This window comes from Poromitra crassiceps (genome assembly GCF_964638095.1).
Source record: "Poromitra crassiceps genome assembly, chromosome: 11".
Taxonomy (NCBI): domain Eukaryota; kingdom Metazoa; phylum Chordata; class Actinopteri; order Beryciformes; family Melamphaidae; genus Poromitra; species Poromitra crassiceps.
The window spans coordinates 11,047,816-11,119,904 of NC_139643.1; the positions used below are offsets into that span (position 1 = coordinate 11,047,816).

Below are 72,089 nucleotides of genomic sequence, written 5' to 3' on the forward strand. Positions count from 1 at the left end.
GGCTCATTATCTCAGCTTCTAGTTTGAAACGTCTGTTTTTGGTGAAACCAACCTATCTTCTACTGCTGATAACTAAAGAACGGAAAATGATATCAATAAACTTTTTTTTGGTGATGATACAAGAGAGTCTCATCGTTCTTTGGGCGTGTTCGGTGTTTACATAGCAATATCACACAATATTCTGTGGGTCTTGAGAAATCACTGAAAACGCTCTGAAAGGGCTGGCACTGGGAGCGTCCGTTTTCCAGAAATGGCTGGCAGCCAATGAGTTAATTGGGACTGAGTGGCAAAACCTACGGGCAGAACCTTCAGCAGGTGTCATTTATCTAGGCTGATTACTGCATTCAAGCTGAACGTTGCTGCCACTCAGTGGGCGTGACCCTGCAGTGACTTCTGCCTCTGTGACGTCACGTGCATACCCTCTATACACACAGCTCATTGGCTGTTTTTGTCATTTGATTGTAATCACCTGTTAATTGATTACAATCACCTGTTATTGTCCTACCAAGATGGCCATGTGATGATGTAACATAATACTATGAATAGTCCAGTCTAATGTATTAGCTATAGTCCAGTGTAGTGTTAATGTCCAGTCTAATGTGTGATCTGTAGTCCAGACTAACATGGTAGCCTACTGGCTAGCTGGTTAGCATAGTAGCAGTAGCTCATCGTCGCTGCTCTCTGTCTTGCCTGTGGCCTCCAGACAGGCATCAGGGATCTGGGCGGTATGGACCATCCCACAGTGTTCACACGGACCGTCCCTGCCTCCACGCCCACCGTTTCCACGGTGATGGCGGAGGGCGTGGCCCGAGGTGGAGGAGGGGCGGGGCCTCTCACTGAGCGACGAGGAGGAAGAGGAGGAGTCGGAGTCAGAGGCCGGGATGAGGAGCTCCACATCTTCGTCATCCTCTCGGCTGCCTCTCCTCTCTCCTGCCTCTCCTCCTCCGCTCTCCAGCTGTCTGAGTGGGCTGTGGTTCTGGTTGGCGGTCTGGTTCTGGTTGGTTCTGGTCAGGTTTCTGGCGAAGCGATGGAAGTTATGGGCGAGGCGCTGCAGGGCGGAGGTGGGCGGGGCCTGGGGCTCCGTGGCTTCGCCGTGGTGTTCGGTGTCTGGACTCGGGGTTACGATGGCGACCGGCCCAGGGCTGGGACTGGGGGGGTACCGGGCTTCTCTGGGTCTGTCCCGGCCTCGTTCCCGGCCGGGCGTGGCCGTCGTGGCGGTCGCAGTGGTCGTCACGGATACGACGGCCTCCACGGCGCTTGAAGGCGGAGTTTTCTGGGGGAGGGGGGCGACCGGCCCGCCCACAGCCCCACCGCCCCTCTCTCTCTCCCTCCCGCGCTCGCCCTCGGTGTCCGTGTCGTCAGAATCTGGGGTCAGAATGTCTGAACCAGAGCTGCCGGTGCCGGCGCCGTCCTCTGGGTCGGCAGAGACGAGCGCGAGGGAACCGGACCGCCGCGACCGCGAGAAAGTGAAGAGGCGACGCCACAGGTTGCTATGACGACCAGAAGAAGGGAGACGCAGGGACGTGAAGCCGAGCTGAGAACGAACAGCAAGACGCAGGTTTTCCAGCACTGAAGCCTGGAGAGAGAGAGAGAGAGATTCACAGAAACATTTGTCAACATTTTGTACAACGATATTTTTGTTTTCTTAAACTCAGTATTGCTGCACTATTTACAAAACATTAACATACATTTGTAGATGATTAAGTTGTAAGTCATTCAATGTTTTTATATTCCAGCCTGTCTCTATACACATTTGTTAATCATCAACAAATGATGAGCAAATGCTTAGTACATGAAAAAAAAATCGAATGAACTAATAGCTTATAAATTACTTACTACTGAACGTTATTATAAAGTGTTACCGAAATGTTTACATATCTCCCAAGATGGCTGCTGGCATCAAAGCAGAACACATTATGGAAACGTAATAAAGTAAAATAGTAAAGCCCTGTGTCATCTGACCATTTCAGGAGCTTGACGGACTGATGGCTGGAGGTGTTGTAGTGTGTGCTGTAGTGTTACAGTGTGTGTTACAGTGTGTGCTGTAGTGTTACAGTGTGTGTTACAGTGTGTGCTGTAGTGTTACAGTGTGTGCTGTAGTGTTACAGTGTGTGCTACAGTGTGTGCTGTAGTGTTACAGTGTGTGTTACAGTGTGTGCTGTAGTGTTACAGTGTGTGCTGTAGTGTTACAGTGTGTGTTACAGTGTGTGCTGTAGTGTTACAGTTAGGGATGCACCGATATGAAAATTTTGGCCGATGACCGATATTAACATTGCTGTTATGGCCGATAACCGATATTTACCGATGTCGATATGATCTGTATAAAACCACATTTTTATGATCATCACATTTTGTACATACTGAAAAACACATGTTAACACTGAATTTGAAAAAGTTATGCATTTCTTTATTTGCAAAGCCTTTGGAAAAGCCCATAAATCATAGATTTACTGCATTATTTCATATCAATGTGAAGAATTTGGCTGATAATGATAACCGATATTAACATTGCAACATCTGACCGATACCGATATGACCGATATGTTAAAAAATCGGCCGATACTGGCCGATACCGATATGATTGCCGATATATCGTGCATCCCTAGTTACAGTGTGTGCTGTAGTGTTACAGTGTGTGCTGTAGTGTTACAGTGTGTGCTGTAGTGTTACAGTGTGTGTTACAGTGTGTGCTGTAGTGTTACAGTGTGTGTTACAGTGTGTGCTGTAGTGTGTGGTACAGTGTGTGCTGTAGTGTTACAGTGTGTGTTACAGTGTGTGCTGTAGTGTTACAGTGTGTGCTGTAGTGTTACAGTGTGTGCTGTAGTGTTACAGTGTGTGCTGTAGTGTTACAGTGTGTGTTACAGTGTGTGCTGTAGTGTTACAGTGTGTGTTACAGTGTGTGCTGTAGTGTTACAGTGTGTGTTACAGTGTGTGCTGTAGTGTTACAGTGTGTGTTACCGTGTGTGCTGTAGTGTTACAGTGTGTGTTACAGTGTGTGCTGTAGTGTTACAGTGTGTGCTGTAGTGTTACAGTGTGTGTTACAGTGTGTGCTGTAGTGTTACAGTGTGTGCTGTAGTGTTACAGTGTGTGTTACAGTGTGTGCTGTAGTGTTACAGTGTGTGCTGTAGTGTTACAGTGTGTGTTACAGTGTGTGCTGTAGTGTTACAGTGTGTGCTGTAGTGTTACAGTGTGTGTTACAGTGTGTGCTGTAGTGTTACAGTGTGTGTTACAGTGTGTGCTGTAGTGTTACAGTGTGTGCTGTAGTGTTACAGTGTGTGCTGTAGTGTTACAGTGTGTGCTGTAGTGTTACAGTGTGTGCTGTAGTGTTACAGTGTGTGCTGTAGTGTTACAGTGTGTGTTACAGTGTGTGCTGTAGTGTTACAGTGTGTGTTACAGTGTGTGCTGTAGTGTTACAGTGTGTGTTACAGTGTGTGCTGTAGTGTTACAGTGTGTGTTACAGTGTGTGCTGTAGTGTTACAGTGTGTGTTGTAGTGTGTGGTACAGTGTGTGCTGTAGTGTTACAGTGTTGTGTTGTAGTGTGTGGTACAGTGTGTGCTGTAGTGTTACAGTGTGTGTTATAGTGTGTGGTACAGTGTGTGCTGTAGTGTGTGGTACAGTGTGTGCTGTAGTGTGTTACAGTGCGTGCTACAGTGTGTGCTGTAGTGTTACAGTGTGTGCTGTAGTGTTACAGTGTGTGTTGTAGTGTGTGGTACAGTGTGTGCTGTAGTGTGTGTTGTAGTGTGTGTGTGTGTGTGTGTGTGTGTGTGTGTGTGTGTGTGTGACTGATGGCTGGAGTGTTGTGTTGTAGTGTGTGCTGTAGTGTGCGTTACAGTGTGTGCTGCAGTGTGCGTTACAGTGTGTATTGTAGTGTGTTATCATTACCTGGTTCCCAGAGCATACTGGGAAGTCCTCCACTGGTGGGATGAGGCCCTGGGCAATCAGCTGACCATAAGAGGGTGGGGCTTCCCTCCTCAGGAGTTCCGCCTCCACCCGTGACAGCTGGGTCTCAAATGACCTGCAATAACCAATCACATGGCTAGGATTGAGAAACAGGAGCCAATAAGAGGGTGCCAAATACAACAGCATGATGGTGGAACATTCATGATTGGCTGGAGGGGGTCGTGCCCTCGGTCGTGTTTGTGTGTGGTTTTGTCCGCAGCTGATCTAGCATAATGCTGGACCACAATCAGCCTAATTCTGGTACGCATTTATGCCTGTATGCTCAACGCCCTCTTGTGGTTACGGTGATCACAATTGTGGAAAAACCTATTTTATTGGCCGTTTTATACCGCTATTACAATGACGTCTGACTGCTCACTCCGGCCAGTAGGGGGCGCAAGTAGTTACAGTGGGGTAGCTTGGTTGGAAAACAGATATAATGGATGGCAAACGACTTACTCTAGCTTGTAAGTTAAGGACAGGACGTTTTGTTAGCAGTTGTGTTGAAGAGCAGACTTGACAGTTTGAAACACCAGTCAGTTTTGGCTAACGTTAGCTAGCCACTATGTATGTTACATGATCTTATGCTTGTTATTTTCTGTATGTACGTCGCTTTGGAGAAAGGCGTCTGCCAAATGAAATAAAGTAAAGTAAAGTACCGTAAGCTAGCGGAGTGAGCCCTAATACACAGTACCTCCAGCTAGGGTGACCAAACAATATGAGCGCTGGCTTAGCATCGTGCCTCTTCCTTACCTGCGTTCAAACATGCGGAGGGAGTAGAGTTTGCAGGTGCAGCCGAGCGCGATGACCAATAGGAGGCCACAGATGAGGGAGCCGATGACGGCGGCGGTGATGACTCTGGTGGGAACGATGACGGGACAGCTCTCCTCATCGCTGCCGTCCCCACAGTCATCCTGAGCATCACACACCCACGACTCAAACACACAGCGGTTGTTCTGCAGTGAGGAGGACAGGGGTGAAAGGTCACAGGCAGTTTGGCCTCAGCAATGTTGCTTTCATCCCATCTCATCTTGTGGGCAGGAAACTTGACAATAGATTTCTGAATCTGTGTCACACTTATTTGCTTGTTGCTGGGACTATTGCCCAACTGCACTGCCAAGAAATTGCGTAGGCTACTTTTCACTGTATATGTAAATATCAAAAATACAATAATAATAAGCTGTATTTAAAGAGCACTTTTCATACAAACGACAGATAAAAAAGAAAAAAATAGCTTGATATTAAATTAAGAAATACAAATTAAAAACCTACAAATTAAAACAAGGGCAGATGGAAAGGAGTAGCTGCTACTAGTATAAACAAACTGGTAAAAACGAGAAGAAAATTAAAAAGTACAAGTCAAATGACTTCAGTTAAAAGCGAAGCCATAAATAGGTTTTTAGCTGTCATTTAAAAATGTTCACTAGAGATGAAACTATATGAAAATTTCATATCACGATTGTAGTGACCAAAATGATCACGGTTATCAGTATTATCACAGTTTGTTAAAATGTGCTGATAATGTAGGTAGGTGTAGGTAGGTGTAGGTATGGTAGGTGTAGGTAGGTATAGGTATAGGTAGGTGTAGGTTAGGTAGGTGTAGGTATGGTAGGTGTAGGTAGGTGTAGGTATAGGTATGGTAGATGTAGGTAGGTATAGGTAGGTGTAGGTATGGTAGCTGTAGGTATATGTAGGTGTAGGTAGGTGTAGGTATAGGTAGGTGTAGGTAGGTATAGGTAGGTGTAGGTTAGGTAGGTGTAGGTAGGTATAGGTATAGGTAGGTGTAGGTATAGGTAGGTGTAGGTAGGTAGGTATAGGTAGGTGTAGGTATAGGTAGGTATGTATAGGTAGGTGTAGGTATGGTAGGTGTAGGTAGGTATAGGTAGGTGTAGGTATGGTAGGTAGGTATAGGTAGGTGTAGGTATGGTATTCCATAGTGCTGCATGCTTTCTTATGTGTCTGTGTTTAAAACTCTTCTGAACAAAAAAGATGCACATATTACAACACGAGTGATTGGCTCTAGATATGTGACACACACAAGGAAACAAGGTGACCATGGTCAAACATCAGCTGGTGTTTCTCTGCTAGCAGAAGAAGGGGCTTTCTGTACTGGTTGAAAGCTAAGCAGAACCACAAACATAGCAGCTGATGCTATAGGTGCCTGACCTTGCAGTGGAAGTTTCCCGGCTGGCAGAAGAAGCAGTTCTTCTCGTCGGAGCCGTTGGGGCAGCGGTTCTGGTAGTTGCAGCGGTCTGAGCGGGGGTAGCAGGCTCCGTTCCTGGAACAGGGGAACTCATCTTCCTGGCAGGACGAGCAGTTGAGCTCGTCCCGGCCATTGGGACAGTGCCAGTAGCCGTCGCACCGCTGCTGCTCCGTGTAGCATCCCCAGTTCCCTCCGCAGGGAACCTCCCAGGGCAAACAGAACCCGTCCACCTGGTACAGCACACCACATAGTTAGGCAGAGAACCTCCCAGGGCAAACGGAACCCGTCCACCTGGTACAGCACCACATAGTTAGGACTAGGGATGTTCATCAGTTATCGAAAATCGATAATTGATCGTTAAGGAATGGAATCGATCATGTGGAATTCTTATCGATTTTGTTATTATTAAAAAAATATATATATATATATATACCGTAATTTCCGCACTATAAGGCGCACCTGAGTATAAGCCGCAGCAGCAAAATTGCCTGTTTGTTACATATATAAGCCGCACCGGACTATAAGCCGCGGGTGTTTTGATGTTTAATTACCATATGTAAGGGTTCGTGCACAGAGGGGATTGTCGGGAAAGAGATGGCTGTTTGGGGAAGCTCCCATTTATTAACATTTCAACAAAACAAGCATATCCCGCTGGGGATCTTTTCTTTTGGCATTGTGAGACGCTTAAAAATCACCATCGGCGGGAGCTTTACTCCAGATGCTGTGCAGCCAAGAACACAAGTGAAATTCGTTCTCTCGTGACCTGTGGTTCTCAACGTGATGGACGATTCACCTTTCTTGTTAACAGTCCTAGTGAGAGGCAGGTCGAACGTCAAAGGCACTTCATCCATATTTATGATCTGCTCCGGTCCGATGGAATATTCCTTGATCTTTCTTTATGTGAATTCGCCGAAGTTTGTAATTTTCTCCTGGTAGTCGGGAGGGAGTTGCTGACACACAGTCGTCCGCGCCCTGACGGACAGTCCCTTTCGTCTCATAAATCTGAAACACCAGGATGGTCCACCTCTAAAATGTTCAATTTTCATTTCGGTGGCGTTTGACCTTCAGTCGGATCTGAACGGTGGACACACCTCGGCCGTCTGCTCTCTGTGTCAACACCCTGATGCCAAGGTTACGTGCTGCTGCTCGATTTCCTTCTTTCCTTCTTCTTCTCGCCGCCATCGTCGTAACACAGCCAGTGCTCCATCTTTTGAAGCATGATGTTAGATTACAACGAGCTAGTTGTGTGGCTTAGCCTTCCAAAATGTTGCCGTTAGTTTTTTAGAATGTAATACATAGAATTGGGAATGTGACATTCAATTTCATTCAGACTGTCTTTCAGGCTCAATCGCTGCCATTTTCCCCCCGGAGCGAGGGAGGAGGGAGGGTGTTTTACTGTAGTGGCTGAGAGAGCGTAGTGGCACAGTGCTCCAATCAGGTCGCGAGGCACATTTTTTGCAACATCATCCAATCAGGGTCTCGCTCTCGTAATGTCTGTCTTGCTCTCGTTCTGCCTCATACCAACATCCATAGATTTTGGAGGTCCCCGAGCGGCCGTTAGCTGATAAAATCCATAGATAAGCCGCACCGTTATATAAGCCGCAGGGCCAAAAAACGGGGAAAAAGCCGCGGCTTATAGTCCGAAATTTACGGTATATATTTTTTTTTGCGGACTAGGTTTGGGTGGAATTCATTCCTCCTCGCCCCACTCCATTGCACAGCCGACTAACGTGAAGTGGAGCTTCATATAGTCTCTAGTTTTCTGGCTGGGCACGGGCCTTTGTGCCAGCCAACAAAACTGTTTTAAACATGGGGAATTCACACCGGCATGCGCCGGGGACAGCAGAGTGTTGGAGAGGAGACACATTGAAATAAAGAGTTCATTGAGGAGAACACGTTGTCTTTCGTATTTTCTGCCATAGGCATTCATTTTGTAAAAAAAATAAAAAAATAAAATATATATATTAAAAAAATATAATTATTAACTCATTGAGTGCCATGGACGGACATGTTCGTCATTTCAAATAGTAACGTAGAGTGCCAAGGACGGACATGTTCGTCAATTACGTTTTTTGACGGTGGGGCGTCGATCAAAGCCTTCTGCCTCTCCTGTACAAATATTATAGCTATTGGAGGTCTATAACCTATTTTACAGAACCCTTAGGTGGCGACAGTGCTCTCCAGGTTAACAGAAAGGCAGAGAAAAACAGAGAATAAGTCGTTGGGGAAACGGAAATCGCATCGCATCCGTATGCATCGATATGCATGAAGCGTTTTAACGTTAGATGTGCCTGCAGCAGGCAGCAGCCAATCTGCTCCCACAATTGAGCTCCTCCATGTCCGCTGCGACAGGCTGTCGCCGACAGCCCATTCGCATGATCAGCCGTTATTATTCTCAACTGGAAGCATACAGTAGTAGCCGGTGACAAACACACGCGGAAAAAGCTGGATGTCGCCGACGCGCACCCTTCACAGTGCAGAGCAAACTCAGCAGAGAGCCACCTCCCATAAGGAGGAGTGTGCAGTTGAGGCGGGGCGGGCGGGGGGGGGGGGGGGGGGGCACGCAGTACAGCACACAACACTGACCCAGACAGACCCAGGCAGCAGGACAGGGTTGGCAAACGCAAGCCAGAATATCCGATGCCCACCAGCAGCAAATCAAGATCAGCAAGAAGCTGCAACCAGCAGCGCACGCAGGGGCCAGCGCTGCTGATTGCAGCTAAAAATATTATTCTGCCAAACAAAATTCCCTGGCCTTCACTGTTTTATTGAAGGAAATTATTTTTGAGGTGTGACTACATCAGAAAATTAGCTTCAGAGTCAGTGATGTGTTTGAAATGTTTAATTTCACAAAAGGGCCATTATCTCAGCTTCTAGAAAAAAACTGCTCTTTTTTGTTAAATCAAGCTATCTTCTCCGGCTGATAACTAAAGAACGGAAAATGATATCAATAAACCTGTTTTTGCTGATGATAGAAAAGAGTCTCATCGTTCTTTTTGCGTGTTCATTGTTTACATAGTAATATCACACAATATTCTGTGGGCCTCGAGAAATCACTGAAAAAAGCTCTGAAACTCTGGCACTGGGAGCGTCCGTTCTCCAAAAGTGGCTGGCACTCAATGAGTTAATATCATCGATAATCGATAATTGATCGTTAATTTTCCCCGATTTTCGATTATGGACATTTTTCAAAATGAACATCCCTAGTTAGGACCTTTTCACACCACTGACATGTCATGGTGATGGCACGGCATACGGCAACAAAACACGTCAGGAATGACGTCAAGTGCAAATTTACATAGTAGATTAGGGCTGGGTTCAAAAAATCGATTCTCTGATTTTTAATCGATTTTCATTTTAATCCTCGATTATCGATTCATATGTCCAGAGATCGATTTTTTTTTATTAAAAAGAAGAAAAAAAAAATATATAAACAGGCTAAAATATTATGCTGTGTGTGGTAGTTGAAACATAGTTTCAAGTTGACGTTTATTTATCTTTGTAGTTGAAACAAAAACATAAATACTGTAGGCTACATGAATGGAAATGTTTGATCATTAATATCTACTTTTAGAAATTATATAGGCTGAAATCAAATCACTGTGCATAATTGTGAAAGTGTCTTTATTGACAGATGAAAAGGCTGTTATTTACCCTTTGTCACCACCTGGTGAGTAAATATATGTGTAACTAAAACCATTAAAATTGACAACAGGTCTCCAACTTTTTTTCCCCGTGTATCTACTTGGCTGGTTGGGAACCCCTGTGTTACATAACTGGACATGTAATTCAGGGTACAGATCTAAAAACATTTTGAAACATATTGAAATCGATCGAATCGGAATCGAATCGAAATTAATCGATTCGCAACCTTGTGAATCGGAATCGAATCGATCCTTGAAATTTGAACCAATACCCAGCTCTATAGTAGATGATCTTATTTTTCTTGTATGGTAACTTTGTGTGAGGGTTTACGAGAGAGAGAGAGAGAGAGAGAGAGAGAGAGAGAAAGAGAGAGAGAGAGAGAACTGATTGATGCTTTGGACACCATATCATAATTATGATGTGTGTGGTAGGTATGAAAGCCCCCGAAGACTAGTCCACCCGGTTGCTCTGGAGGGGGGTGGGGGGGGTTTTAGCATTCAAGTTGTAATGGCCTGTTCGAATTCAAAATTTGGCAATAAAAAATAAACCGTCAAAACTCCACTCAACTGGGACACGCGGGCGACGTTAAACAAGCGCACCTCACGAGAGGCAGCTTACTCCACGCCGCGGAGCAGAGGCTGTTGGAATAGAGGCTGTTGTGAAATGTTGAGAAAGAAGAAACTACACGTTCTTTCCTGTTTTCAACCCAATGTGAGTACAAGTGTGCACTTTAGATCGTTGCTACTGTTGTCATTTGCACTTTAACTATTGTGTCATTTGCACTTTAACTATTGTGTTGCACTTTAAACTGCTGCTCTTGACTGCTTTTACAATGTTCTTTTTGTCTTATTTGTTTTTATGTATGTACTTCGTACTACGCTTCCTGCAATCCAATTTGCCCTTTTGGGACACTTAATAAATCTTGAATCCTTGAATCCTTGAATCCTTGAAGTGTTCAACTGTGAATTCAACTGGCTTGTTTCTATGAAGCAGCTGCTCTGTCTCTATCGCTCCACCATTACATGTTACGTTCCAAAACAGCTTAGTGGACAGAAATCTATGAGTCAGTAACTATTAACTTTGAATATATTCGAATGAATTGCGTGTCATTTCAAAATGTGCTCGCACTTGATTTGTGGACAAAGTGACTGTGTCGGCCTATAGTCTGTGCTGATGACACACCTGGTATGTGACGTTGAATCCTCTGGCGGCGTTGATCTTGTCGGCGTAGAAGTGAATCCGGAGCTGTCCGGACGAGGAGACGACAGCGACGGGCGCTCTGGAGTCGAAGGCGGTGAGCACCCTGAGGAGACGCCGAGGGTTCTCCTCCAAACCGTCGTACACCTTCACATAGTCGCCGTAACCCGTCCCGTCCAGCTTGAAGTCGGTGAACCGCAGGATGACCTGATGAACCAAGGAATATTTTTACGTGTCATTTTACGTGTCATTTTTATGCAGTATAGCATGAATTACGTTACGTTTCCCAACAAATAAATAAGCCACTTTATTGCATCTCTTTAAATTAATTGGGTTCTGTAGCATTGAGAATCACAGGCGGTACAAAATAAATACTAAAGATATTGATATTAAATTGTAGGAAATAAATAAATTCTGGGGGAGGTCCCTCAGACGCCCTGCGCCCCCCCATTTACACAAAGTTAGGCGCCCGTGACTGTGTTGGCGTTCAGGGTGTTTGGGTCACGGACGCGGAAAGCGGAAGTGACGGAAAAGCCACCGTCGCTTCCTCTTCCGCGTCCGTTTCGGCTATTCGCTAATAACGTTAAAACTGCATAGAAGACGTCAACTCGTCTTACAACAACAGTGGAAAATTACTCTAAAGTCGCGGCAAGTTGACTGTAAACAGTGGAGCAGCAAAAGGAAGTGACGGTGGCAGGAGAGGCGCGCTGTACAGGAAGCTGGGAAAAAAGGTAGGGTCATTCCCAGAGTCTATTTTTTCAAATAAAATTGTGAGCGGGGACCAGAGCAGTACCGGAGCGAAAGTTGGAGCCACACCGATCAGGAAGTGTAAACACAATTGGAACTTCCGATTGCGTTTACACTTCCTGTTAGTCTCTCAAGCCACACTGTCTCTTCTACAGAAGGTGAATAGAGAGCCGCAGGGATGACGTATTTTTGTAGTCAGAACGCAGAAGTCCCGGACTTCCTGGTTCTTCACTGTTTCTGCCTATGGGATTTTTTAATGGGTTTTTGCTGCGATGCTTCAAATACGGTCTCTGGGCAACGCAAGATTAATCAAACGCGAACCAGTGATCAGTCGGATAATCTTCACACATGAGGACCACTTTCATGAGCTAAGCTAATCCAGAACTACACACTGTCGCATAGGCTTCCACATCACGTCAGCACTCAACCTGGACTGTTGTTGATGTGCATTGATTACCCCGGGCTGAACAGGCTGAACCAGGTGAGGGAAAGAGAATTTCCGTGTTCGTCCTTTGAAGTGGTGACGTTATTGACGTATATATCCCCATCGACTCAGCAGTGTAGTCTCATTTAGGCGTTTGCTAGCTAGCCGCCCTTTTAATGGCACGTAAAAGCTTCAAAACTCATAAAAGTGGTCCTCATGTGTGAAGATGATATTACTAAACACTGGTTCGCGTTTGATTAAGCCAGCGTTGCCCAGAGAGATTATTAGAAGCATCGCGCCAAAAACCCATTCAAAACTCCCATAGGCGAAAACAGTGAAGAACCAGGACTGTTAGCATCGATGATTTCCGGACTCGTTCCTGCGGCTCTCTATAGGTTTGTTAGAAATAACAGTGCCAACACACATCCGGCGCTCTGATTGGACTAACTCTTCTTCTTTTGTTTTGCGGGCAAGCTAGACTCTGCTGCCCATATCTGCTGCCTCTTGCTGTTAGACGAGTACTGCATGTACACAATTGGAATTGTGACTGCAGCCTCTCAGCTTGTTGCGTACTTCAGAATGACAAATGGTACCAGCGTACTTTGATGTCATGTCTGCTAGGAACAATGCGTGCAGGACGTCAGGTCTGCAGCTGCTGTTGGGAGACAGGTGAGTCCGGGGTCACAGGACAGGTGTTACCTTCCGGTGGTCTCCGGTGTCGATGAGCCAGGTGCAGTTGCTGCCGGGGGGGTAGAAGTCGGGGTAGTTAGGAGAGCTGAAGGAGCCGTAGAAGTTCCTCAGCCACTCTCCACAGGTCGGAACATCACAGTCGATCTCATCTCCGAGGTCCTACAACACACACACGCGCACACACACACACACACACAATGAGATATACTGTCTATTCAACTACATGAGATATGTGCTCTCATGTTGGTGATGCAGGAGGGGGGGAGGGGGAGAGAGAACAGAGAAGGAGAGGTGGGGAAAGGAGCAGGGGAAGGGGGAAAGAAAGAGAATGGGTGCCATGCTTTAAAATAGAATGGATGCCATGCTTTAGAAAAGTGTGTGGGGGGGGGGGGGGGGGGGGCTCGGGAAAGGGAGGAGGTGGGGAGGGAGAGCAGGGGGAGTATGAGAGACTATATGGAGAGAACAGGGAAAGGAGGGCTAGCTGACACAACAGTAACAAATTACAGTAGTAATAATAATAACACATCGAACAATCATATGATAGATTAGATTCCCGGCTCCTCCAGTCTGCATGTCGAAGTCCTTGGGCGAGACACTGAACCCCAAATTGCTCCCGTTGGTGTGCCAGCACCCTGCGTGGTAACCTGCCGCCATCGGTGTGTGAATGGGTGAATGTACCTACTGACTGTAAAGCACTTTGGATAAAAGCGCTATGTAAATGCAGGCCATTTACCATTTACCATCCGAAAATAATATATTTTGTCGTTCACCACCATTCATATTTTTTCAGACGATGGTGCGCGTAATGAAGCAGGAAGTAGCTGTAACGTTTTGCTTTCTATCGCAGTGCTTCTCAAACTGTTTCCACATCAAGCACCCCTGAACTGACACAAATTAGACCGCGGACCCCCACCTGTCTCCCATCTGATAACATTCTTGCTTTCAGATGTTTTATTACAGAAAGTGTACGAAACCCATGACCAAAGCAGTCATACATTCTGCCATTGTAATAATAATAATAATAATAAGCTTTATTTGTATAGCACCTTTCATACATGAAATGCAGCTCAAAGTGCTGGACATGCAAGAAAAAGACATTTAAAACAGGAGTAATCAGACCATAGCAAAAGAGAATACATTAAAACCAATTTGTAGACATGGAAATAAGTAAACACAATAAGAATGATAGTATAATTAAAATAGAAGTAAAGAAATAAAAGATAATAAAAGAAATAAAAGATAATAAAAATAAGAGAAATAAAAATAAAAATAAAAATAAAATAGACAATTTATTTATTGTGTTACATATGGATGAAATTATAGGGAAAATAAATAGTCTCCCTTTTTGCTATGGACCCCCTCGAATCCTCCCAACCCCTGGGGATCCCCGGACCCCACTTTGAGAACCGCTGCTCTATAGGGCAGAGGCGCGTGACGTAAGCACGGGTGAGGAGCGCTTGCATTGTGGTCCAGTACGACAATCGCGGCTAGGCTAGTAGCAGCCACACCAGTAGCAGCCACACCAAACTCCATTCATCTGGAAATTGAATACCGCCGCCAGAACATAATTTCCAAAACTTACAAATCGTTACACGCCACTCTCCAATTCGGCATACATATCATCTCCCAAGAAGCACTTTGTGAATGTAAGATCTCATGTTTGGAAGTGGTTCACTCTGTTGCTGTACTACCGCCCTCCACTATGTATTTTGCGGGTAGAGCGATGTGGGAATCACCGGCCAAACATTTCAATATATTTGGAATGTGTGCTTCTCATTGGAGTATGTGTATGCCGAATTAGAGACATGCTTACAAGTATTCAGAAAATGTTTGTTTCCATAAAAAGTCTCAACTTGTACGTCTAAACCGTAAGTCGCCGACTTCAAAAGCCTCGACGCGAGACTCATTCATTCTTCATTCAGAGTCTTGAAAGAGCTCCCCGATAGCGAGTTGCAGGCTGTGCTAAACTGGCCTTACGCTACCTACACGTTAGCAATCACAATACAGCAGTACCTACCTCCCACAAAATGTTGGTATCTGAAGTTTAGCATAATCAGTATTCCCAAATAATGCATAGTTTCCAATAACGAGCCCTTATTCACATGCCAGGCAGACTCTAACTAGGTCACATAATGTATCTTGGCCGGCGAAGTTGTAATATATCGTCAAGTCATGTTGTCTTTGGGTCATTTATAAATGATGAAATTATTTATGTTTTTTTTGTAGATTTTTTTTGTGCCGCTACTTTACATTGGAGTTCATGGCGAGTGGCACTAGTGTACAGGCGTATATTGTATTTACCCACAATGCCTTGCGTGACGTAGTTGCCCCAGCTCTATTGGGCGTATGCCCGAGCAGCGTGTAACACAGGGGGGAACAGGGACACCTACCTGGCAGTCGATGCTGCCGTCGCAGCGCAGGCTGTGGGGCAGGCAGGTGTAGATGCGGGTGTAGCGGGACAGGCAGGGGAACTGGTTCAGGCTGCAGGGCTGGAAGGAGAAGGGCGAGTCCACACACAGGTCCTCGTCTGAGTTGTCTCCACACTCGTCCATGGAGTTACAGCGCCACCAGGAGGGGATGCACTTCCCGTTGGAGCAGTGGAACTGGTCCACATCACAGCTGGATGCCTCCAGCTTACCTGTAGTGATCACACACACACACACACACACACACACACACACACACATATAAAGTGGAACTGAACCCGTTCGTCACGTGCATAATGAGTCCGTTTCAGACTGAAAACATAGTTTGTCTAAGATGACAGGTTGAGAGGCGGGTCATAGTATCATGTCGATGATTTTATTTGACAATTCTGGGGACTGGATTGGGCTTTGGCCAATCCTGGCGTGTTCCGCCTCCAAATCGAGTGGGATTCAGTGTGTTGTGGCGCTCCCCTCGGGAAGAGCCTTTTGACGGGAGGAGTGGAGCTCAGCGACCCGCAGGCAGCCAGCTGCCTTCGTGTTGCCGAGCGGAGAGTGCAGCACGTCGGCCTGGAATCTCCGAAGTGCGACCCCTGACAACCAAGCTCTCGGCTGCGCGCGCCATTATCGCTGCTGTAACGATACGATATAGAGATGCTGCGATCAAGATTTTTCAATTCCGATCCGATTTCGATATTTTAGCTCAAAACCGATCCGATTCCGATCAAATTTCGATACCCGATTCGATACCGATTTCGATCCGATACCGATACAGCACATATTTAAGTCTCTCTATGCTGTCTGATAGCTAGCAGGCAACAAACATTTTTAGGGTTAGGTATGTATGTGTGTGCTTTGGTAATATAGTATGTAAACAATTTAGTTCATCTAATTCATTTGATGTAAAACTAAAACATAACAATCAAATTAGGGCTGGGCGATATGGCCTCTAAAGAATATTGCAATGTTTTTCGGCTATATCGCGATACACGATATATATCTCGATATTTTTGAAATCTCTCATAAATGCTCAATTTAACCCTTCAGGGTTCATACACATTTTGACCAATGGATTTCCATGACTTTATCATAAGTTCTTAACCTGTATTTTATGCACACCTGGGGTAAAAAAGAAGAAGAAAGAAAGGGCAAATGTTGTGAGCAAAGATGGATTTAATATTCCATAGCTCTGACCTAAGCAAATCTGACATCACTATTGTGATATAATATTTTTTTTAGTAAAGTGTATCACTCAATAGTCATTACAAAAAATAATGGCTTTTATAGAACCGAAAGCCTAGCTGCTTAGTCTGCAGATAAAACATAAAAAAATACATTTAGACTCTTATTGGCATGACGGCAACATATAAGCGGTCTGAATTTTGCATGGGGCCAGTTCTATAGTGAGGCATGGAAAGCCTCACTATACGCCATCTGTGTCGTTTCACTTTTGACTGAAAAATGATGCCTGTAGTCTAGATTAAAGAAAATACATGTATGTGATGTTGACAATTATGTAGGCTATGTGCGCATTCGTTTTCCTTATAGATCATGAGTGCTCCGCAGCTAGCTACGTTAGCTTGCATGTAACGTTAACGTTAGTTGATTTTGGAGACACAAACCCTGGACGTTACATTTTGAGTAGGCTAATGCATGAGGTTCTCTATGGTTTACGCCAGCTCTGGGAGTATGAAATGCTTTAAATGCGGGGGTTTTGGTCACAACAAGCTTGTGGAGCGCTTCCCTGCAACTAGATAGCCTAACCAGCTAGCTAACGTTAGCCCCGTTAGCCATCATCACAACAACTAACGTTAACGCCAAAACAAATCTGCTGCCTCATCCCCACGTTTGGTTTAGCGTAACGCCAGCTCAGACTTTCCCCTAATCTCAGAAACCTTGCGGGACATGTCTTGCAAATTGCAATAGTGGTTGTTTCTGTCAGCCACACTGGGGGCAGCCATGTTTTGCCAGTCTATGGTGCGGACGCGTGATTTCGAATCGCACATAGGTTAAGGACGGGTGTGTCTGACGTTTTGGCCCTGGCTATCAACGCGGCCTCTGTGTGCTGCTGCTGCTGCTGCATGCTGGATAGAAATCCTGGAGCGGAGTCATGGAATGGAGTGCTTATATCGGAGCCTTGGATCGGTCATTTTCGCTGGAATCCGATCCGATCCGATCCATGTTTTTTGGCTGATATCGCGCCGATATCCGATCACATGATCGGATCGCAGCATCTCTAATACGATATCCCTGGAATGCAAGTTTTAACGAGCCAGTTACATTTCTTTGCATTCTTAGAGATTATAGTTTTTGTTTTTTGTTCATGTTTCTAACAATTGGCCAAGTTAGTAGTTAGTTTATGGGATAGGAATTCTGCCAGATGACAGGCACTAGGCGCCATTTTCGACTTCATTTGGAAGAGAAAATTATCCAGAAATGAAGATTTGATTGACAGCTGCATGTCGTGATATGATTGGCTGAAATGGGGTCGAAATTTGATAGTACTGGCCTGGGTGACGTCAGCAAACTGTAAATTACTGTTATCAATGAAATCTTGAAAAACGAACTTTTGATGTGAAAAAGTGTGAAAAACTAAAGAAATTAGATTGTTGTGATTTTGCATACATCATTAAATAGGTGCACTGCATACCCAGGTATTTGAACTAAAAGAAAAGAAAAGTCATTCTTGGGTTCAGCTCGACTTTAAAGATTTATTTACTTATTTATTTTTTATTTGTGTCATAGCTTTTTTAAATTCTCAATTCCACGATTCGTCCATGATTCTGTTATCCCAGAAATGACAGGGCTTTACTGTCATGCTGCCATCAGTCTGTCTCTGGCCCGCGCCAGGCCTCCTTCACCTGACCGGGCCTCCTTCACCTGACCGGGCCTCCTTCACCTGACCGGGCCTCCTTCACCTGACCGGGCCTAACCCTGACATCAGTCATCATCACTAGAGGGGTTGATATGAAACACTGTCTGTCTGTCTGTCAGTCAGTCTCTAATCTGGGATTACATCATCATTGTACTGACTGTTAATGCCTGTTATGAAACAGAGAGCCAGAGGGAGGTGCTGAGTGGAGCAGCAGGCAGCTGCTGTAGAAACCAGTAGAAGACTGTGGCTGGGTTCTACTCAGGGACAATATATTTAAACTATAGAACATGCCAGCCTGTCTGCTTGGTGATATCAGCGCTAGATTGGGTACCGAGCTCGCTACTTTTAAGTAGGAATGGGGGATCGAGACCCGGGAAGGACCCGGTTCTCAAAACACAAAAAATCAATCGGGTCCGAGCTTATGGATACTGGTATCGAGTAGGGATGGGCATTTCTAGCAAAAACACTATTCGAAAATTCGCTGGCCAAAGTTGACTTTTAATCGAAATTCGAAAAGAAAAAAAATGTTAAATTATTTTCTTTTTTTTTGTGAGTGAAATGTTGCATTGTCTCCCCTGATTCTAAGTCTAAGGCTTTATTAATTAATAGAAAAAGCTTCTGCTGTGGATTTTTAGCTCAAACAAGCATTGCACCACTGAAGTAAAGAACATGTTACATGACATTGACATTTTCGAAAATAAAAAACAGTTTTGACAATCATGAGTGGTTGTGGTTCATTAAATATTTAGTAGGCTCAGGTCTGAGTGCCAAAGGGGTGCCAAAGTCACCCCCTCTCCCTCTTCATGGGATTTCATCCGCCATTCATTTTTCCATAAACCTTGCTTAAAATGCTTATAAAAATTGTTTTACTTGCTCAAACCAAGCGATTCGACTATACTTAGAATCAGGGGAGACAATGCAACATTTCACTCAGGATTTCTTTTTCTTTTTTTTCACTCATTTTTTTTTTTTTCGAATTTCGACTTTCAATAATAAAAGTCGACCTTGATAATAACAACGATTATTCGAAAATTTGAAATTCGATGCCCATCCCTAGTATCGAGACCAGCAGGTCCTATAACATAAATGTATGAGTCGAGAGATGAGAGTCATGTCATTTAAATCAAATCACTGGGACACAAACAAACCTTGATTGTCTAAAGTTTTTTTTATTCAATTGGATTTCCTGCCAACCACTGTTAAACTCAATGAAACAATAGAAACGCATCGGTAGTGGTATCGATAAAGACTCGGATTGCTAAGCAGTCTCGAAAATGGTATATCAATACAAATCAACGATCCCCATCGCTACTTTTAAGGGTAGCGACCAAATGACGTTGATGCTACCGAGTACCTGAGAGTGGGCGAGAGAGTAGGGAGACAGAGACAGAGAGAGAGAGAGCCTACGAGAGCGAGATCACATCCTCCTTGCAGCTCTGTTCAACACAAGAGCCCTATTTGAAACCGTTCCCTATTACAGAAATAGTGGACTTATAGTGTGTTTCAATTCTCAACTGTTCATTTGATTCACTATACAGCAGTGGAATTCAAATAGGGTAGCCTGATTTTGTTTTGTTTTTCAATCACCACACACAATTTAATACTACCGCAGATGATTAGGGTCACTTGCGATTTCTTTTATTTTTTATTTTTAGTTCCGAGTTTGAAGTGATCATCTCTAAGATTTCAGCTTTGTTATCTTGGGTGACACCTATGGCGATGAGCGGTAATTGCAGGTGACATCCAAACTGTTGCATTACGTGACATTACTAATGTCACATAATGTCACTATGTACTGCAAAGGCTTCCATCAATGGACCACATAGCCTCAATCAACATTGTGAGTGACTCTTAATTTTATTTTTTATTTAGAAGAAAATCTTTGAGATTATAACTTTAAATCGGGATTCTGAGAATAAAGTCAGAATTCCGAGTTACTGTCAGAATTTTGAGAAAAAAGTTAAGAGTTTTGAGATCACGGTCAGAATTCTGTGGGGAAAAAGAAGCATACTATGTGACATCACTGACGATGTCACTGATGATATTATCGATGGTCTACGGGAATTTGAATGTCTCGGGTCCCTAGATTTTTGTGATGTCAAAGTAGTGTCACAAGCCAAAAAAGTTTGGGAACCCCTGCTATACAGACCAGTGTTTCCCCTACCATTCTACAGGCCTGACGGGCCCACCAGGCGAACAACGCCCCCGCCAGGCCAGAAGAGGAAATGCAAAAGAAAAAAAATCTGCTCTCCCCAAAATTTCAATAAACCTTTATGGCATATTATTACAATACAATAATACTGGTGATGACAGTTATAGAAGATGCCAAATCATTCAAAACAATAAGCATTTTGCTTTTAGGAGCATCGTGCGCTGTTCCAAAACGTGTCAACATGTGTCGTTGCCTGGGAAACGCACATCCCATAACACAACTGTTCGCATCGCATCCCATAATAGTATGAGGATACTTGGGATGCCATTGCGAACATAGATGCGAACAGGTTAGCTAAAAGTTTAGCGTCGCCAGCGAGGGCCCCCCACCGTTGCGGTCGGGGGGTACATTTCGGAATCCCTCCAGGCCTGACATTTTTTCTAGGGGAAACACTGCAGACTGATCATTCCCCAAAAAGTTATACATATACATACTTTATATGATAAACACATGGGGAATAGTGAGTGAGTGAATGAGTGAACGCGGTGTTTCCACTAGGAAATGTTTCAGGCCTGGAGGGATTTAGAAACGTACACCGACCACAACGGTGGGGGACTTTTAGCTAACCTGTTCACATCTATGTTCGCAGTGTCATCCCAAGTATCATCATACTATTATGGGATGCGATGCAAACAGTTGTATTATGGGATGTGCGTTTCCCAGGCAACGACACACGTTGACACATTTTGGACCAGCGCTGCACGCTGGCACAATGCTCCTAAAAGCAAAATGCTTTTTGTTTTGAATGATTTGGCATCTTCTATTACTATCAACACTAGTATTGTTGTATTGTACTAATGTGCCATAAAGGTTTATTGAAATTTTGGGGAAAGCAGAAAAAAAATCGTAAAAAAAAAAATAATAATAAAAATATCTGGCCTGGCGGGGCGTCGTTGGCCTGGCGGGCCCGCCAGACCTGTAGAATGGTAGGGGAAACACTGAGTGAAGCATTGCCGCTGGCCTCACCGGTGATGTAGGCCAGTCTGAAGCCCTTGGCGGCCTGGTTGTCATCAGAGCGGAAGTGGATCCAGACGTGGTCCTGGGAGGAGATGTAGGGCGGAGGCAGGGAGGAGCCGCACACACGCAGCCCCTCCAGACTCCTGTAGCTGCTGAGAGACAGCCAGTCTGACGAGCAGCGGTGAGAGCCCTGCAGCTCAAAGTCCTGGAAGCTACAGGGAGAAAAGCACTGTTCATTTCATTCAGGGGTGGGGTTAACTTGTTCCTCATATGCGCTCCAACGCACTAACACCACGGCAGGGCTGTGTGTGTGTGTGTGTACCTGATGGTCACGGTGTCTCCGGGCTTGGCTCTGATGCTCCAGCTGCAGTTGAGTCTGGACGGGTACTGGAAGGGCCAGCCAGGGCTGGTAATGACACCGCTGGGCGCCCGCAGGAGCTCCGCCCCCTCACCACATGCTGACACACACACACACACACACACAATTAGCTGCAGGTGTGGATAACAGACCCTGCTCTGTATCAGGATTGGAAGGCCTCTGATTGGCTGCCTGGTACACTGCTCTGTATCAGAAGGCTGGTGATTGGCTGCCTGGTACACTGCTCTGTATCAGGAAGGCCTCTGATTAGCTGCCTGGTACACTGCTCTGTATCAGGAAGGCCTGATTGGCTGCCTGGTACACTGCTCTCACTGTATCATGATTGGAAGGCCTCTGATTGGCTGCCTGGTAGGGCATAAATCGATTTTGAATCATGTTAATGAGCGTTACAGCAATATCAAGGCTTAAAATTTGGCAGGGGGATTGCGAGATTCGCGCATCTTTTTGGAAATTCCCGCATATTTTCAATTTATAAAAGGGGGAATAATCCCGCAATGGTTTACGCCAGGGGTTTCAAACTCACGGCCCACGATGCCACTTGATATCAAGTTATAGTGAAATCAGGCGCGCACCCCCGCTCGTTAAACACAGAGCGCGCTCCTGAGGCGCTGCCGAGCCGCACTTCACACCAGGGTTGCCAGATAAATGTACATAGATGTGCAGTTCCTTGGGTGGTTTTGTGTGCATTTTGGCGGGTTTTGAACTCTTTGCGCTGGAAACCGTCAGCGAACCCACAGGGCCGTCTCCGCCGGCCAAAAATAGTGGTTAGATTAATCGAGAAGAAAATAATCGTGTAGGACAGCCCTATTATTATTATAAATTTTTTTATATATTTTTTTTTCACATTTTAAATTTTTATAGAACACAAACAAGACAAAACAAACAGGCTCAGACACAGGGGAAAGAAATGAAAAACAAAACAAAAAATATAATCAACATTACAAAGTGGTGCCGCCAGCCACCTAAGGTGCTTATGTTATGTTCTGTGTTGTAAACGATATACCTGGGATCTCACTCAAGGGGTCTATGGGAAGCCAGCCGGGTGAGTCACCCGTCACCCCTAGCCTCGTTGAGGTAGGCTAAAAACGGATCCCAGATAGTTATACATTTTCTAAGTGCATTGGTTCTCAGGAACCTAAGTCTCTCCATGCGTATAACAGAGGTCATGTCTGTCAACCACAATTGGAAAGAGGGTGGAGAGGGAGATTTCCATTCCTTCAGAATTTGTTTTTTGGCGACAGTTGTCCCCAGTGTCAGAGATTGTTGCACAGCTGTAGGAAAGTTCAGAGAGGACTCCGAGCAGCCGAAGATGGCGAGTTCTGCCTCCGGCTGAAGGGCCACCCCGAGGACAGCCCTATTATTGATCTACATGAGTTTATATGTCTCAACGCCAACATGACCTTTTTCTTTTTGTTAGAACAATAATATCTATGTGAGTGATGTGTCGCCTCACCATTGGAGATCCCCGACACATAGACATTGTCATTCCTCTGAGAGGCAGCAATGCATCCTGGGGAAAAACAAACAGTGTTAGGGACAGATAAGATACAGGATGAGGAAGAGTTCCAACTGACTGACTGCTGTTCATTGATTCATTCACTGACAGTAGAAAACACAGACCATCCTGATCATGTGACCTCACATTCTGTTTTGCTCCACGGACAAAGAGTATTGAAGGCAAGAGGCAAAGTTCATTCTTTTTTTTTTTTACAACAGCGCTGCCGCTGTTTTGGCCGACGTTTCGGAAACGATATATTGTGCAGCCCTAATCACGATGGCTATTTGGGTTGACATCGCACATCCCTAAAAATATGTTCCCGTCGTTCTTCGGAGTGGATTTGGCGATGCCGATTGGCTGATGGAGCTGGTCTGTCAAGGCAAGTACTCCCGCCCACTGAAATCGATATGGACGGCTAGCAGTCCAGATGATTATGTGTGGACGTCGTGGAGTGCAACAAAATGTGAGATCATGTGATCAGGAGGGTGTTACCAGGCGAGAAAACACATCCTCTGATTAGTGTCAGCAGTGTGTGTGTGTGTGTGTGTGTGTATATGTGTGTGTGTGTGCGTGCGCACACGCTAGCATGTTCCAACAGAACACGTCTGACATGTTCATACACACTGAACTATGAGCCTCCAGTCTTTCCAGACAGAGGCTGTGGTGCGTTGCCACACAATCTAAAGTTGGTCAATGTACACAGACATACAGAAATCTAACTGGATCTGAATGTGAATGAGACATCGCTTCCTGTCTGTTACAGTCTCTGCTGTCGATAGGATTTTAACGATCAAAACTGCAACTTTGTGTCAGAAAGTGGACAGGTCACAGCCTGATTCACTGCTGTATCAGAGAGACAATTTACACCTGGCGTTTACATGTGGTTTCTGCCATCAGATTGCAATCACAATGTTTTATCACTTGAAAGTACAGGTGTAAACACCACCAAAACGCATTGAAGAAGGATTGCAATCTGATCGGCCAAACCACCTCCGGAGGTGGTCAGGGATGCATTGTGTACACATTGAACACATGTGTAAATGCAATGTGTCCTCCCAATCTCGATACAGCAACTGTATGCGGATTGAGAGACAGGACACCCACATGCATTTTCTGTTTTCTGCCATCAGATTGCAGAAAACGCATGTTAACGCCAGGTGTAAATGGCCTCAGAGGTTCAGTATTAGATCAGATCTACATTAAACCTGACAGCAAGGCTTATTTTCTCTCTCTCTCTCTCACACACACACACAGCAGCTTATTACATAGTACTTACCAGTGAATAGGAGGATGTGCAGGTAGATGCTGCAGACTGGAGTGACGGCCATAATAATAATAATAATAATTTCACAAGAGACCAACAATCTTTCAAGGTGTATTTATCCAAGCTCAGTGAATAGCAGCTGGTGATGTTCGAGTTGACAGACAGCTGGTGAGTGAATGAGAGGCCAGTGAACAGACTCTTTGGCTAGCGAACACAACACGCACTTCTCCCATAGTAAACCCCTGAGTTGCTAGCTTCAGTTAGCTGCTATACACCAACAACAACAAAGACACCGCCGCGCTAACCTTACCTAGCTACTCAACCTAACGTCAGCGCTAACTAAGCTAACTAGCTAAACACACTCCTCTCACATCATGTTAACACAGTGTCTACCGTCTGCTAACGTTATGCCTCCATCTGCAGACAGAAAGCAGGCAGAGCACAGACAAAGACATGGGTCTAGCTCCAGCTAGCTTCCAGCAGCAGCTAGCTTGATGCTGCTCAAACGACAGGAGTCAAGCATCAAACCCAACATTTCACCACAGAAACCATCTTTACTGTCTGCCCCATGTACAGAAACAAGAGAAGAAAGACAGGCCAATAGGCCAACTGGATTAACAAGAGAAGAAGAATCAAAAGACAAGCTAGCACGCTAACTGAGTTAAACAGAGAAGAATAGAAAGACAAGCTAACCGCTATCTAAGCAGCGGAGTACATCGCTATTTAGACAGAAGCAGCTAGCAAAGCTCAACCAGCTCAACAGAAGGAAACCAAACAGAAGCTAACTGGCTAACCAGTCTCCTTCAGCCCGCTACCATTACCCGACTAGCTGGAACATGCTAGCGGAGCTAAGCGGCTAGCTAGCCTGTCTCAACAACAAAACAAAGAGCTAACTCAGTGACAGACACCGTAGACCTGAGCTAACGCTAACTGACGCTAGTTGAACGGGTTGGTTAGCAGGTTAGCAGCAAGCGGCTCCGTTTGGCTTTCCAACAACAAACGGTCTCCACCGTCTCTGTACTCTGCAGGCCGAGCAGCTGCCTGTGTGTTTGGCCCCTCCCCCTTGTTGATGAGTGGGAAAGCCCCTCCCCCCTCTCCTCTCAGCGTGTGTATGCGTGTGTGTGCTTGCCCCCCCCCCCCCTCCCCCTTGTTGATGAGTGCGCAGAATGGTGGGCACCCCCCCCCCCCCCCCCACCAGCGCTTGCGTGTGTGTGTGTCTGTATGCGTGTGTACGTTGTCAGACATCTATAGATTTAGATAGCCTACTGAATGGCGATGATTATTAATGAATGTAGTGGAGTATTATATTATTTACATCTACAGTATCACCTTCCCCATCATCACCCTGCCTGACTCCCAGTCAGTCCTTCTGCTTCACCAAGAGGATGTACTTTGTGTGAAGGCACAGCAGAGTTGAGCTGCCAGAACTGCAAGATCTGTACAACCAGCGGTGCCTCAGGAGGTCCCTGAAGATCATCAAAGACACAAACCACCCCCACAACAGTCTGTTCTCCCTGCTACCCTCAGGGAGGAGATACAGGGTCCCAAGAGCACGCACAAATCGCTTGAGGGACAGTTTCTTCCCGCAGGCCACGAGACTCCTTAACATATACAAATAGTGTAGTAGCCGTACTGTACCGCACTGTAGATGCCACCATTATGTATGACTAATGTTCAATAGTATGTTTAATTAGGTATACGCTATTTACACCTAACAGAATGTTATTATGTTTAATTATGTTTAAAGTATGTTCATGCCATTTGCACTATGGGCAGTGAATACACCACTGTCTGTGGCGTGTCTTACTGCTTTATTGCTTGTTGCCTCTTGTTTTTTATTTATAGATAGATAGATAGCTTTATTGTCCTCAAAGAGGAAATTCTTTTTCACGGGCGGTGCGTACAGAAACACAAACATTAGGGACATAAATGGGTACAGAGAACAACACTTAAGACAATGGAGTAGCCGAGCAGAGACAAAAAAGCACATCACATGGTAAGCAGGAGAGAGGGGTTACGGTTATATATTTAGGGTTTTTATGGCAGTTGGGACAAAGCTTTTTCCAAAACGGGCCTTTTTGCACAAAGGCTGTCTATATCTACGGCCAGAGGGGAGGAGGGTGAAGTGCTGGTGGAGTGGGTGGTCTGGGTCATGTGTGATGGTGCGTGCTTTACGCACCATCATATATCTTTTACATTTTTGCACTATGTTGTAACGGAGTCTACAGCACAAGAATTTCACATGTGATACTTGTACTACGGAGTGACAATAAAAATCTTGAAAAAAATCTTGAAATCTTGAGTTAGAAAAAAAACTGAAAACTGATGTAGGCTACTTTGTGTGGCAGTTGAAGAAATTCAAAGTGCCAAAGGCCACGATGGTGCACTTCTACACATCCATCGTTGAGTCCATCCTCACCTCCTCCATCACCGTCTGGTACGCTGCTGCTGCCACTCTCAAGGACATTAACACAATGGAAATAAGTTATTGTGATATCCTTGAGGAGTTGTTTTATACTGTATGCCTGTTGGTGTATTGTATTTTTTCTGAATTTGTCGAATACATTCATTCCTTCATTCAACAGACTGCAGCACATCATTCGCTGTGCTGAGAAGGTGATCGGATGCAACCTGCCATCCCTTCAGGACCTGCATACCGGCAGGACGCTGAAGTGGTCTCGCAAGATCATGGCCGACCCCTCCCACACAAACTCTTCGAAACGCTCCCCCTCGGCAAGAGACTGAGGTCTGTCAAGACAAGAAGCTCTCACCACAAGAACAGCTTCTTCCCAACTGCCATCGGCCTCATCAATAAGGCCGAAAGGTGAAAGCCCCCTCCACCAAGGACTCTAACAACCCCCCCCCACTACCCCATGAACACAGTTGAATCCCCCCCACTGACATGAGCCCCCCCCCCAACCCCCCATACATCACTTTACAGCTACAACAGTTGGACTACACTCGTTAGAGCTGCTACTCCTACCAGAACTTTTGACTCTATTATATTGCGCACCGCTTGGACTGTAAATTCAAATTTAATTGAATGCCTAACTCACTCTAAATTCATATTTAATGCCTACTTACAGCTCTCCTATTTGTGTATTATGTTGTATTGGCCTGCACTTGCAATGCTGTCATTTTGTCTTTAGATATTTTTCCTATTTCCTTTTATCTCTGAATATTGACATGAGCACTACGCTGCATACTGACACTAAAGGCCCAATTATACTCTACGTTAAAGACAGAGTACGGACAGAGCCTTCTGTCCGTACTCTACGTTCATTTCGTGCCACTTTTGCGGCATTCAAAAGCCAGCTCAAAAACTGGCTCAAAACAAACCAATTTTGTGAACACTAGCTTAATAGTTAGCCTGGGTGAACCCAGCCGCCACGTGACCTGCTCTCAGAGTTCTCAGTCACTGTAGTGACTGAGAACAGGTCTGAGAGCAGGTCACGTGGAGGCTGGGTTCACCCAGGCTACTTAATAGCTGCCTTCCAAATCTTCTTCTCTTCCTGCACTAGGCACTTTCACCACTTAAGTGTAGCGCTTAAGAGAGAGTAGAGTAGCCTTCCATATTGTATTTATGTATTGTTATCATGTAACCTGTCGAATGTAAGGTGTTAGTATTCTTCTTTTAGCACTGACATGCTGCATGTACATCCTGTCTGTGTTTTGCTGTAATTTTGATGTCTGTAATGTTGTGGTATCTCTTGCGATGACACGTTACATGTATATTTCAGTTTGTGCGTTGAATGAATGTAATGAGTGATTGTTTTGATATTTATTGGGGACTACGGATGTAAATTAGCATTAGCTAACTCCGGCATATTTACATGTTTTCGTATATAGAGGTTTCTGTATTTCTGAACATGTCCATTAATGTGCATTGTCCCATCACAATAAACCAATAAAGTAAGTAAAGTAAAGTAAAGTGTGTTTTCTATCCATCATCTGAAAGCTTACGGATATGCATGAAACGGAGCAAAACCAAATACACTCTCCTACATTTGACTCTCTACTGCCCACTGGTGGATGTATTGCTTAACATGATACCAACGTGAAAGACGCATGGAAGTATGTGGGCAGTGACGATAATAACGTTGGACGCATCTATTTACGTATGAAAATAGAGTATAAATGAGCCATAAGACAACTTCCTCTTATGTAATCTTGCATATTGTGGCAAAAAAAATGATTCTGATAATGCGGTATAAGATTTGAGCTCTTATGAAGTATGACATTTATGAGTTATAATATATTCTGACCGGCCGGTGGCGCAGTGGTTGCGCTGTCACCTCACAGCAAGAAGGTCCTGCGTTCGATTCCCACCTGGGATGCTGTTGGTACTGGGGTTATGTCTCCCCGTGCCTTCGGTGCCTGCCCAGGTGGGTTATCTCATGAAAAGAGCCTTTCTGTGTGGAGGTGGCATGTTCTCCCCGTGCTCACCTGGGGTTTCCTCCCATAAGAACCCCCTACTAAAAGCATTTAGAAGATCATCGTCTGACCAGCGGTGGTTGGGAGATGTTTGCCCCCCTGGCGCTTCACTGCAGCAGGACAGTCCAGGGCCACACTGTGACAGGATGCATTTTGTGATTTCAGAGCAGTAGCGGCAGCATGTCACAGTCATCCAAAACTGAAACAGGAGTTGACTGTACAATTGTTTTCAAAAGTAAAGCACGTTGTTTCTGAAGAGAGAGCCCAGTCTAATCGTTAGTTTCTTTTTGAGCTTGACAAGCGATTAAATATTAACATGTACAAACAAAGCCAATATTAAACATTTAGAGGAGCAGGACCGTCAGAAGTGTCGGGCAGGAGGATCCACTGTTCCCAGTATCACACTGCTGCTGCTGAAGACAAGCCAGAGAACCAGTAGAACCGAACCCAGTGGAACCTGCTGCAGTGTGAGAGGTCTCTCCCTCTGAGACACTCTAAACCAGTGCTGACCAATTTGGGGCCCTCGGGCCAAGTTCTGTTTGTTTTGGCCCGCCACGGATTTGGGATTTTTTTTTCTTTTTTTCCCTTCCCCAGATTTTTTATCCAGAATGCAACTTGGGCAAGTTATCAGTTATCTGCAATGATTGCAAAGGGTGGACGAGCTTTTTCATGTGGTGACTTTGTGAAACAGTGTCTGAATGTGGCTGCGGATACTGTGTTCACTCCTGAGATTGCATCCCTGCAAATAGTCATGGCAAATTGTTTACAAAAGATGGACAATAAAGCTGATTTTCAAAGTACCTTGAGGATTTTTCAAGTTGTGAATTAAGTCAAATTTCTCTCTTGATTACAAAGGTGGAAAATACAACTGTTTTTAACTGGGTGTTTACTGATTAAATGTTTAAGCTCCCCACAAATGCAGATATTTTTTTAAATATATATAACTAATTGCAAATTATTACAATTACCAAACAGATAAAAAGTAGATTATTATATTGAAATGTTATTTTAGATTTAGAATGTAAATGAGTTTTGGCCCTTCATGGGAAAGAATTTGGGCACCCCTGCTCTAAACATACAAGCACCATCATGAGATACGAGGAGGGGCAGGTGGCTTGAAGAGAGAAGCCTGGTTCCTCTGACCTTTGCTGTGATGTCCTTCTCTCCATACAGCATGTAGCATTAATAATGACAGCATAGCATTCAACCGTAATGTGCTTTCTTTATTTGGTGAAACCAGACAGAAATCAAACTCAGAAAGCAAAGTTGTTTGAGTTTAGACAAAAATAAAAATCAGACAATGTTGGTGGTTTCAATGTTTAACCCCCCCACACCCGACACCCCAAATAAAGTAAAACAAACAAAATAAAAAATCTAACCGAAACAAAAAACAACCAATCTCTGTACAAACAGACCGTGGAGGCAGAGGGACTCATCAGCTTTACTAAACTAACCAGCAGTTTGGTTCCAACATCAGGACATCTTCTGAAAGACGAACACCAGATAAATACCTAGAGAGATGAAAGGTTATTGATTATTATTGATTATTGACTAGTTATTCATCTGCTGGTATTCAGTCTGTTATTATGGTCTGATAGAAACTGATAGAAACTCACTGGCTGCTTCCCATTCAGACCGGCTGAGTGTTCCCTGTGGACAAAAACAACAAGAATTAAATTCAGTAATATTGAATATCACCATATGAACAGGGTTGAATATGGGGCCGGGGCCGGGGTAGTCATGTGGTACGTTGGCACCATGTGGGGGCGGGGCCGGGGTAGTCATGTGGTACGTTGGCATGTGGGGGCGGGGCCGGGGTAGTCATGTGGTACGTTGTTGGCATGTGACAAAATGCATATGTGCACACCTGAGAGAAGCAGTAGCAGAAGAGAGCCATTAACTCATTCCCCGCCAGAGTTTCAAAGGAAACGTCGCCAGCCAGCGCCAGCGTTTCTGAGCATTTTCAGTGATTTTCCACGACCCACAGAATATTTTCTTCTATGACTATGTAAACACCACATGTCCCAAAAGACAGAACAAAAAGCCTCTATTTTCATGGGGGAAAAAGGTTTGTTTCAGCCTTCTTCTGTTCTTTAGTTATCGACACTTGAATGTAGGTTGTTTTCACCAAAAACGCCCGTCTCTGACCAGGAAGCCGAGATACATGCCTGTTTCTGCAGCGAAGCGAGTGAGAAATTCAGCCCGCACGGAGAGCGCACTGGGGCGGGTTCTCCGTGGGGCTGGTGCTTCCTGGTACTCGTTGTGTGGAGGTCTGCGAGCATATTCGACGGCTGAAATGTACACTATGTGAGGGTTCACAAAGCGGATAACTGATCTAACTGACAGAAGCAGTGATTGGTGAACGTTTACCGGTTTATTGTGAAAGAAATCATTCCGTGTTGAGTACTCCTTGTACCACGCTTTGAGGCACCAGCCTGGATGTGTTTTATGAGCTTCCTCCATGAAGAGAACGCTGGCTGGTTTTGTGGGGAAAAAACTCTGGCTTTCAGACGACTATACACATAAAGCACTTCATAAGGTGGCCAACAGCGCCATCTACTGACTGTGAAAACACCTATTGCAGTCCCCTGACGTCAATGGCAGGGAAGTGCTCTTAGGGTGTATTCACACCTGTAGGTCGTTTGCTTTGTTCTGATTCAGGTACTTAATTGATACAATTGTTGCATCTGTGCCTTGGTTCGTTTATGTTCACACAGCCACAAATGAAACGGTCCAAATAGTATTGTCAAACTTCCTGGATTGGCCAGCAGACACTCTGATAGGCTAATAGCCTCTCGGGATGGAAAAAATAATTCCCAGAGATTTTCCTATTATGATTATAAGAATGAGTTTTGTTAGACCTACATTTTAGGCTATATCGGGCGTGCGCCGTGCGAGGAGAGAGAGAGAAAGAGGGAGGGATCGGGAGAGAGAGAGAGAGGGAGAAAGTTCTTTATTTATTTATTAATGTATGCTATGTAGCCTATGTAAGCCTATGTATTTATTTAGCCTATTTAGGCTATCGGGAATTTGGAGATAGAAGATCAAAGACCCTCGCAAATTCTGCTATTAGGCTACTATCACGGAGACGAGGATTAGCCGAGACATAGCTAGGCTATATGAACACCTGTCCTGTCAGGAATAAAATATTAATAAATAATTTAATAATAACGGACATTTCGAGGAAGACATGCAATCAGTCTGATTGTCTTATTGAACCAGACAATCTTATCACAAAGAAGGCTGGCTCTGATTACCACGACTTGTTTTCATTTATTGAATGGAGACCAGAGAGAGAGAGAGAGAGGGAGGCAGGGAGCCAGCAGCACCCGCTGCGCAGCAGCACACCGCACACAATTTACAGGCAAAATCCGTAGAGATTCAACACATTAACGTTCCTTCCCATGGTCCGAGGTAAGTTGATTGAGTTCAAACTGCTGATGTGATGATCCAAAAATCCCCCAAAGTTTATCGATGCAAGTCACAAGTCGCCAAAACAGGATCTGAAAGATGTTGTTTTTAAACGATAAAAATGCTTGTTCTTCAGGCCATTATGCACAGCAGCTGGTTTATCCAAAAATGCGCACCGTTTACTGCAGTTGTGGCGGATCGAGGTCGGATCACGTTCTCACCACAATCGAACCGCACCAGAGTTCGTTTAAAGCGGACCGAGACCACCCTTTCTTGGCGATCTCGGTCCGCTTGTTTTGTCCCGCATCCGAGTGCGATTGCTGTGTTCACACTCCCCCAAACGAACCGCACCAAGGGGGAAAACGCTCTCTGTTTCGGAACAACTGCTCCAAACGAGATAGGTGTGAATACACCCTTAAATTACGTTCCGAGATGCCAATGGCGGAGAATGAGTTAAGCAGAAGACATCATCAGTGACATCATCAGTGATGTCACATGTAACAGGGCCATCATCATCATCATAACAAGGGGCAAAGTGGGCTCTGCGATTTTTGTCCCGGAAGTTATGTCACTCAACTGGAAGTGATGTCATCAGTTATGTCACTTGAGCAATTGTGCATTATGACATCACTGATGATGTCATAGACATTGTGACATCATCAGTGATGACATAAGAGCAGCTGTGATGTCATCAGTGATGCGAAGTTGTGACATCATCAGTGATGTCATAAGAGCAGGTGAGCCCGCACAGCGGTCAAGATGCAGGGCGGGCGAGGCCGCGCAGCAGCAGAGTCTAGGAATTAGCCGAGCCTAGGAAATATTATTATATAAAAGGGAGCAAGTGGGCACTGTGGCACTGTTTGTTTCAATTTATATCCCACTGCTGATGTCACAATGTCTATGACATCATCACTGATGTCATCATTGTCATCATTGACATCATTATTGATGGAAACCAACTTATGACATGACTGATGATGTCATCGGCACTGATGATGTCATAGGTATTGTGACATCATCAGTGATATCACTTGAGCAATTGTGGTTTTTAAACTCGGGCAATTGTGACATCACTGATGATGTCAAAGACATTGTGACATCATTGTGATGTAATCAGTGAGTGATGAGCAGCGAGCTGCAGGGCGGGTGATAGCTATCTCGTTTCTCTGATTAAACCAGGCCGAAACAGACCAGCAGAAACAAGACCAGAGTCCCTGTCCACTCACCAGCGGTAGTTTGACTCCGGCTCTGCCCGAGTGCTCTTTGGCATGTTGGTACTCTGCTCTGCTGTCTGCCGCCACTCTGCCTCCGTCTTCACTGGGGAAAGGCTGGAAACACATAGGAACAACATGAACAACACTACATACTAATTGCACATTAACTAAAAATCATTAGACATTACCTACATATTATTAGATTACAAGCAATCAGTAGTAATGAGGTTAGACTATTTAGTTAGTGTGTAGTTATGTCGTCGTCTATGAGGTGCCCAATTTTTTTCCTATGAAGGGCCAAAAATTAATCTGGATAGAATAAATTATAATTAATTACATCACATAAAAATGTATTATATTTTTATAGACAATTTACATGATCAATCTACTCTACTCTTTTATCGGTTTAACAGTAATTTTATTCGAGTTAGATTTAGAGTTGAGTGTAAAAAAAGAAAAAGAAAAAAAAGACAAACATATTTCGAAGGAAGACAGCTTTCTGAAGAGAAAGTGCATGAAACTCAAGGTGTGTAGTCCTAACCCATAACCCATAACCCCATAGAACCCATTCTCATTCAGATATCCTGAGGTGAGGTCAAGCCCCCTTCCCGGCAAGCTAGTATGGCGGTTGTTCCTTAGGTCTTCTAGTTTCATGTATCATCACAGTGACTTTAAAAATGAGCCCACCACAGCCTCGGAAACACAATAATAGCGACAGCGGATTTAATTTAGATTAATTTGTCAAATCCATGGCATAGTCAATCAGCGTTTCCGTTAGACAAGAACGGTGCCGGACAACGTGTCCGGCATGATTTCAGTTTGCCTGGACAATTGGAATAAATACCGGACACACATTAGATTTGTGTTTACTGAGTTTTAAAAAACAACTGATAGCAGGTTATAGCCTATAATCTTGATATTGCTGTAAATTCCCTGAACAACCATGTTTCTATGACCGCTCAATCAAACGGAACAAAATGCAAGCTTCAGGGTTAATTAACTTCTCAAAAGAACACTGGCAAGGGCTTTCCAGTTCTCAGATGAAGGCTACAGGTAGGCTAACTAGCGTTAACAATAATGTAAGCCTATTCTTACCTTTTCTTCCAGTTTAAAGTTAAGCAAATATTCCCAGCTGCGCTTGTGAAGTTTATAGCCTATTGTCAGTTTGCGGAAAACGCAGACTTTGATGAATTTTACCGGACAAAGTCCGGCAATTACCGGACAACGGGAACTCAAGAGTTAATGTGTAGTTATGTCATGTCAGACTCTATGACAGTGATACTCAACTGGCAGCCCCTGTGTGGCCCGCGATGGAATTGCAATTTTTTTTTTTTTTTTACAGTGCACCTGAACGCAACATGCAAGATACCCGCTGAATAAGGCCATGTTTGGACTAGGAGGCCAAATCTGATTTGTGAACTTTAGTGACCTATTAATGACTTTATCCAGATTGGTTTTATGAGTCTGGATGCTCCAAGTCTGATTTGTGTCACTTGTCCCAAACCACATATGGAGGTAGTTTCCTATCTGCTTTCGACTGATGTGACTTGAGTGCGGACGCGCAGATCCACCAAATCTGATTTGAACGTCACTCGCAACTCATCATCAAATGCTTCTGCGCAGGAAAACCACGTCACCAATGTACGTATTTACTGACGCCCACATCGTTACCATAGCAACCCATGCAGATAGGCTGTTTAGGTCTGGTCACACAGATCCGAGCTGCTAAATTGTCAAATACCGCCGTCTGCTCGCTACCCAGGCACTTATGTATGTACTTAACCTAACTAACTATCCGGTGTGCACAACATTGTCAAACTAAACTCCGGCTGACACCCCAAAAACCTACAATCCGCTACAGAAAAATGTATATTGATTGTTTATTAACTGGCCGCTGGCCTTCTATCATTTCACGAAAGTGGCCCCCGGGCAAAGCAAGTTGAGTATCCCTGCTCTATGATATGACATAACTACACATTAACTAAATAATCACCTCATTACTAATGATTGCTTGTAATGTTTGTAATTTCGGGATTTAACACATTCACTGCCAACAGTTTTTCCAATACAGTAGGTAGCTTCTGCCAAGGGGTTTTTTGAGGATTCTGGCTCATCTTTCAAGAGCCGAGGATTATTTTCTGCTAGGACTTTGTGAACACAAAATATCTCAAAAGAACTAATAGAATGTGTGCTTTCTCTGTCTAAAAGAGTTAGTTTTTATCATGTTCTGTTATGTAAGCATTAGCAGTTGAATACAGCATGGTTTCAGCGTCTGAGAAGGAAAGCTGAGATAAATGCCTTTTTGTGAAATTCAATATAACAGGCAGAACAGTCACTTTAACCATTTATTTTTGGCATCAGTGAGACATCAGACATCTAAACAATAGTTCTGAACAGTAATTTCCTCCAATATAACAGCACCCCCACCCCCCTCTCCTTCAAACTCCTCCCTCCGTGGGTGTGTCTCTGGTGGCTCTGCAGCGTGTGTCACAGGCGAGTCTCTGCTGCCTGTCTGTGCTGCCTGGCGGCCGCTCGTCGGTCGAGTCTGGATCGGGCTCGTTCGTTTCTGGGGTTTCGGTTGTGAGCTTTGATGAAACTGCGTGTGATTCTGGGCTTTCTGCTACGTGTTTCAAAGTGTGTTGCACCCAGAGTCTATTTTTGGAATCCCCCACCGTTGTGCGCCAGCTCCCAGCGCGAAAGCGTTTTCGCCATGAGAATGGTTTCCTCACGCTTTTTCCTGCTGTTTTTGCTCGGCTTTCTCTAGTCTGGAGAGCACTGTCGCCACTTAGTGGGTCGGTGGAATGGGTTGTACACGTTCGGTGGCTCCCATATTTTTATAGGAGATGTAGGGGGCTTTGATCAACGTCCCACCGTCAAAAAAAAAAAAACTCGTCGACGGCAGTCAACCGTTGTTGTTTTTTTGACGAGTTAACTCGTCGACGGCAGTGAACGTGTTAAGATTATTGCAAATTGTTGTTTGATAAATGAGTAGAATATGAACTATTGATTATGAAAAAGTGAAGTACCTCCAGACCCGCCATCTTCATCATCAGGCTGCGATGATGCTCCTTCTTCACATTTTCCTCAAAGAACTGAGAGAACGTCTTCCTGAAGACCAGACGCATGTTGTACCGTTTCGCCATTCTGAGGAACACACACACACACACACACGCACACGCACGCGCGCACACACACACACACACGCACACAGAGAGAGAGAGAGAGAGAACAGAGAAAATCCAGTCAACAGTAGACTACAGTTCATTTCACTACAAAACAAGTAAGAGGAAGAATGACAGAGAAGCGAGCCATGATCAGTTTAGAAAATCATCATAACCTTGTTTTCCTCATTCAGTCGGTTGGATCCAGTCTGTAAAAGCCAAGCCAAGCTATAAAAACAGCCAATTTTCCTTCCTCCCTTTAAAAAGTACCGTGATTGCGTATACTCTGGTGTTAATTAAAAGTACCATGATTGGGTATAATTTGGTGTTAATTAAAAGTACAATGATTGGGTATAATTTGGTGTTAAAAACGACCACAATTGGGTATAATTTTGTGTTTAAAAAAAGTACCGGAATTGTGTTTAATTTGGTGTTAAAAGTACTATGATTGTGTTTAATTTGGTATTAAAAGTACCGTGACTGGGTTTAATTTGCTGTTAAAAAAGTAAAATTGATTTGGGATATTCTTCTCTTCTTTCTGCTGCTGTAGCACAGTCACTCTCTACCAGTATGTTACTACAATAGACACCAAATATTCATTTTAGTTTCAGGGTTAATTTTGCTATTTCTGACTAAACAGAACTGAATACGCGACAATTTGTATTTACGACTGTAAAAAGAAAAAGAAAAAAAAATCATACATTTGGTACATTTTAAGACTAAAATAAATCAGTTTTGTACTGATATTTTAATACTTTGATTCGCTGAAATGTGTTGTATATGCATTATGCATTATATGCAGATACAAGTTAAACATGTTGCATCTTGGGTATCATATAAAGCTCAATGTTCCCATTTTAGCACTTCATTGGGTCGCACAAGTTCCTTCGAACTGCAATTCCAATTTTCCAACAGCAAGTGAAGGTGCTGGTGCACCTAAATGAAAAAGTTAGGCGCACCAGTGCAACCAATGTCAAAAGTTAGTCTGGAGCCCTGCATAACCATTGGGATCCCTTGACCTCTCACCTCAAGATATCTGAATGAGAATGGGTTCTATGGGTAGTAGGGCTGTGAATCTTCACTGGCCTCACGATTCGATTACGATTCAGAGGGATTCGATTCGATTACGATTATCGATGCATCTCGATGCATCTTAAATTTATCTTAAAGCATCACTTTTTTCCGCAATACATGATTTATTTTTTCTCACTTTCTTTTTTCTCACTGTGTGGCTACTTTTAAAATAAAAGTGCATTTGGAATTGCATTGTATTATGATCCATAATTAAAATAAACAACTGCATGTACTTCCATTATATTATATTATTCTTTTTTTTTTTAGTTTTTGTTTTTATAAATCGATTTTTGACATTTGTGAATCGATGCAGAATCGTGCACGTCCGCATCGCGATGCATCTTATAATCGATTATTTTTGACACCCCTAATGGGTAGGGTTAAGGTTACGCACCCCGAGTTGCATGCACTTTCTGTCAGAAAGGTGCGTTTCCCTTTCAAAATGTTTAAGTCCCCCCCCCCCCCCCCAAAAAAAAATCAACTCTAAATCTAAATCTAATAAAAGTTCTACTAACATTTGTATTATTTAGATTTAGAATGTAAATTGTCTATAAAATATAATACATTAATGTAATGTCATTTCACCTAACTAACATCAACATTTATTTTTGTCCTACGGCCCTCCATCCAGATACATTTTGAGCCTCCACCCAGATACATTTTGAGCCCTTGATATTAAATAATTTGGGCACCTCTGCTTTAAATTATAACTTGGTTTCAACAGTACCACCATTTGTTTTGACTAATTAGAACTCTTCTTTAATCTTACTTTAAGTTCTTTAATCTTACTTTAAGTTCTTTAATCATACTTTAAGTTCTTTAATCTTACTCTAAGTTCTTTAATCTTACTTTAAGTTCTTTAATCATACTTTAAGTTCTTTAATCTTACTGTAAGTTCTTTAATCATACTTTAAGTTCTTTAATCATACTTTAAGTTCTTTAATCTTACTCTAAGTTCTTTAATCATACTTTAAGTTCTTTAATCTTACTTTAAGTTCTTTAATCTTACTGTAAGTTCTTTAATCTTACTTTAAGTTCTTTAATCATACTTTAAGTTCTTTAATCATACTTTAAGTTCTTTAATCTTACTTTAAGTTCTTTAATCATACTTTAAGTTCTTTAATCATACTTTAAGTTCTTTAATCATACTTTAAGTTCTTTAATCATACTTTAAGTAAAGTTCCAGGAGTTTGTGGAAAAGACATACCATATAATTTTGTGAAATAATAATACAGTGGCTGCTGTTTCAGTGGTCAGTAGCACCACCAAAAGGCCTTTGCAAGTAATTACAGTTCAAGTTGATTATAACACTAATATGAATATCTTACTGTTGTAACAGAGGGAAGTAGACTTACAGTTCAAGTTGATTATAACACTAATGTGAATATCTTACTGTTGTAACAGAGGGAAGTAGATTATAACACTAATATGAATATCTTACTGTTGTAACAGAGGGAAGTAGACTTACAGTTCAAGTTGATTATAACACTAATATGAATATCTTACTGTTGTAACAGAGGGAAGTAGACTTACAGTTCAAGTTGATTATAACACTAATATGAATATCTTACTGTTGTAACAGAGGGAAGTAGACTTACAGTTCAAGTTGATTATAACACTAATATGAATATCTTACTGTTGTAACAGAGGGAAGTAGATTATAACACTAATATGAATATCTTACTGTTGTAACAGAGGGAAGTAGACTTACAGTTCAAGTTGATTATAACACTAATATGAATATCTTACTGTTGTAACAGAGGGAAGTAGACTTACAGTTCAAGTTGATTATAACACGAATATGAATATCTTACTGTTGTAACAGAGGGAAGTAGACTTACAGTTCAAGTTGATTATAACACTAATATGAATATCTTACTGTTGTAACAGAGGGAAGTAGACTTACAGTTCAAGTTGATTATAACACTAATATGAATATCTTACTGTTGTAACAGAGGGAAGTAGACTTACAGTTCAAGTTGATTATAACACTAATATGAATATCTTACTGTTGTAACAGAGGGAAGTAGACTTACAGTTCAAGTTGATTATAACACGAATATGAATATCTTACTGTTGTAACAGAGGGAAGTAGACTTACAGTTCAAGTTGATTATAATACTAATATGAATATCTTACTGTTGTAACAGAGGGAAGTAGACTTACAGTTCAAGTAGATTATAACACTAATATGAATATCTTACTGTTGTAACAGAGGGAAGTAGACTTACAGTTCAAGTAGATTATAACACTAATATGAATATCTTACTGTTGTAACAGAGGGAAGTAGACGAGGAACTCGGGAACGTTGACCACACCTTCCAGACTGAAGTCATACTGACAGCCAAACAGAGGATAGGAACCTTTAGACTGGAAGGACACTTTGAAAACCTCGTTTCCAAAAGACAAGGAGTCTGACTCCTCCAACCTTTTACTGGAGAGGAAGAGAGGAGAGGAGGAGTGGAGAGGAGAGGGGGAGAGGAGGAGGAGGAGGAGGAGAGGAGGAGGAGTGGAGAGGAGAGGAGGAGGAGAGGAGAGGGGAGGAGGGGAGAGCAGAGGAGAGCAGAGGAGAGAGAGGAGAGGAAAGGGGGGAGAGGAAAGGAGAGGAGGAGAGGAAAGGAAAGGAGAGGAGGAGAGGAAAGGAGGAAAATTGGGTTAATCAGGTGAAGCTACATAGTGCCATCTAAGAAGCTGCAGAATCATATAATCATCCACACACAGCAGTCAGTGAGCAGTCCAGTCACCAGTCAGTAAACAGCAGGCTCTTATACCAGCTGCTAGGCAACAGTCAGAACAGTCAGTAAGCAGTAGGTCAGGCTCTTACACCAGCTGGTAGGCATCAGTAAACATTCAGTAAGCAGTAGGCCAGGCTCTTCTACCAGCTGCTAAGTAACAGTCGGTAAACAGTAGTGGTGGGGGGAAAAATCGATACATCATAGTATCTCGATATTTTGCCTGACGATATTGTATAGATATTTGGACGCCAAGTATCGATATATTAAAAAAAAAAAAAAAAAAAAAAAAAAAAAAAAAAAAAAAAAAAAAAAAAAAAAAAATTGCAGGCCATGCCAGGCCAGGCCACCGGCATCTCCCCGAAGTGCCCGATGTTGCAGTCCGCGCCTGCAGTGGCGTATTGAGTCCAGAGAAGCTTAACTCATTGAGTGCCATGGACGTCTTTCGACGTCCAATTAAATAGTGACGTAGAGTGCCAAGGACGTCTTTCGACGTCCAATGCGTTTTTTGACGGTGGGACGTCGATCAAAGCCTTCTGCATCTCCTGTACAAATATTGTAGCTATTGGAGGTCTATAACCTATTTTACAAACCCATTAGGTGGCGACAGTGCTCTCCAGATTAGAGACAGGTCCTGAGAAACAGGAGGAAAAAGCCGTGATCAAAGAGAAACCGATGCATGCTGCAGCCAGAGCCATATAGATTGCTCTGTCTGGAGCTGACGTTGGCTGCGCGAACAGGAGTCAATCCGCGCACACAACTGAGCCCCTCTGTCTCTGTCTGTCTGTATAGTTTCTCCACACGATTAGCCACCAGAAAAGCAGCACCCGATGCCAAACCATTCAGCAGTCCGGTTTGGCTCTTCCCTATCGCGCTGGGAGCCGCCCGGCACACACAAACGGAGCATTCCGAAAATAGAGTGGGTGCGTGAGGCTGTGTAGTGTGGGGAGGAGTTTGCAGCTGAGGAGGGGAGGGGGGGAGAGGGGGGTGGGGCACACAGGGCATCACACAACTACACCACGTCACTACATCAGAAAATATTATCTTCAGACTCAGTGAATGTGCTTGAAATGCTGCATTTCACAAAAGGCGGAATATCTCAGCTAATAATTTGAAACGCCTGTATTTGCTCAAAACGACCTATCTTCTCCGGCTCATAACTAAAGAACGGAAAATGGCATCAATAAACTTTTTTTTGCTGATGATACAATAGAGCCAGTTCGTTCTTTGTGCGTGTTCGGTGTTTACATAGTAATATCACACAATATTCTGTGGGCCTCGAGAAATCACTGAAAACGCTCTGAAAACTCTGGCACTGGGAGCGTCCGTTCTCCAAAAGTGGCTGGCACTCAATGAGTTAATAATGTAGCCTACATGTGGGTCAAAAAAAAAGAAAAAGAAAAAAAAACACTGCATGTTTTACTTCCGGTGAGGTCAAGGAAAAGGTAGGAAAAGGAGTTAGACAATATATTGAAATATCGCAATATTCAATATATAGCAATACTAGCATATCGCAATACTATCGTATCGTGACTCAAGTATCGTTTTAGTATCGTATCATGGGCATCTGGTGATTCCCACCCCTAGTAAACAGTCAGTAAAGCTTCTGGCATATTCTTCGCGCACGCGCTGGAGGCGGGGCTCCGAGGAGGGCGCGCGCACTCTGCGCGGGCCAAAACAGAACATACTCAGTGCGCAGCTCCAGGCTCCAGGCAGTCTGAATGAAATTGAATGTAACGTTCCCAATTCTATGTATTAAATTATAAAAAACGACCCTCAACATTTGGGAAGGCTAAGCCACACAACTAGTTCGTTATAATCGAACGTCATGCTTCAAAGGCAACTTTACGACGGTGAGGACTCAATCACAGCAGATATCCACTGATAGCCTACCACGGAAATCTCACAGGCACAGGCAGCAAAACCCGACGCGCTGATAGAAAAATCTCCATGGATGCGCCGCGCTGCGCTCAGGCCTCGCCCCCCGACACGCCCCATGCGATGACGTCATAATCGTCGCGCGCTCTATGCGCTTGGCTGGGCGCGAAGAGTATGCCACAAGCTTAAGCAGTAGGTCAGGCTCTTACACCAGCTGGTAGGCGTCAGTAAGCAGTAGGCCAGGCTCTTACACCAGCTGGTAGGCATCAGTAAACAGTCAGTAAGCAGTCAGTAAGCAGTAGGCCAGGCTCTTACACCAGCTGGTAGGCGTCAGTAAACAGTCAGTAAGCAGTCAGTAAGCAGTAGGCCAGGCTCTTACACCAGCTGGTAGGCATCAGTAAGCAGTCAGTAACCAGTAGGCCAGGCTCTTACACCAGCTGGTAGGCGTCCGTAAACAGTCAGTAACCAGTAGGCCAGGCTCTTACACCAGCTGCTAGGCAACAGTCAGTAAGCAGTCAGTAAGCAGTAGGCCAGGCTCTTGCACCAGCTGCTAGGCAACAGTCAGTAAGCAGTCAGTAACCAGTAGGTCAGGCTCTTACACCAGCTGGTAGGCATCAGTAAGCAGTCAGTAACCAGTAGGTCAGGCTCTTACACCAGCTGGTAGGCATCAGTCAGTAAGCAGTAGGCCAGGATCTTACACCAGCTGCTAGGCAACAGTCAGTAAGCAGTCAGTAACCAGTAGGCAAGGCTCTTATACCAGCTGGTAGGCGTCAGTAAGCAGTCAGTAAGCAGTAGGCCAGGCTCTTACACCAGCTGGTAGGCATCGGGTGTGGTTCCTATGAAGAAGCCTCCAGGCTTCAGCCTCTCACAGGCGTTCTTCAGCATGGTGTCGGCCTGCTGCTGGCTCTCAAAGGAGTAGTGATAAACAAATTGACAGCTGCACACGTCGAACATCAGCTTAGGGTCATCCAGCTTCTCCGACAGCGCCTCCTGCAGACAGACGACAGGTAGGACAGGTGTGTCTAAAACCCCTGACACATATGGCTCATTTCCAGTTTACTCGCCTCCGCCCACAACTGGTCGTCATAGCGACCGCGTAACTTTCCTCCGCCTTACGTTTGTAACGTTAACATTAAATCCCTACACAGAACTTTGAACAAACTGTAGATGTAAAATGAATGGCGGATGGAATCCATTGGTTGTATGTTGAATGCAGGAGATGACGTGACTTTAGCTGGCTTGACTTTAGTGCTGTGGTCAGTAGTCACAGACTCTTCCATGTCCCAAAAGTGAACTGGAAGAAGCGGCCAAAACAGAGGGACTGAATGGGAAACTATCCATCAATCAGCTAAATATATATACAGAGTCATTTCCCTGTTGCCAGACACTACTGACAGTTCGGTTACACTGTGTAGTTGTTTGAGCACATTGCTCCAGCTGTAAACAAGGCTATCTCGGTGAGTACTCGGTACACCGGTACGCCTCTGTATTTGTTTTCAGAACTGCAACGTTGATGACTGACTCCTGGATATAAACTAGAACAGAGGGCGAGTCAAGAAACATCAGCGGTAATGAAGGGAACACATCTAGGAGCTATAGATCTATGTTGGAGCAGTGATGAATTGGGCGGAGTGTGTGTGTGTGTGTGTGTGTGTGTAGTTCTACCTTGGTGCAATCAGCAGTAATGAATTGGGCGCTGAAGATTTTCTCGTGAGGGCGACTCCTCCTCTTCATGTCTTCAAATCGATTCTGACACTGATCCACGGACACCGCAGCAATATCTGATCAACAACAAGAAAATTGGTACATACAGCAATATCTGATATCAATAACATGAATATTAGTATACAGCAATATCTGATATCAATGACATGATTATTAGTATACAGCAATATCTGATATCAATAACATGAATATTAGTATACAGCGATATCTGATATCAATGACATGATTATTAGTATACAGCAATATCTGATATCAATAACATGAATATTAGTATACAGCAATATCTGATATCAATGACATGATTATTAGTATACAGCGATATCTGATATCAATGACATGATTATTAGTATACAGCAATATCTGATATCAATAACATGAATATTAGTATACAGCGATATCTGATATCAATGACATGAATATTAGTATACAGCGATATCTGATATCAATGACATGATTATTAGTATACAGCGATATCTGATATCAATGACACGATTATTAGTATATACAGCAATATCTTTTCTATAATAATAATAATGATACTAATTAGGGATGCACCGATTGCCATTTTCTTGGCCGATTCCGATTTCCGATTTTTGAATAGTCTGACTTGCCGATACCGATTTTTGCCGATTCCGATTTTTTTTTCTAAAAACAACATTTGACAGCTTACACAAATGTTTTTGTAACTTTGTTTGAAAATTAAGATTCATAGAACAATTCTTACATCTAATGGGGATCCAAATAAACAAATAAACAATTCTTATCATTTGCATGAAGTAGGACCATCTCACTCAAACACATCTCAAAATAAAAGTGTTCCAGGTTAGGCTACTGGACAGAGCTTTTTTGTGCAAATACAATGAATACAAAAATTAAATTAAATCCAATAGCCTATATCCCACAGCTATCATGCATTTACTTTTCCAAAAGAAAACAGGTGCAACAGAACATCAAAATGATCCATGGTCAAGGAGTTTATAGACTGGCTCCAGACCAGTCCTCTTGCGTAGAGGGGAAATGAGTTTATGAGTTACAGTAACGATCTTCAGTCTGAATATCAGGCGGAGTTTACACACAGTCCGAAGTTTGGTATGCGTATTTTTATCTGCCATCCGAAAAAATATCGTCACGCACAGAAAACGTTGCACACTTGTGAGTCCGATGCATTTTTATTATTATGTCCGTCGTTCTCATGTCGTTCTATTTGCAATACGAAACAAATAGTCTCTCCTGTATCCACGTTACAACATGACTGACAGGCTGAGGCAGCAGCGCTGATGTGGAATGGAGAAAGCAGGTCGGGGAATGGTTATACTGGACACAATGCTCGCGTTCACCTCGCCAAGCCAGCTGTGCGCGGTGGCGGGTTGCTGGAGCACCGCTTCCCGGGGAGAGAGAGCAGAGAGAGAGGGGCCAGTGAGGTGAAGCGAGCCGCTCAGACTTGACTCCAGCCGAGCGGGACTCGGCTGCATCTCTGTCTCCACGGCTTATTTTCGACTTGCATGTGTGACAAACTGCGAGCTTTGTCTACTTCACTGACGGTGAAAAAAATCCTCAACGAGGAAGGTATGCTGGCGTGTGTGGTGTGGTGGCTGGGTGCCTGTCTCGGTGCTTTGGGGTGCGCGCACGTCACGTGAAAATCGGCTCACAGAATCGGCTATTTAGAGTGACCGGCGCAGATCACCGATCGAGGCCGATCACGTGAAAATCGGCCATTTCCGGTCACGTGCCGATCCATCGGTGCATCCCTAATACTAATACAAATGTACCGTACCTGCACAGACCAGGTGTCCGATTCCTGCTTTCCTCCACTTCAGCAGGTCTCCTCCTTTCCCACAGCCCAGGTCCAACACAGACACCCCGCCCCTTCCGCCCTGCAGACGCACCTGCTCCATGATGTCACCTGTCAATCAATCAATCAATCAATCAGTTAATCAATGACTTGTTACTGACACTGAATTTGAGACTTCCATTAGTCCAGGTGTGAACCAGAACGGGACTGGACAGCGTTTGAATTTTGAAATGTGAAGGTTTGATTGGGCCCCAAAAAACAGGCCGGAACCTAGACGAGCCCGCCCATGTTCTGTCTGAGCCCGGCATGGCCCATCTCCTTGCCTGCATTTATGGGCACGAGAGCCAGTTTGAGCCCGCAATGCTCTTTGTACACGTCCACACAGATAGAAGTTAGACAGTGCTGTGTGTACTAGAGTTGCGCGATCTTGACCTCAGTCAGATCGTCCAATCGCCACCCTTTGACATCGCCAATGCACGATGTCATAGTAGCGTTTGTTAATGGTCTGGTCAGCGTCAGGTTAATGATCAACACACACTCAAACTGCTGCGTCGCACCTCTGCTGTCAGGGAGCAGCCACACACGGGGGCGGGGTCAGGGAGCAGCCACACACGGAGGGGGGGGGGGGGGGGGGGGGGGGGGCGATCGAAATCGCCCATGGTAAATCATTTGTCATTTCAGCCATTGAGTCGGTAATATACGATCTGATCGCCAATCAGCACGACCCTAGTGTGTACAGCTGACACGACCCTAGTGTGTACAGCTGACACATGACCCTAGTGTGTACAGCTGACACACGACCCTAGTGTGTACAGCTGACACATGACCCTAGTGTGTACAGCTGACACATGACCCTAGTGTGTACAGCTGACACATGACCCTAGTGTGTACAGCTGACACATGACCCTAGTGTGTACAGCTGACACATGACCCTAGTGTGTACAGCTGACACATGACCCTAGTGTGTACAGCTGACACATGACCCTAGTGTGTACAGCTGACACATGACCCTAGTGTGTACAGCTGACACAACCCTAGTGTGTACAGCTGACACATGACCCTAGTGTGTACAGCTGACACATGACCCTAGTGTGTACAGCTGACACAACCCTAGTGTGTACAGCTGACACAAGCCAGATGACAAAGCACGACCCTAGTGTGTACAGCTGACACAAGCCAGATGACAAAGCATGGCAGGCGATGATGATACCGTTAGTCAAGTCCGTTTAACGTAACATTACTAATTAGCGCTATTAATCACAAACGGGCACGGCTCATAACGACTGTTTTGTCAATCAAATGTATTTCAAACCTTGGCGTACTGTACCTCGTTGCGTCTAGAGGTCGACCGATTAATCGGCCGGCCGATTAATTGGGGCCGATTATTGGCATTTTTTATTAATCGGCATCGGCCTGCAAAAAAAAAAAAAAAAAAATTTTTTTTTTTTTTTGCAGGCCAGGCCACCGGGCATTTGCCCGACGTGCCCGATTATGCAGTCCGCCACTGAATGTGAGTCTTCTCATGCACCCATGAGCCTACTGTAACGTTACGTTTCCTCAGTCACCACCATCTTCTGCAAACACACTTCTCCCATCAAATGACAGCAAATCTAAACAGTTACATTATTATTATTATTATTATTGTTAATGTATAGAACAGTGCATGAATGAGTTCTCTGACATACTGCTCTCTCGCTATAGCCTACCAGTCACTACTGACATCTATACCGCATAACCCAATGTATTGTTCTATTTAATAAAAAGAATAATCAAAAACATGTTACTGTACTGGCTAAGATAACATCTTATATTAGATGTAGGCCTACAGTATAATGTTATATTCGATTTTCAATGTGCATGAATGGATAATGGAAATCTAGGCTACTAGATTTCTTTAAAAAAAAATACCAACAGAAGAATATTGCACATTTTTTGGGGGCGCTACCCACACGTTTAGCTGCGTGTTTCTCATTCCACGAATGCACAATCCTTACAAGTTTTACCCCGTTGTAAAGGTGACAGGCTTTCCAACTATATAAAATACACTACCAATTGGTATTATTAAAGGGGAGAAATAATCGAGCAAAATAACGTTTCCAAATTTTTTTTGAGGAGTTTATTTTAATCGTATTTTATCGAATGAAAAAAAAAAAAAAAATCGGCATTATATATCGGCCATCGGCCGCCCTGCTCTCTAAAGATCGGCATCGGCATCGGCCATTGAAAAAGCAATATCGGTCGACCTCTAGTTGCGTCCATAAAAATGAGGGCTATCCAGTCCAGTTGACATTAACGTTATGCCAAGCGGTGGACCGCACAAAATCAAAACATTAGCCATTGGCCAGTGGCCACATGTTTCTGAGTGTGATGGCGCAACATTGTCAGTGAGAATTCACAGAAAGGAGGGGGCTCTGCGAGCTAAGCTCTGCTATCGCTGCTGCTCGCTTCCAGAGATTTAAAGTGACTTTTAATGACTTTTAATTGAAACAAAAAGTAGTCGGCTGGAAATTGTTTAATAAACGGCTAATTAGCCAGCAGCCAGCGCTTATGGAAAATGATTGTTAATGATTCAAAGTATAAATGCTGTTGATTTTGAAGAAGGCCGGACGGCCGAAACGTCATCATTAAAGTATGCATATGGAGCCAGAGTGTGCGACACTTTCTTTCATTTAAAGTTTATCTTCAGCTGTCAGCACCTCACCACAACCTTTGGTGTAGGGCTGTCACGATTCCTCGAGTACCTCGAATAACTCGAATAATTAAAATGATCGAGGCCAAAATGATTCGCCTCGACACGGCATTTAGAGAGTAGAGACTGTGTTTCTCACGGACGCTTACTGGTGTGGCACAGCGCTCTTCCAGTGTAAACATATGGGTGTAAACACGTGAGAACACATGATCGCAGACAGACCAGAGAGGCAGAGCTAATAGCGAGCGGACCCCGCAAAATGGAACGAGGCGGCGGAGAAAGCAGACAGGAGGAGCCGGGAAGGGAAGAACCAGGGCCGACAAAGCGACCGAAACTGTCTAAAGTGTGGGACCATTTCACGCTGAAAAAGGACACAAACTCAGTGCCGTAATTTCCGTACTATAAGCCGCACCGGAGTATAAGCCGCAGCAGCAAAATTGCCTGTTTGTTACATATATAAGCCGCACCGGACTATAAGCCGCGGGTGTTTTAATGTTTTTTTTTTTTTTTTTTTTTAACACATTGACTGCCAGCCCTTTTTTCAATGCTGTAGGTAGGTTCTGCCAGGTTTTTTTTTGAGGATTCTGGCTCATTTTACAAGAGCCGAGGATTCTTTTCTGCTAAGATTTTGTGAACACACAATATCTCAAAACAACTAATAGAATGTGTGCTTTCTCTGTCTAAAAGAGTTAGTTTGTAGAGTTAGTAGTTATGTAAGCATTAGCAGTTGAATACAGCATGGTTTCAGCGTCAGAAAAATTATTCAGAGATAAACGGCTTTTTGTGAAATTCGATAGAACAGTCACTTTAACCATTCATTTTTGGCATCAGTAAGACCTAAACAATAGTTTTGAACAGTAATTTCCTCCATAACAGCAGGAAACTCCCCTCTGCTTCCAACTCCTCCCTCCGTGGGCGTTCCTCTTGGCTGCAGCCAGCGGCCGTGTCACAAGCTTGTCACCAGTCTCACTGCTTTGCAGCTGCTGTGCGGCTGTGCCTGTCTGAGTGGCCGCTCTTTGAGGAAGTCTGGTTGGACTCGCTCGCTTCTTGGAGTTTTGGTTGAGAGCTTTGATCAAGCTTTTGCGATTCTGGTCATATTTATGCTGCGTGTTTCAAAGTGTGTTCCATCCGTGATCTATTATGCAAATTTGCAATCCCGCACTGCCAGCAATCAGCGCGAAAACGAAAGCGTTTTCGCCAATCCATTTTCATGAGAATGGCTTCGTCACACTGCTTTTTGCTTGCCTTCCTCCTTCCTTGTCGCCACTTAGTGGGTTGGTGGAATGGGTTGTACACGTTGTACACGTCCAATACTTATATAAGAGATGTAAAAGGGTTAGATGCACATCCCACCGTCAAAAAAAAAAAAACGATTTTTTTTTTGACGTGTTAACACGTCGTTGGCAGTCAACAGCTGGATTCTGAAAACGTGTTAACACGTCCTTGGCAGTGAACGTGTTAATTGTGTTTTAATGTTTAATTACCATATGTAAGGGTTCGTGCACAGAGGGGATTGTCGGGAAAGAGATGGCTGTTTGAGGAAGCTCCCATTTATTAACATTTCAACAAAACAACATAACACAACACCACCTGTGTTTTTTTTTACAGTGCACACAGTGTCCGCGGTGTGGTGAAAAGAGGGCAAGAGAGGAAATTAAAACAGAAGTGGATTTATAGTTAGAAAGAGTGCTAAAGAAGAGAGAATTCCGTTTTTTATTTATTTTTTTGCTGAAAAAATCCATAGATAAGCCGCACCGTTATATAAGCCGCAGGGGCCAAAAAACGGGGAAAAAGCCGCGGCTTATAGTCCGGAATTTACGGTACTGTAACGATACTTGCATATCACAACAGTACCTCGTCAATGCTTCAGCACCTGAACCGTAAACATCCAGTCTACGCATCCACCAGCGCATCTACGTCGAGCGGAGCAAAGTAACGTAACGTTAACTATACACAACGCTAATGTAAATGTATGCTAATGATTGCTACTTGATATTAAGACTAGTAGTAGTTGTGCTGCTGGCTTGCCACGTTGCCAATATGACTATTAGTAACTGCATTCACGCTGCATTTTTTTGATGTGGCTTGCCGTTTTCTGTGAGAAATACAAAGCTCAACCTAACGTTAACGTTAGCGGCTAATTTAACAGCGTTGTGTGTGTGTGTGTGTGTGATCACACTAGCCTATTGGTGTGTGAGAGAGAAAGAGAGAGTGAGTGTGTGTGAGAGAGAAAGAGCAGCAATGTGCGAAGTTGCCTCATACAGCTGTAAGGTAAATGAAGGATGTAAACTAGCTAGTAAGCTATTCATTCATATTATTTAACGGTTGCTGTACACTGGAAGAACTCAAACGTCAGGTTGAAAAGATGAATGGTGCCACTGCCAGTTCTATGCAATTTAAAAATAAAAATGTTGTTTTTTCTAAGAAAGAAACCAATGTAGTTGTTTATTTGAAGAGATTTATCTTATTTTTTGGTGTATATTTACGATAAGCCTTTGAAAACACAAAAAAGGGTTCTTATCCGATTACTCGATTAATCGATGGATTATTCGGTAGAATACTCGATTACTAAAATACCGGTAATCGATAGTTGCAGCACTACTTTGGTGTGCGTTATTTTGCCTTTTATGAATGATTCAAAGTAACCATTGCCCCAGATGATTGTTTCGCAATGGTCAGCGCAGCATCTGAGCTCCTCATCTGAGTTTCAGAGCGAGGGGGAGGATTTCGTGATTTGGAGCTGCAGGCAAATTTAACAAGCAATATCGTCCTCTGCCACCGACTGAAAGCAATGTTTCTACCACTGAACATTTGACTGTTTCTTACATTCAGACACTTTTTGCACGGTTAGGAAAATCTCTGCTCTATCTGTCTTTCTACCGGTCTGACTGACGTTTATTTAGCTTTTTTTAATTCTTTATTTTCTCAGTTCATTTCTAGAATTCGTTGACAATGTTTAGTAATGTTAAATATTCTTCAATAAAGTTATTTGTTTAAGAAAGCAGCCTTCTGAGTAGGCTTCCCCTGCATCATATAGGTGCAAAATAGGTGCACAATCCAGAGCAAAGCTCTATATTTTTTAATTCCAGCAACAACAACAACATCACTATATTGGCTGCCGTACCGGTAATCAGTGAATTTTCTCCCTCTAAAATCGATATCGGTTACAACAACCCCATATCGATATCGGTCGTGCTCTAAATCAGGACTGATGCGGAGTGATTTACTGATTGCGATCTCACCGATCAGGACGCTCTTCAGCCAGTTGTTGAAGTTCCGCATGTAATAGATGCGGCTCTGACTCCGCTCTGCCAGACCAACCTCCTGTAGAGAGTTATAGTGACTAGCTACCTTCACACCGTGGTCTGTGAGCTGAGAAAAGAGAGAGACACACACACACACACACACACACACACACACACACACACACACACCTCTTCACTCAGCACTTTATTGCCAACAAACTTTTCCAATTAGAGAACCACAAAATTAAAAGAATAAAGCCGGTAAAACCGAATAAAGTAAAAAGAGTAAAAAGTTAAAAGACCGATTCTGCAATCTGCATAGGGTTGTCAAAGAATATTCTATATCCAAATATATATTTGAATATAAAAATGAAAATAATATTTGAATATGAAAATACATAAACATAAATTTAGGGTTCATACAAAAACACACAAACATTTCTCAACAGTCAGACTTTGGATTGCATCGGCATTGCGCATTCTCGCGAGAGCTTGGGCAGCTGCGCTGATGCCTGCCTGCCTGCCTGTCTTGTCTGCCTCACGCGAGATCTAGGCCACTACGCAGAGAGTTCACCAGGAGGTTGTGATTCACAACCAAACGCGGCAGCTGTAGAGTGTGATTTCCACTCCGAGCAGTCTAAGAAGTCCTGTTTGGAAGCACTTTGGATTTTGGTCAGTAGACGGCAAAATTGTGGAATCTGAGATAAAGTTGTTTGCAAGCTATGTAGCTAAGCTACTTAGCCACCACAGCTGCTGATTATGTGGAGCTACGGGTGCTGAATAGGGACAGACCAGACTGCAGAAAGGCAAAGCACTATTCCTCCTGAGTTTTCCACCTACAGTGAAGATTCTGTTATCAGATTAAACTACTAGACGATCTAACCAATCCATTGATGTAAAGCTTGTCATGCTAGACCGACGGGAAGCTAGCGCAATAATGGTCTAAAGATCGTCTATTTTTTGGCGAGGGAAAACGATAGGAGTTAGCGCGATTAAATACACTGTTACAGACATATTATTTATAATATAATAATATAGATAATCGAATATATTCTAACAGGGTGTCTGAAAAAAAAACATGGTCAAATCAGCATTTTGATCGCAACAATCAGAGAAAAAACTCCTGTGAACTGCCTAAACATTTTACAGTTCGTACAGATTTATTTTAGCCGCAAAAGCGCTGTTGTGTTTTCTTAAAATTGTTGTGTTTACTTCCCTTCTGTATTGAGCAATGCCCTCCGTTGATGACGCATCCTTGGTTCCGCTTAAACTAGTATGAACTTGGGCTGGTTCGCTAGATAACACCGAGGTTCCAAGACTCCAGAACAGAAGCTGAGTCAGAACCAGAACCCTGCTGGTCTGAAAGCACCAGAGACTTTATTGATACCCTGGGGAATTCAGGTGTAGGAACTATTTTCCTTCAGAATGCTGATCTGAGATTCTCTTTCCATCAGAGTCATGCAGGCCACTCACCAGCTTCTTTGAGGGGGATGCCTCCTCTTCCTCCAGCTTCCTTTTCATCCCCACTTCCTATTTTTAGGCGAGGGAAAACAATAGGAGTTAGCGTGATTAAATACACTGTTACAGACATATTATATATAATATAATAATATATATATTCAAACATATTCTAACACAGGGTTTCTCAACTGGTGGGTTGGGACCCAAACGTGGGGCGCGGGGCCGTTTTGAGTCGGTTGCAGACGCCCGTGGGGAAACATTTTTTTTTTTACAAAATCTGATGATGCGCTGATGATGCGACCGGATCCTCTCCGAATTTTATCCCATGATCCCAATACTATTTGCACACGTGCCCCTAATCAGTCCCTTGAGTAAATTGCCATTTTGCAATCGCAAATTCAGCCAATCTCTGCAATATTTGCGGGAGCTTGCAATTTTTCAAAATTCCCGCAAGTTTTCTGCAAAACCAGTTACTCAACTTGCAATTTTTGCCAGTTCCCACAATTGTATCGCAACAATCACATAGAACTCAGCAGCCATTTTTGGAGAGAAAAAAACACACACGGTAAAATCAGCATTTTTGATCGCAACAATCAGAGAAAAAACTCCTGTGAAATCCTGGGGGGAGTGGGACTGCCTAAACATTTTACAGTTCGTGCAGAATATCTATTTTAGCCGCAAAAGCGCTGTTGTGTTTTCTTAAAGTTGTTGTGTTTACTTCCCTTCTGTATTGAGCAATGCCCTCCGTTGATGACGCATCCTTGGTTCCGCTTAAACTAGTATGAACTTGGGCTGGTTCTCTAGATAACACCGAGGTTCCAAGACTCCAGAACAGAAGCTGAGTCAGAACCAGAACCCTGATGGTCTGAAAGCACCAGAGACTTTATTGATACCCTGGGGAATTCAGGTGTAGGAACTATTTTCCTTCAGAATGCTGATCTGAGATGATCTTTCCATCAGAGTCATGCAGGCCACTCACCAGCTTCTCTGAGGGGGATGCCTCCTCTTCCTCCAGCTTCCTTTTCATCCCCACTTCCTGTTTTGACCCTCCTCTTCCTCCTGATGACATCACTCCGTTCTCCTCTTCCTCTCGCTCTGCTGCTGCAGCTTCCATTCTGCTGAAGCTGGAGCGAGAGAGAGGCAGACAGAGAGACAGGCAGACAGAGAGACAGGCAGACAGAGAGACAGGCAGACAGAGAGACAGACAGACAGTGAGACAGACAGACAGAGAGACAGGCAGACAGAGAGACAGACAGACAGAGAGACAGGCAACCAGACAGAGAGACAGACAGGCAGACAGACAGAGAGACAGACAGACAGAGAGACAGGCAGACAGACAGACAGAGACAGTCTTATATTTTATATTTGACAATAAAATCTATACATTAATTAGGGATGCATGATGGTGTCCCCCCCCCCCTCCCGGCCGATACGATAACTGATAATTTCACATTCTTAGGGTAAGAAAAGTGAAGATGTAGTGAGCAAAGATGGATGATGCTGGGCGATAAAACGGTAACATTAAAAATTATCAATAATTATCGATATCGACTGATATGAAATATTTTATATCGATATACTTTTGAGCTATATCGCCCAGCCCTAATTTCTGGGGGATTTGTTGTTGTAACGTCACGCTGATTCCTCCTATTCTCCAGACATAAGGGAAGATGCTTGTTTGGTACAGACCGCAGTACACTACAAATCGCATCATCATACGTATTGTAACTAGGGATGGGCATTTTAACCAATTTAAATACTCGAGTACTCTCCTTCTATTATGAACGAGTAATCGGGTACTCGCTGGGGGGGGGGGGGGGGCTTTGGGGGTCCGTGTGGAAACACGCTTAACCCAAGTTTGGCTATGTTAAGCAGTTCATTTCGAATATCTATTATTACTATGGTAATGACGGAGCAGGGGTAATCTGCTGTGTATGGGGCTGTTCACACATAGCGTTTGCATTTTTGCATGGAAAGGGACAATTAGGTGACGTTAGCTGCAGCTGTTGTCCCTACCTCAGATCTCTGGTGGTTGGATGGCAGCATTGGTTAGCGCTGCGTCGTCCGAGCAGACTTGTGAAACAAGCGAAAAAGGCTCATTTCCAATAGGCCTACATGCCCGGTACAATCCATTCTGCTTTATGATCAGTACAGTAACGTAAATCCACGGATTACAAGGTCCGGTGTTCTGCCAAAAAGTGAAAACTGACCAGTGACCATAACGTTAGCTGCAGCTAAATAGTGATCGACATGAAGCAATAAAGTGATTCGTTCTCCACATTTCTTGTGGCTAACGTTATGGGACGACGACAGTGTAGTCAGTAAACTAGCGCCACGTTTTCAATGAGTTTTATCGGGGGTGCGTTGTGGAGAAGCGTGCGTCTGTCTCGTGTCGGCGCATCTCCACCAGTCAATTGTCATGATGAGCTGGGAAACTTCCTGTTAAAACTTTCAAAATAATATGACTTAAACAAAAGTAAATAGCTTATTGATGCACGTTGGATGAGAAAAAGGTATTTCAACAAACAAAGCAGCAAACCTTGTATCAAAATACTCGTGATGTTAAGATTACGAGTGAAACTGTGGCTGTAAGGCATTACTCAAAATTAATATTAATGCCAATGTTACAATAAGGGTTTTATTTTGAAAGCCCTAAAGCAGATGACATACTTTTACATTCTGGCTGACTTGACGCCCGTGCAGTTATGCCTGTCTGAAACACATCCATGCTGCCTGATCCACATGACGATGTGTGCATACCATTTTTAAAGGGGTGAGGGGTGGGGCGAGTACCCGAACAGCGGAAACATTACTCGAGTACTGACGTTATGAACGAGTACTCGAGTACCCGAGTACTCCCGCCCATCCCTAATTGTAACAGCACAGGCGAGGCTGGTATCGAACGCAAGGTCTCCAACTTACAAGCCCAACACGTTAAGCAATCCCCTTGGCCAAGGACCAATGTGTTTGCTTTATACCTCCAGACCCAGGATCGCTACACTACCTCCGCCTGTGGGAGAGACAGCCCCTGCACTCGACGTATCCAACGACTTACGGCCACATTCCACTGAGTCCGTGTTCGGTCCGTCTGCGCTGCGGTACGGCTTCGGAGCCGATACGTTTCCACTCTAATCATTGTGTCAACGCCCACCTACTCCGCTGCGTTGCGTGTCTACTCCGTCCCAGCTCCGACGATCCGGAGCTCTCCAAAAAAGATAGGCAAGGCTTCTATTTTCCACGGATGTCGGAGCAAAGCTGCAGCAAGTTGGGCGGAGCCAGGCATGGAGTCAACAGGGCAGAGGTGTTTACAGCATTCAATATCAAGCCAGAGGACAAACATGTATGAGGAAAAGTGAATCATTGAAGTGGAAAACCACAAAATAATATATGACACGACACATCCTTTTTACAAGGACAACACCAAGCAAGTCCACCCCTCCTCTGCTTCTCCAGTTGGGAACAATGATCTTCTGCCTGTTTGTTGTTGTGTTATCCCACATACAAATTGTCTCGCGATTTCACCGCGAGAACTTGTTGGTCTCGTCACTCTAGCTGTCTGGTGGAGCGGAGCCGTGACATGCTCTGCACGCAGCCGGTTAGTGTTGGTGGAGCACAGAGCACGTAGCAAAACCGGAGCACAGCCACAACGCAATGCAAATGCAACCAGTGGGATTCCCCAGTTATGCGGCAACGCAATCCGCGTCCCCCCACACCCCCGGGGCTACGCCTCCGATGACTGAGGGCCGTGCGGCCATCCCATCCCAAACTTCTGACACCAATGTAACAGCACAGGCGAGGCTGGTATCAAACCAGAGGTCTCCAACTTACAAGCCCAACACGTTAACCATCAGACCAAAGGGACAATCCCTACGCTCCGGGCATCCTGACTCAGGATCGCTACACTATATATATATTTTCAGTTAAAATTAATTATAAAAATCAACATTCACACTAAAATCGTATCACATATCGCAATCGCTGTCAGTAATCGCAATATGATTTTTATTTTATTTTTGCATATCGTGGAGCCCTACTCCCTTTTATTTTGCTGGGCAAATCCATGGCCTCTCTGTGGCCATCTATGAGAATCAGAATCACTTTTATTGCCACAATATGCAAGATTACATACGAGGAATTTGTCTTGGTGTCAGTATGCAGTAGTGGGTGTGTTCACCAATCTTGCTGATGTTCGTGTGCGGATTTTAATGTTTGTCGACTTGTTGATAGTTGTTTTGTTTTGGTCTTCCTATGACTATTTTCGCTTCGTTTGTTTTGCATGGAAAACGAGGTGGTTCATCTCGAGTTTTTTTTTCTTCTCCCCTAAATGAATAAACCTGTATCAACATCAACCTAAACTGTCTGCAGATAAAACACAACGGCAAAAGGCATACCGTGGCTTATGTCATTTTATGCTTAAAGGTATCCGAAGGAGTTTTCCCTGTAAACAACTCGTTTTGTATACGACGTTAGATAAGCTAGCGGACTAGCTACTGGAGCTAGCTGTTAGCTAGCGAGCTAACGTTAGGTCCTGGGTGTTTGGGTCTGTGTCTGAAATGAAACCGCGCTTTGCTTTTGATCAGAAAGAGAAGCGGTCACAGCAGCGACGTGGAAGCAGACAGAAAACATCATAATGGAAAAGACATCATCACAGATAAAAACACAACAAACTCACTCACGTTGGTTGGTTTCCCACCAGGACCGACCAGGACGCATGCGCACTGATCAGCTTCCGGGTGGCTCGGGTTGCCAGATCCCGACGGTTCCACTTGCACTGGTTGCCAGTTTTGTCACACAGATCAATAAAACTGATATTTATATTGACAACACAGATAGTTCACTTAAAACTTTACCCGACAGAACATAATGTTGTTGGAGTATATTTTAATCTAGAACCTCCTTGCATACGTCACATTTCTGTGTCCCAACGGCAACAGGAACATGGTCAGAAAATGAACATCAAGCTGTAATTTCATTGCAGGTAATCTGCTTCGCCTACGTACCATTGACTGTATGAGGAGCTTTAGTTAGTTAAACTTAGTTAAACATTACACGTGACATTAGCGACTCCAATAAGTAACATTGATGTCTATAAATATATTGATACGTTCCCCATCCCATCCTTTGTGTGTTTCCGATTCAGCAGATCCAGACAGACAGAGACAGGTGCGTTAGTCACGTCACGTGGTGTTGTTGTTAATGGTAATCATATTATCATTGTAGTGTTTTCTACAGTCTATGCCGATATGAAGGTGTTAACAGTAGATATACAGTTGATAAATAACATAGCCAGACAGCATCTCCTTCTCCAGCATTGGATCTGAATAACATCTGTTTGTTTATCCGTTTGTTTGTTTCTCTGTCCCACTGTGATTGTCCCACTGTGATGTCATAAATCCCACTATGACATAATCCGTGATGTCATAAATCCCACTGACATCATCAGTGATGTCATAAATCCCACTGTGACATCTTCAAAATCCCACTGTGACATCAGTGATGTCATAAATCCCACCGTGAAATCATCAGTGATGTCATAAATCCCACTGTGACATCATCAGCGATGCTGGTCTCACTGGCCACACAGCAGCCGAGCTGCGAATGCAAGCTGCAGGGCCAGCTTAGCAAGCTGCAGGACGGGTGAGGCCGAGCTAGCGAGCCCGCGTAGCGGGCGAGCCATATAAAATTGTTAATGTTTGTTTGTTTGTTTGTTTCAAGTGCTGTGTTCGGCCACAGCTCTGCCGTTTTACGTGTGATCGTGCTGAAACCTTCAGGGTGTTTTTAAAGGGCACCCTTGCGGGTGACCTGGTGGAGCCGGATTTTTTAATTAGGCTATTTAGCTAATGATGTGATGTCATCAGTGATGATGTCATCAGTGATGTCAAAAGTGATGTCATAAGGTCGCACGCACACACACACACACACACACACACAGTCACGCCCAGTCAACATTGCAGGAGAATGGAAAGAGCAAGTTAATATCGACTTGTCTGAGTTTTCATGCAGGTTGGACTTGGTTGATCACACCTTCAATATTTTTGTCCTTGTACCGTTCTCCTCTATGTGGACATAAATTAATTGTTAATGTGTGTGTGTGTGTGTGTGTGTGTGTGTGTGTGTTCCAGACTGTGAATCAGGTGTGAGGAGGTGGAAGATGTTTCGGGTTTCTTACCCACTCCTCCTGGGGGCGGGGAGGCGCCACTCCTCTCTTCCATCCCTCCCCCTGGTCAACCAGCGAGGTAAATCCAGAAGCACTCGCATGATGATTTCCAGATCAGCATGTACTACACTGACCAAATGAACGAACACTGATTTCCAGATCAGCATCTACTACACTGACCAAATGAACGAACACTGATTTCCAGATCAGCATCTACTACACTGACCAAATGAACCAACACTAATTTCCAGATCAGCATCTACACTGACCAAATGAACCAACACTGATTTCCAGGTCAGCATCTACACTGACCAAATGACGAGAACATGAATCAGACACACAAAACAACATGAATATTATTACTGTCGATGATTAAATGCGTGTTTTAGGGAGTCCTGTTGTTGTTCGCTATATTCGTGCGGTGTCATCTGTGTTTCTCTGTGATCTCCATACTGACATTAAAGTCCATCACGGCACGGTGTTCGACACGCCCACACAAACCCTAGTTGACCGCTCCTTGTGTTTTTGGTCCTAGCTAAGCACTCATTGTTGGTTTGTGACCTCAGCCTCATTCTGGACTACAGGACGCCAACCCCCCACAGGTCAGTTGGGGTCACCGGGAGGTCACCAGTTCTTCCATTATGTTGTGAAACCAAACCGAAGCCAATACTGAAGCCAAAATCAGAATGTTATATTATACAGGTCTGTGGTAGAGAACAACAAGAGTAAGAGCCATTTCAAGCTAAGTTCTGGTCCAACAGGACAGAGGAGCCAGGAGGCTGTGCATAGAGGAGCCAGGAGGCTGTGCATAGAGGAGCCAGGAGGCTGTGCATAGAGGCAGATAAATAGTTGTTATTGTTTCATATTGCAGTTGATCAGATGAGAAGGTGTTCATTAAAGAGCGAAATTGCGAGACGGGAATCTGATTGGTTTTGATTGACGTAATGCCCAGGATTGCCTGGCCACACCCGTGAATAATTCTGGTAGTTAAGACTGCCCAAATCCCGTTTGCGCAGGCATTTGGGGGCGCAGATGATTTTGGCACGGCTCTAATTTGCGTCTGTGACACGTGCCGTGAACGTTTCTGCATGCCCGCCGACAATTGCATCCCCAACATATTTCGGGGCTGTTTTAACTTAGAAATCAGGGAGGTCACATCTACCAGACAATTATATCACTTTTAAACAGTTACATTTCTGTATAAATCATTACAATATGCTCCCGTGAGGTGGGGATGCTGCCGGCGCTGGGGTGCAAAACCCGCCATAACACCTGGACACTGGCGCAAGGCGGACTGCTATCCTCCCTGCCTTAAGGCACGCGCAAACAGGTGCGCAAGCGGTAATAGGGGATAGTGCCTGTCGGAAGATAGGGCCCCAGATGCGCTGCCGCCTTCTGGATCATCTGCAGAGTTTTGAGCTGACATTACCAATAAAGAGTTGCAGTAGTCAAGGCGTGATATTACAAGCACCGGTACTAGATGTTGTGCTGCATGCTCAGACAGGTAGGCTCTGATCTTCCTGATGTTGTACGGGGCAAATTGGCATGAGCGAGCAACAGAAGCCACATGCTCCTTAAAGGTTAGTTGGGACACCCAAGTTTCTGGCAGACTTTGCAGGAATGAGCTGAGAGGATTGAAGCTGGATACTGATCTGTTGTTGTACCGGCTGGAATGTCAAGGAGCTCAGTCTTTCACAGGTTAAGCTGACAGTGGCGAGATATCGGCGAGGCATGCCGATATCCGTGCCGAGACTGTGGGGTCGCCGGCCTGGCATATGAATGGTATGAGAAGACATGTGATGTGGATGAGTGCACCAAGGGAGGTGGTGTAATATTGAAAAGAGAGGGGGACCAAGCACTGACCCTTGAGGTACCCCTGTGGACAAGCAGTGGGATTTAAGACACTTCCCCTCTCCAAGGCACTCTGAAGGATCTCGCTGAGAAGTAGAACTCAAACCAGCGGAGAGCAGATCCTGTGAAGCCAAACTCAGCGACTGTGGAGAGGAGGGTTTGGTGGTTAATCGTGTCAAAGGCAGCCAATAGGTCAAGCAACGTTAGAACGGAGGAGAGGACTGAGCAGCAGCTCTTGCTGATCGAGTTTCTGCTGGCAAATGAAAGATGATCTCTTGGTCCAGGCAACATGGAGGAAAGGTAAACATTGTTAATTTCCATACCGACATTGTAATGATACAAAGCTGGTTGAAAATGGGCAAAGTCAGCGTTAACATCTGACAAACAAATCAACTCAGTAGTGAAATCTACTTTCTTCCAGCTCAGAATCATCATCTCCAAAATCAAGTTCTCCACTTGTTTGATGACCTGGAGAAAGTTATTCATGGGTTCATCTTCTCGAGGTGTTAGTCCGTTATGTCCGTCCAAACTGTCTCATACTATTTTGTTGTTTTTGAGAAGCTGCTCTACAAGCCAATCAGATGGTCCGGCCCGTTCCGGTCCATCAGAGAAAGGCTGGGGTCCGGACGGTGACCCGCTCCGGTACGACCCGCTCCAGGACTCCATGGGTCCGGTCTCCAGGTTCAAATGGACCCTCCCACAATATGGAAAAGTTCTTGTTCCGGTTCACCTGCTGACGTCTGCCGCCTGGTTCACCTCCTTCTACTACGCTGCCATGAAGTAAGAGACAAAACCACAGAGTGAGAGTAGGCCTGGGCCATGTGGATATGGACCAAAAATCATATCTCTGTATTTTTAGGCTGAATGGAGATACACAAAATATATCTCGATATTTTCTACAAAGTGGGCTAAATGTTCATTTGTCAGTCAAAGCCACATGTGAGATGTCACTAGGGCTGGGTATTGGCAAGGACCTCACGATACGATACGTATCACGAACGATACATGGGTCACGATACGATTGTATCACGATACATTGCGATACAATACATAATTGCGATATATTGCAATACTCTAGACAATTTACTCAAAATTAAATAATAGAGCTAAAGATACAACACACTGTGTACCACCCAGGTAGTGTAATAATATGTACATCACTTTATACTGATAACTTAGTGAACAAATTTAGTCAAAACTACTGAGTGTTGTTACTGAACGCACTGACATAAAAAGTATTCTTATTGTGTCACTGACCACACGGCTGTGCAAAAACATTGATATGGGAAATATCGATACAGTATCGATTAGGGGTGGGAATCACCAGATGCAGATGCCCGGTGGCCTGGCATGCCATGGCCTACAAAAAAAAATAAAAAAAGATTTTTTTTATTATTACTTTTTTAATATCGATACTTGGCGTCCAAATATCGATACAATATCGTCAGACAAAATATCACGATATATTGCTGTATCGATTTTATTGCACAGCCCTAGATGTCACAAGCACTTTTATTAAAACAAGACTACTGTACTTGACCAAATACTGATGATAAATATCGGTATTGCGACAATATTGTAGGGATGACTATTGGTGCTTTCACAAAATATTTACACGATGAGATGTTGGATAAATAATCATCAGTAATATGGATATAATGACTAAGTGGGTAAATGCAATTTCAGTCTGGTAACGTGAATGACATCACTTTACTGTAATGCAGCCTTTAAAACCAGGAAAATATCCCAAATCTATCTAGTGAGATCAATAAAGACAAGACTAAATAAATCAACAAGACCAGATTAGTGCAGCATCATATTGACAAAATCATACTGGGAGTTTAGTTTACCCATATCAGCAACGATTCAGTGAACACTGTGTTTTCAGTGCCGACATGTTTCATGAAGTGTGTCGGTGGTGAGATGTTCATGATTTGCTCAATAATAATAATAATGCCAGGTGTTGCGTTGTGGGTTATGAAGCACTCTCTGAGAAAACAGTCATGAACATACTTCAGGCATGTGAGTCTATGAGGATGACAAAACTGTGTTGAGATTTTTGAAAATGTGCTTTTACTGTTATACCGGTGGGAAAAAAACAAATATCAAGCTCTTCCCCGGTTCTCTGGGGCTATCCAGAGGCATTCTGGGTAACATAGGAAATCACGAGCTGCAGTAGAAGACGACGAGGCGAGCTGAGGGAAAGACAAAACCTCATCACTAAATAACAACATGGGACTGACCTTATATAATGTTCCTTTAGTGTTACTAGCATTGGATATTATCCAGCATAGTGTAGAACCAGTAGAGCTAGTATAACTTATAAAACCAGTAGAACCATGAAGCCAATATAGCCAGTATAACCAGTGAAACCGGTATATTGTCTCCACAGTGGGGTGAACGTGGTTCCGGTTCTCGAGTTCATTCCAGGTTTTCCAGAGAGAATCATCACCCTGCTGCAGAACTCATAGACTGGACATGCTCTGACGGCCTACAAGGTACGCTGACATAGGGGTGGGCGATCCATGATGTTATCACGATTATTTTTCATGTTGGTTAAAGGGATACAGCAACATTTTTGGAGATTCGCCTATTTGCCATATTGCTGATATTAAATGTAGAATGTTGAGGCCTTTATCTTCACTGTGCGTGCAGTACAAACAGCGGTACACCGCTAACTGCTAATATCTCAGCACTACAATGGCACTATATGGTACAACTGCCTATCCCCTTTGAGTCACCCAAAATACACATTCCAACAGCGCCAGAAACAATCACATTATACATGTTGTGACTCGTGTTAATAGGGATGGGGCTCGATACCTGGTTCCATAAGGACCCGGTTACAAATTTCTCAAAACCTCGGAAATCAATACGTTCCAAGCTATCGATACTGTTATGGATACTAGCGGCCGCTGGTCCTTAGCCTCCCCCCCGCCCCCGCCCCTCTCTTTCTCTCTCTCCCTCTCCTGTCTCCACTCTCTGCTGCTGCGCACTCCAAGCCCACACATCGATTGTCTAATAAAAGTTTGAATACGATGAATGATTCCTTCATTTGGTTGCTTGGCTTGGCTACATTTCACAAAAGCCAAATATAAGCCTGAAGCGAAATGCCATATACTGTAAGTGACAAGATGGTTTCTTGTAAGGGGGAAACACAACGTCAATGATCTAACATCTCAGTGTTGCCCATCAGATAAAACCAAAATGCAGTAGCCTACCTTCGACTGTGTTCATCAAGTGGCAACACCGTTAAATGTGCCCGCTGTTGCTCGTCAATCATCCTCCATCGAAGGTACTGGTGGCTATTATGCACCCAAACTTTGTAGCATAAGTCCCGTTCGTTGACAATAATAATCCAATTGATAAAAATATATATATATATGCGATCTCAGTGATGATCTCGATCTGACACATGACATGACATGTGTCATGTGACATGGTGTCCATATATTAGAACATCCTCAGCATCAACATGTAGGCTCTGCATGATGGGTTCAATGTCTATTGATTTAAAACAAAAAAGCATTGGCGGAGGTAAATAATGTTAGATGCGTTCAAATAAATGTTATCATGCGAACTGTAGTTTTTGGTGACAAATACAGTTTGCAATGCATGATAAATGTGTGTTTTTACAGCAATATAAAATGTATATTAGAGAGGGAATTATGACATGTTTAACTTCCTAACAGCGTGTTGTAATACATAATTAAACTAATAATGCCAAGATTTGTTTTTAATCAAAGCAGATAGGCCTATTTAAATTAAAATACAGCCATTAAAGGCTCTGTATGTCAACAACATATTTATTTTCTTTATTGTTGGAAAAAAGTGCTGCTGCTTCAGTGCTGATATTATTCTGCTATTTGAAATGATTTCAAATAAATGCCCAGCATCAGCTGGGCATTTATTTATTTATTTATTGAAGGCGAGGCTAATCATTCTGTTCAGAAATCAAACAAAGCAATAAAAGCACCAATTCTGTTAAGAATTTACTGTGTCTCGTCTTTCCACCAAATAATAGAAAAGTATCGATAGCGGTATCGATAAGGACCTGGATCGATAAGCAGACTCGAAAATGGTATCAATATCAATCAAAATGAACGATCGCCATCCCTACTCGTGTACTCATCATGTGATGAAATAACAATACAAAGTTACGTGAAACGGTCATTTTCTAAGTAAATCCATACCGAGAACTAACAAAGAGGGTTCCCTCTGTGACCAAAATTACTTCCTCGTTTGCCATGAGGTGTGCAGTCATCAGTACAGCGCAGTCATCAGTACAGTGTGCATGCAGTTAAGCGACGCCGCCGGCTTGGAGAATTGCACAAATTTAACAGTTTGTTCTTTGCGCCATTTATTTCTCTATATATTATTCTCTCAGCAGGGCCTTAAAATCACCTGCGATCACCTACCAGTTTTTCCATATTCTCTAGGGCAGCGGTGCAATATTAACTTTTCATTTCAAACTATTTGGGGGGGAAGGGTAATGTTTCTTTTTAAAGGGCTGGTGCAATATCACATAATCTTCGGGTGAAGGTGAGCCCTAGAGGCTTATAGAAGGAATCTCACATCATTACACATGATAGCAAAAGTCAGCGAGGGCATCCTGAGGCACATTACTGAAGCACATTCGTTCAGACAACTCCTTATGAAAGAAAGACAGACAGACAGTCAGTTGGCATAGCTAAGTTTGGTTCATCAGAGAGCTTCTAAGCCTATATTTCAAATTCTTGAGAGAAGTAGACTGAAATTTGAATATAACTGTTCTAGCTGAGCCCCCCTATAGACCCCTTATACAGCTTGTCAACATTGAGCTGCGCGCGCAACGTGTAGGCAGAAAGCAGTAAGCTTTGCATAGACAGACAGCGAAAACTCTGTCAAAGCCCCGCTGTCAGGACTGCTCTATGCCCATCTGCAACACACAGTTATATTTTAGTTTTAAAATGCAGTTCTCGGCTTACTACCACAGCTTATCGCCTGGTGATAAGCAATGTTATGCATCGAAATTAACGTTGTTTAATGGGACATGTCTTACAGACCCATACGCACTGGCGCTGTCAATTGGCCAAGCATGGCCGGCAATACATATCGTGCATTCCTTTATAACTGGGGATAGCGTAGATAATTATTCTGTAACTTGCAAAGATATATTGTTATGTTGATAATGCACACAATTCAATGACATTATGTAACGTTACTTGGTCGTTAACTAACCGAGCGATGTGGCTGAGCAGCCTACAGCTACAGGCAGCTTACCTGATTATGAAGAGCACTACAAAGTCGGGCATTTTTAATGATGTCCTCGTTCCAATCAGTTCAACTTAATAATGACATTATTTAACGTTACTTGGTCGTTAACTAACCTAGCGATGTGGCTGAGCAGCCTACAGTTTCAGTTCAGGCAGCTTACCTGATTATGAAGAGCACTGCAAAGTCGGGCATTTTTAACGATTTCCTCTTTCGGCTTGCAACCAAAGACACCTACGGTTAGCATTAAAAGCAGTATGAGTTGACGGGATTCGGTAAAACTTTACTCCTTGCTTTGTTGATAGTGTAACAGACTGTGTTGTGTTGTGTTCTATTGTGTGTGTGCGAGGCTAACCGTAGGTGTCTTTGGTTGCAAGCCGAAAGAGGAAATCGTTAAAAATGCCCGACTTTGCAGTGCTCTTCATAATCAGGTAAGCTGCCTAAACTGAAACTAGGCTGCTCAGCCACATCGCTAGGTTAGTTAACGACCAAGTAACGTTAAATAATGTCATTATTAAGTTGAACTGATTGGAACGAGGACATCATTAAAAATGCCCGACTTTGTGCTCTCATAATCAGGTAAGCTGCCTGTAGCTGGCTGCTCAGCCACATCGCTCGGTTAGTTAACGACCAAGTAACGTTACATAATGTCATTGAATTGTGTGCATTATCAACATAACAATATATCTTTGCAAGTTACAGAATAATTATCTACGCTATCGCCAGTTATAAAGGAATGCACGATATGTATTGCTGGCCACTAGGCTTGGCCAATTGACAGCGCCAGTGCGTATGGGTCTGTAAGACATGTCCCATTAAACAACGTTAATTTCGATGCATAACATTGCTTATCACCAGGCGATAAGCTGTGGTAGTAAGCCGAGAACTGCATTTTAAAACTAAAATATAACTGTGTGTTGCAGATGGGCATAGAGCAGTCCTGACAGCGGGGCTTTGACAGAGTTTTCGCTGTCTGTCTATGCAAAGCTTACTGCTTTCTGCCTACACGTTGCGCGCGCAGCTTGCTTTGTTGTCATTGTGACGTAGGCGTATAAGGGGTCTATATCTAATAGAGAATTGACAGCATTGGGAGGTGTAGCCATTTGGCATGTCTCCTATTGCTTCATATTGGTTGAGTACATCACCGTTTGACTGGAAATGCATTACAAGTCAAGGGAAGTGAAGTAGGCTGATGCAAAAATAAAAGTGTGTTTTATTTGTGTCGATGTTAAAAATGGATAGGATCTTGAGCTGATTGAAGAGAGGGGCTGAGTGGTGGCTTACTGTTGGGCGTGGCTTACTCGTGGGTGGGAGAAATAGTTCCCCAAACAAAACCAATGTGACCCTTCAGCAGAGTTTCATCAGTGAGACCTGATGACACCGCGGGGATGACGTGCTTTTGTAGGCTTACCCAGAAATCACCGCCATGCTGGTTCGTAGGGGGAAAAGGCAATGGGATTTTTGCATGGGGATTTCAGTTCAATGCATGAAATGCATGTATGTGGTTAACAAAAGTTTATGACACAGCGAAGTTTGTGTTCGGCAAGATAATCTTCACAAATGAGGACGACGTTTATGACTTTTGCGAGTGTTTTTCTGAAAATCGTGTTAAAAAAATGCATTTACGCTTCAAAAGTCATTAAAGTGGTGCTCATTTGTGAAGATTATCGAGCTGAACACAAACTTCGCTGTTTCATAAATGTTTGTTAACCACAGACCTTATTTCATGTATTTAACCGGAATAAAATCCCATTATCTTTTGACACGTACGAACAGGAAGTGCTACTTCTACTCATTGCTGCAGTACTCGATGGACGATGATGATGTGGATTCATTATTATGGTGATGTGGTGAGATTGATTTGTTTGTTTATCTGTTTGTTTGATAGCGAGCGACAGAGTACATGCATGAACATCAGTATAAATACAAGATGTAAACATGCCGGAGTGTACCAGAAATACTAGTTTACATCCGTGATCCCGGGTAACACAAGCAGAAACATTACAGGTGACAATCCCATACACACGTAGAAAAAGTCTAATTACATTGTGCAACATGTCAGGTTAAAAGTGATCACAGTTCTGTTTGAGATATGTAGGGCATTCCCTTATTGCAAGTGGTAGGCCATTCCAATATTTACATCCCTTTACTGAGTGACAGCACAGTTTGTCTTATGTGGCAGCTCACAGTGCCCTCTAGTGGTGGCCTGGTGTCAATGCCACTGTCAGCCCTCTGAATTCATATAGAGATGGGGAAAGCCCATGTCAAACCTTATACATAAAACAAGCACATTTTTATTTATTTATGTATGTATGTATGTATGTATGTATGTATGTATGTATTTATTTATTTATTTATTTATTTATTTATTTATTTATTTATTTATTTATTTATTTATTTATTTAGTCTCTGTTCCCAATATGCATATTCAGGATCCCAGTATGCACAGAACTGCTGCATCCAAATGAAAATGACAAGTAGTAAAGGAAACTGTAGAACAGTTGAAGTTTGGTCCGTAGTGTTAATATAGACGAGAATCACGTTGCTTTCCGTGATAGTTTATTATATTGGAGATAAAACAGGTCGGCTACTTAACTGACCATATTATCAATGGATGAACTTAACTGTTGCATATTGATTGCATGAATTGCTTCTAATGGATTCCAGACACGTTTGGTTCAGTGCCGGCTATTTCATCACCACTCTCTGAAGAACATGAGACGGACTTTATGAATAGGAAATCTTTTGACAGCCTCAGTGTTTCCACAAACTATCTTATCAATGGAAAGTTTCTCCATTAATCCTCTCTAACCTTGGCAGCAGAAACAATGTTACTTTTTGCGGTTATGTTTTGTAATGCTGACATTTAATGTGATTGTAATAATCATAATATTTGTTTTTCTTGAGAGAACACAATAGCAGTATCCATTTCTCTCCGATACCAGTCTGTTGGAAACGTCAGCAGTAGATATATTAGAGCTTATCATCCTGTAATTAGGTCAGTTTTTGTCTATAGCTTTTTATTGTTTGATTATTATTTTATTTTTGCCTATTTCTATTTGTATATAATTCTATATCCTTTCCCTGCTGAATCATATTACTTTTGCTTGCAACAATCTAATTTCTCCATGGGGATAAATAGTTTCCTCTTATCTTATCCAAATTGTCTGATCTGTATCTGTCCATGCTGCATGTGATTGGCTATTTGTTACAAACCCTGCCTCTTTCATGTGAACACGCTCATAGCTGGCTAGGTAAATCCTGGCTTGACAGAGCCAGTTGATAACCAGCAGTGAGTGAGATGGCCATCAGGATCAATGTTGGGTTAGTGAAGTCGGCTAACTCAAAGATAGCCTGACTTTGTTGAACTCGCTTTGTGAGACAGAAGTCTGACCCTCAGACCATCACCATGACAACTGCACTGTGTCTCCTCCTCCTCCTCCTGATCCTGGACCAGCAGCCTTGATGACCCTCCTGCAGGGGTTCCCTGTACAGCAGAATGAACATGTCAAAATGAATTGAATGCAGGTTCTGATTTAATGCTAACCAAAGTGTAAACAAACCTTAAATGCTGATTTGTGGCGGTCTAGCTTGTTGAGAGTAACCTACCGTTTTCAAACAATGTAGATTTTATTTCATTGAAAATGTAGCTCTACAGTTTTCATCAGAAACAAGAAACATGGCTGCATGTCTGCGTGCACCATGTATGTATTCAACTATGGATGAGGCATTCAAAGATGGCGGCCCGCTGGCCCATTGATTTCGATGAAAGTTGCTGACCCAACAAGTGTGCCGAAAAAGTTTCGACTTTGAGAGACTTTGAATGACACCTAGACATATTTTCACAGAGTTTTACAGCTGCTTCGTTCCCCATGTACAGTATGTGTATGGAGAAAAGCCTTTCTGGGCCCCATAGCGTCATGTGACTTGCAATTCCTGAGCTTGGCCACAATACCACAGTCTTACCAGTGCTGTGGCTCTCACTGTGCTGTGGCTCTCACTGGCTCAAAAGCATACGCAGAAGGGTTTCTGACCTGATCTGTGGGTCTTTCCACCTCGTAGAAACTTTCAGAATCCATTGTAACAGCGCGCAACTACTCTCTCGTTCTTCTTCCTATGGCTATCCGGCAGAGCGCGCTGTGTTTCCGCAACGCGAATGACGTCCGCGCCTGACGCGAACAAACATGGCGGCGCACTAGTTGACAAATGCAACGTAAAGAGACAATTGTCAGAGTAAAATGATTGATTGACTGCTTATTGATTGATTGTTGATCATTGTTGACTCTGTTTAATTAGGAGAGAACATTGTGTTTTGTCTTTCCGGTACATAGAAGGTTTTGTTTTGGCTTGTTGTAAAGATCAGGGTCTTATTTTGTCTTCTTGGGAAACATCCGATGGAATTGTACCAGTCACCAGTCATCATCGGAGGGGGGGGGGGGGGGGGGGGGGGGGGGCTGGGGTTGACTATAATTGACATGCAATGTTTATGTTCTGGGAACAATGACTTTGATATTGTGATGCTCTGTACAGAGGGAAGCTGATGATGATGGAATAAACAAATCCTCCTTATTCATTACAAACGAGCAACTAATTTATTGATGGATCAACAAGGCATTTCATTTATTTTTCTACAACACATTATAACCGGTTTTTCGTAGCAAAGGCTTACTTTTATAACATATTATTTATTGTGGTATATCTAAATAGCAAATGAATACTATGATGTGTGTTTATTTTGCCACAATTCATCTCCACTAGAGCCTTTGCCATAGCAGGCGCTAGGCTCTGGAACAGCCTCCCCCTCCATATTAGATCAGCCCAGAGCCTCGAGGTGTTTAAATCCCTGCTCAAGATGCACCTTCTCTCGCTGGCCTTCGACCTGAGTTGAGCCTGCCTCTTGACAACCTACTTCGTCACTTTGTTTTTATGACTTGTATTTGCTGCATTGTACTGCACCTTGCTCTGTAGCAGTGTATTCTTTACTTGTCGTTTTCTTCTATATTTTAGTGTTTTATCTGTGAAGCACTTTGGTCGGCTTTTGTCGTTGTAATGTGCTCTATAAATAAAGTTCACTTGACTTGACTTGTAAAAGAGATTTAGTATCTCAATTGTTTTATCTGGTTAAATAAAGGTTAAATAAAAAAAATTGTGGCAGCATTTCATACCGTCCAGGTGGGAACTGCTGCCTGCAGGGAAGAGCGAGGCCAGCACTGATGACCAAGAAGCAGGGGCATCACCCATCACTGCCAGGTAGAACACGGCACTGGAGTCAGAGAAGAGGAGAGAGAACACCATTAATTCAAATTACATTTCATTTGTGCTATTTGAAGTAAATCAATCACACAGCAGCCATCTGGCCACTGGGGAAGCAGGGCAGTAGTTGTGAGGGCCTCTTCACACTCTCCACCCCTGGAGTGAACTCCTTTCTCTTTACCTGAACCTCCCCATGCCCAGCCTGGAAGGAGACAGAGAAGCTCGGCTGGACACAGTATCTTCCTCCAAGCCCTCATCGTCTTCTTCCTCACCGTCATCCACATCCCTCTGAGTCAGGGTTCATGT

The 72,089-nt window shown here is 43.7% G+C and overlaps 2 protein-coding genes across 2 annotated transcripts; both read right to left on the reverse strand.

The window, feature by feature from the left end:
• Positions 1–603: 603 nt before the first annotated feature.
• Positions 604–24,619, reverse strand: lrp12 (low density lipoprotein receptor-related protein 12). The gene is made up of 11 exons (XM_083645576.1): positions 24,466–24,619; positions 23,145–23,201; positions 21,635–21,770; positions 21,322–21,524; positions 15,236–15,483; positions 12,855–13,004; positions 10,970–11,191; positions 6,106–6,372; positions 4,693–4,895; positions 3,883–4,015; positions 604–1,576 (listed from the first exon to the last, which is right to left on the reverse strand). The coding sequence occupies exons 1-11, from the start codon at positions 24,515–24,517 to the stop codon at positions 647–649; spliced, it is 2,601 nt and encodes an 866-aa protein (XP_083501702.1). The 5' UTR covers positions 24,518–24,619; the 3' UTR covers positions 604–646.
• A 5,584-nt stretch (positions 24,620–30,203) lies between these two features.
• On the reverse strand, positions 30,204–57,975 carry rnmt (RNA (guanine-7-) methyltransferase). The gene is made up of 12 exons (XM_083646247.1): positions 57,946–57,975; positions 54,249–54,393; positions 53,282–53,338; positions 51,806–51,935; positions 45,857–45,985; positions 44,023–44,138; positions 43,166–43,347; positions 40,017–40,181; positions 36,539–36,656; positions 33,525–33,626; positions 30,504–30,537; positions 30,204–30,398 (listed from the first exon to the last, which is right to left on the reverse strand). Exons 2-12 carry the CDS (start codon positions 54,381–54,383, stop codon positions 30,361–30,363), a joined length of 1,206 nt encoding a protein of 401 aa, XP_083502373.1. The 5' UTR covers positions 54,384–54,393; positions 57,946–57,975; the 3' UTR covers positions 30,204–30,360.
• Between the last annotated feature and the right edge of the window lie 14,114 nt (positions 57,976–72,089).

Excerpts from the sequence above, each read along its gene's own strand:
- lrp12 (XM_083645576.1), bottom strand. The coding sequence starts at position 24,517 with ATGGCCGTCACTCCAGTCTGCAGCATCTACCTGCACATCCTCCTATTC. Across the intron at positions 15,484-21,321 it reads CAGACTGGCCTACATCACCG|GTAAGCTGGAGGCATCCAGC; the intron begins GTGAGGCCAGCG and ends TGATCACTACAG. Across the intron at positions 13,005-15,235 it reads ACGGCAGCATCGACTGCCAG|GACCTCGGAGATGAGATCGA; the intron begins GTAGGTGTCCCT and ends TGTGTGTTGTAG.
- rnmt (XM_083646247.1), bottom strand. The coding sequence starts at position 54,383 with ATGGAAGCTGCAGCAGCAGAGCGAGAGGAAGAGGAGAACGGAGTGATG. Across the intron at positions 45,986-51,805 it reads GCTGAAGAGCGTCCTGATCG|GTGACATCATGGAGCAGGTG; the intron begins GTGAGATCGCAA and ends ATTGATTGACAG. Across the intron at positions 40,182-43,165 it reads CCCGATGCCTACCAGCTGGT|TAAAAGGTTGGAGGAGTCAG; the intron begins GTAAGAGCCTGG and ends CTTCCTCTCCAG.